Here is a 72,089-nt window from a genome sequence, read left to right on the forward strand (position 1 = left end):
TTCAAAGGCTAATTCTGGGACAGTAACTCTGGGACAGTAACTCTGGGACAGTAACTCTGGGACAGTAACCCTGGGACAATAACTCTGGGACAGTAACTCTGGGACGGAGAGTAACTCTGGGAAGGTAACTCTGGGACAGTAACTCTGGGACAATAACTCTGACTTGTTCTGAGATTTATTCTTGGTAATGCTGAGAGTAACTCTTGTTGCTCTAAGTCGGATGTTGAGAATTACTATAGAGATTCCAAGAATTACTTATGTATTGAAAGCTTTGTTCTTTGATAATTCAGTCTGAAACACAATATTAGATGTTTGTTTGATAGAGACCATGAAATGTTTATATTGATTAATTGATGAAATAACCTTGGTGTTTCTTTGATAAAATACTCTGTAATATTCAAATATTAACAAAATATGTTTCAACAATCTCACCATGTGGTATGTGAAACGACGATGTCTCATTGTGCCACCTCTCGACGAACGCGTTAATCCCACCCTAGTTGACCATGTTGTATCCATAAAGGGCCAAATATTTCAACTCTATAGGCTCTAAAATCTCATCAAACCATGGCTCTGTAGGGGGTATCAGTTTATCGATCTTTCGCCTATGGCTAATGAGCTTGAGCGTATCACGGCCTTACATAAATATTTTGACGGATTTAATGAAGAAACTAAAATTCATAAAAAATATCATAACTTAAAATGTAATAAAAATCAAAATTCAAAATGTATATTTTTCCGTCCCATATACGTCTAGTAACGTGGTCAGTATGAAGAAGAAGAAGGGATAAATCAGACGGTCCTCCTCCAAAAGCCTGACGCGCCGTAGGCTATGCAGGTGTCGCAGGTTGTGCATGTGCAGGCTGTGCAGGTGTCGCAGGTTGTGCATGTGCAGGCTGTGCACGATCCGCCTCCGGTACCTCTGGAGGCTGGGATGGAGGCTCTGACTGATGCTGAAACTGGGCCTCTGGGGTCGTATGTAACATCCCAATTTTAATAGATATTTATTTAATTAGCTTATTGGGTGTTTTTATTAATTATTTATTCTAATTAATTATTATGTGGTATAATGATTAATTGAGTATTTAATTATATGTGTATTTGTGTTATTTGGTTAATAGAGCTATTAATGAAATAATAAGTTGTTAGGCCTAATTAGTGGAATAAGGTATTGGGTAATAATTGGGTTAAGCCCAAATTAGAGAGAAAGATAGTAAGAACTAAGTTAGCTCATTTCTCATAATTTTGGGAATATAGAGAGAAGAGAAGAGTAGAAGAGAGAAGATAGAAGAGAAGAGAAGAGGATTTTGGGAGATTCTTGAAGATAGGAGGAGATTAACTTGAGGTAAGGGTTAGAATCCAAGTTCTTATAGGTTTATATGATTGGGTAATGTTATGTATGCTTTCTATTCTTCAATTTCATGAATTTAGAAAATGTTAGGGTTTATGTGAAATCAATTGGACTTTTGTGATTTGTTCATGTTCAATGTGTTGTATAGATGACCCATTGTTAGAAACATGTTTAGGAACATTATATGTGTGCTAAATTTGCTTTCAATTGATGTATAATTTTTATATGGTTTAACGGTTGTTGTATGAGGGGAATGGGAAAGAAAAATGGTGATTTTCTAAGTTTTACGCAGCGTAGGTCGACCTACACAGAAGCATGAGTCGACCTGAGCAGCCCAAAACGGCAGAAAATCCATTTTCCTTCAGCATGCGTCGACCTATGAATTATGTGCGTCGACCTGTAGCATTCCTTGCGTAGACTCATGAGTCGACCTAAGCTAACCCGAGAGGAGTGGAAAACATCCATGTGTCGAACTAGGAATCCCTTGCGTTGACCTGAAGATTTCCATTTTTGGCAGATTTTGTAAAGACCGTAACCTTTGATCCGTTTTATGCGCCGTTCGAAGCGTTAGGAAGCTAATGATATTAACTATATGATAGGATAGAGTTGGTTGATGTATAGTGGTTTAATTTTGATGATAATACATGGATAACATGTGATTACTTATGCGTGTATTATGAATTAATGACTTGTAACTCATATTCATATATGTGTTAAGTGAATGTGATATCCATTATATGTTGGGATGAATATATATATATATATACTATTTGAATGTGTCTTGTAAATAATGATCATTTAGATGTGTATGTATTGAGATGTGGATTGAATAATGATAAAGCTAGACTTGAATACATGTATATCCTTTTATGTGCGTTAAGTTTTGGTATGTGAATGAATAACAACTATTGGTACAATGTGTGGTAGTATATTCATGATGACTGTGATTGGATATATGATGGTGATAGTATTTTGTTGTAATTGTTAATTGTGTTGTGAATGTTGTGTACAATTGGTGGATAATTCATAGAGTTGGATTATTGTGGTATGAAGTAAGTTAAGATTGATGAGATAATCTTAATTGCATAAATTGTTGGTAATTGTACATACATTCATAGCACGGTCGACTTTATGGTAGAAACGGTGAAACTTGGGTTCACATGGTAAGAGACATTGATCCTTGAATGGAAACATGCATAGCAGACGTGATCCTTAATTGGAGATAGGCGTGTTGGCTTTGATCTTGTCCGAATCGGATGTGTGGCTTGGATTCTAGATATTGAATCAGAAAGCGGTTAAACGTTGTGTTCACATTGGGTACCACATGCATAGAGTCACATGTCTTGCATTGAGTCACATTGGTGTCATGTGATGTTTGAATATATGCAATTATGTGATTGTTATGTGTGTATGAGATGTGATAAGTGAATTTGGTAATTCATTTGATATGAATGATTGTTGTGTTATGATTGTGATATATGTGATTGAAACATATGTGATGTAGATGTGAAATTAAATGTACTTAGAATCTGTATATTGGTGAAATATAATTATGTACATTGTTTAGTAATCATGTTTCATTATGTGGAATTGAATGAGCTCGGTTGTATGACGTGAACATGTGAATCTTGATTAATTGCATATGATGCATGTTTATGTGAAGAATGATGAATTCTTGAAATGTATTCTTGTTGTGTTTTACATTTCCCATATTATATTTATCTATAATAACTTGAATTCTCACGCTTCTGTTTGAATGTTATATCCTTTGTTGGTAACGTGCAGGTTTTCGAGGATAGTGGTGCTTCGAAGGAGGCTTAGGTTAGAGATTTAGATCTCTTGTAGAGTGTCGTGACTAAGTAGTCATTTGTGATCTGGTCATATGTAACACATGGGATTTGGGTTTATATTTTTATGATTCGATGTTACGAAATAATTGTTTACTCATATTGTATTCCATATTTGATTATGTTATTTTGTTGATGAGAGGCCTTGAGCTGAGATGTTGAGACATGGTGGATGATGTATGGGAATCATCCGATTTTACCATTTATTTGATGAGATGATTATTCCGCTGTGGTTTTGCATGTTGTTTTAAATACCGTGTTATTTGGAAATGACCATTGCATGTTAAAGATAAAATGTTGTTTTATTTGTAAATATGTGCAGCGCCCTCGTGAGATGCATGCTTCTTTACTCTGATTTATGCAAATGTATGCCTTATTTGTTTAGCATAGAATTGGGGGTGTTACATAGTGGTATCAGAGCACGGCCGGTCAGTTGGCCATGTTATTAATGAGTTTATTCCCTTTGGTATGCGACATGTGTGTCAAACACTATCGGTACTCGGTGTGTTTATAGTTGTTACCTGCGGAGGCGAGATTGAAACAAGTGGGGGAGAAGTTGTTGCTACCTGTGATATTGTGCTGAGGTAACTTTAAGCATAAGACAAAGGATTCTATTGCAGTTGAGTAACGATGGTTTATTCTACCATTATGGTTTTCGGCTACCTATTGATAAATTGAGGAATTGATCACCCTTAATCTCTTGTGGATAGTAGAAGGAATCGTAAGAGATAAACTTGTCGTGTCAGCTTGATAGTATGTAAAGTGGATGAATTTGTGCAAGATGGTGAAGAGTTGTTTATGTTATTGGCAACCTTAGATGTGCATGAGAAGAGAACAATTGAGGAATTGCCAATAGTTTGTAATTTTGCGGAGGTATTTCCTGAGGATGTAAGTGATTTACCGCCGGAACATGAAGTTGATTTTTCGATGGATTTGGTTCCTGGAACTAGTCCTGTATCGATGGCTCCATATAGGATGTCTGCTTCTGAGTTGAAAGAGTTAAAGAGTCAACTTGAGGATTTGTTGGAGAAGAAGTTTATTCGTCCTAGTGTATCACCATGGGGTGCACCTGTTTTGTTGGTCCGGAAGAAGGAAGGTTATATGAGGCTTTGTGTTGATTATATACAATTGGACAAAGTGACGATTAAGAACAAGTATCCACTTACAAGGATTGATGATTTGACGGATCAGTTGGTTGGAGCTTGTGTGTTTAGCAAGATTGATTTGAGGTCTGGGTATCATCAGATTCGTGTGAAAGCGGAGGTTATTCAGAAAAATGCTTTTAGAACAAGGTATGGTCACTATGAGTATTCTGTTATGTCGTTTGATGTGACTAATGCACATGGTGTATTCATGGAGTATATGAATAGGATTTTTCATGATTATCTGGATAAATCCGTGGTTGTGTTCAATGATGATATTTTGATTTATTCTAAGAGTGAAGATAATCATGCTGAGAATTTGAGAATTGTGTTATCGGTGTTGAAAGAGAAGAAGTTGTTTCCTAAGCTTTCTAAGCATGAATTTTAGTTGAGTGAAGTTAGTTCCTTAGCCGTATGATTTCAAGTGGAGGTATTTCAGTTGACCCGTCGAAGATTGAGGTTGTATCTCAATGGGAAGCTCTTAAGTCTGTTTCCGAGATTAGAAGTTTTCTTGGTTTGGCTGGTTATTATAGGAAGTTCATTGAGGGATTTTCTAAGTTATCTTTGCCGTTGAAGTTGTTGACCAGGAAAGGATAAGCTTTTAATTGGACTTCACAATGTGAAGCGAATTTTCAAGAGCTTAAGAGAAGATTGACTTCTGATCCTATTTTGATTTTTCCGGATCCGTTCGAACCGTTTGTGGTGTATTGTGATGCTTCTTTGTTGGGTTTGGGAGGTGTTTTGATGCAAAAAGGACAAGTGGTAGCTTATGTTTCAAGCAACTTAAAGTTCATGAGAGGAATTATCCGACACATGATTTAGAGTTGGTCGTCGTTGTGTTTGTGTTGAACTTTGGAGGCATTATTTGTTTGGATCAAGATTTGATGTTTTTAGTGATCACAAGAGTTTGAAGTATTTGTTCGATCAGAAAGAGTTGAATATGAGGCAACGAAGATGGTTGGAATTCTTGAAAGATTATGATTTTGGTTTGAATTACCATCCTGGAAAAGAGAATGTTGTAGCCGATGCATTGAGTAGGAAATCATTGCATATGTCTATGTTGATGATTCAAGAATTGGAATTGTCGGAACAATTTCGAGATTTGAGTTTAGTTTGTGAAGCGACGAATACGTGTGTTAAGCTTGGTATGTTGAAGCTTACGAGTGGTATCCTTGATGAGATTAGAGAAGGTCAGAAATCGGATTTGAAATTGGTCGACATTATGACATTGATTAATCAAGGTAAAGGCGGTGATTTTTGGATTGACGAAAATGGTATCATGAGAAGTCCTGATCGAGTTTGTATTCTGAAGGTTGCGGATTAGAGAAAGAGAATTCTTGAGGAAGGACATAGAAGTGGTTTGAGTATTCATCCCGGTGCTACTAAAATGTATCAAGATTTGAGGAAAATGTTTTGGTGGCAAGGTATGAAGAAGGATATAGCGGAGTTTGTTTATTCGTGTTTAACTTGTCAAAAGTCAAAGATTGAACATCAAAAGCCGTCTGGTTTGATGCAACCGTTATCTATTCCCGAGTGGAAGTGGGATAGTATTTCTATGGATTTTGTTTCGAGTTTGCCGAGAACTTCGAGTAATTGTGAAGCAATTTGGGCCATTGTGGATAGATTGACGAAATATGCTCATTTTATTCCGATGACGCTGGATTATTTGATGGAAAGAATTGCTAAGTTACACATCGAGAAGATTATGTGTTTGCATGGTATTCCGTCAAGTATCGTTTCGGATAAAGATCCAAGGTTCACTTCTAGAATTTGGGAAGGTTTGCAAAGTGCTTTGGGTACGAAGTTGCGTTTGAGTTCGGCGTATCATCCGCAAACTGATGGACAATCGGAGAGGACTATTCAATCGCTTGAAGATCTTTTGAGGTCTTGTGTTTTGGAACAAGGAGGAAATTGGGATAGTTTCTTGCCTTTGATTGAGTTTACGTATAACAACAGTTTTCATTCTAGTATTAGAATGGCACCTTTTGAAGCTCTTTTTGGTAGAAGGTGTAGAACTCCTTTGTGTTGGTATGAATCGGGAGAGAGTGTTGTGGTTGGACCCGAGTTGATTCAAGAGACTACAAATAAGATTAAGATGATTCAATAGAAGATGAAGGCTTCTCAAAGTCGTCAGAAGAATTATCATGATAAGAGGATGAAGGATCTTAAGTTTGAGAAGGATGAACACGTGTTTCTTCGAGTTACGCCAATAACGGTGTTGGTAGAGCTTTGAAGTCGCGTAAGTTGACGCCACGTTTCATTGGTCCTTATCAGATTTCGGAGAGAGTAGGTGAAGTGGCATATCGGATTGCATTGTCACCGTCTCTTTCTAATCTTCGTGATATGTTCCATGTGTCTCAATTGAGGAGGTACATAGCGGATCCATCGCATGTTGTTCAATTAGATTATGTTCAAGTGAGAGATAATTTGACGGTTGATACATCACCTATGCGAATTGAAGATCAAGAGGTGAAGAGACTTCATGGTAAGGAAATTGCTTTGGTGAAAGTGATTTGGGGTGGAGTAGCTAATGGTAATATCCCTTGGGAACTCGAGGTTAAGATGAAAGAATCGTATCCGGAGTTGTTTGTTTGAGGTAATTTTCGAGGCCGAAAATCTTTTAAGTGGGGGAGAGTTGTAACATCCCAATTTTATTAGATATTTATTTAATTAGCTTATTGGGTGTTTTTATTAATTATTTATTATAATTAATTATTATGTGGTATAATGATTAATTGAGTATTTAATTGTATGTGTATTAGTGTTATTTGGTTAATAGAGTTATTAATGAAATAATAAGTTGTTGGGCCTAATTAGTGGAATAAGGTATTGGGTAATAATTGGGTTAAGCCCAAATTAGAGAGAAAGATAGTAAGAACTAAGTTAGGTCATTTCTCATAATTTTGGGAAGATATAGAGAAGAGAAGAGTAGAAGAGAGAAGAGAAGAGAAGAGAAGAGAAGAGGATTTTGGGATATTCTTGAAGATAGGAGGAGATTAACTTGAGGTAAGGGTTAGAATCCAAGTTCTTATAGGTTTATATGATTGGGTAATGTTGTGTATGCTTTTTATTCTTCAATTTCATGAATTTAGAAAATGTTAGGGTTTATGTGAAATCAATTGGATTTTTGTGATTTGTTCATGTTCAATGTGTTGTATGGATGACCCATGGTTAGAAACATGTTTAAGAACATTATATGTGTGCTAAATTTGCTTTCAATTGATGTATAATTTGTATATGGGTTCATGGTTGTTGTATGAGGGGAATGGGAAAGAAAAATGGTGATTTTCTGAGTTTTACGCAGTGTAGGTCGACTTACACAGAAGCATAAGTCAACCTGAGCAGCCCAAAACGGTAGAAAATCCATTTTCCTTCAGCATGCGTCGACCTATGAATTATGTGCGTCGACCTGTAGCATTCCTTGCGTCGACTCATGAGTTGACCTGAGCTAACCCAAGAGGGGTTGAAAACACCCATGTGTCGACCTATGAATCCCTTGCGTTGACCTGATGATTTCCATTTTTGGCAGAGTTTGTAAAGACCATAACTTTTGATCCGTAACTCCGTTTTATGCGCCGTTCAAAGCGTTAGGAAGCTAATGAGATTATCTATATGATATTATAGAGTTGGTTGATTTTTAGTGGTTTAATTTTGATGATAATACATGGATAACTTGTGATTACTTATGCGTGTATTATGAATTAATGACTTGTGACTAATATTCATATATGTGTTAAGTGAATGTGATATTCATTATATGTTAGGATGAATATATATATATATATATATATATATATATATATATATATATATATATATATATATATATATATATATATATATATATATGAGGAGGGTTATATTGACTCCAAGAGTAAGTGTTCAACACTTACTCCAAATCATAACCATTGATTATCATTAATCCAACGGTTTTAATTGATCATTTAATCTCATTATTTTTGGAAATATTTTTTTATATAAAACTTTAATTAAAACCGTTGGATTAATGATAATCAATGGTTATGATTTGGAGTAAGTGTTGAACACTTACTCTTGGAGTCAATATAACCCTCTCTCTCTCTCTCTCTCTCTCTCTCTCTCTCTCTCTCTCTCTCTCTCTCTCTCTATCTATATATATATATGAATGAATAACAACTATTGGTACGATGTGTGGTAATATATTCATGATGATTGTGATTGGATATATGATGGTGCTAGTATTTTGTTGTAATTGTTAATTGTGTTGTGAATGTTGTGTACAATTGGTGGATAATTCATAGAGTTGGATTATTATGGTATGCAGTAAGTTAAGATTGATGAGATAATCTTAATTGCATATGATGCATGTTTATGTGAAGAATGATGAATTCTTGAAATGTATTCTTGTTGTGTTTTACATTTCCCATATTATATTTATCTATAATAACTTGAATTCTCACCCTTCTGTTTGAATGTTATCCTTTGTTGGTAACGCGCATGTTTTCGAGGATAGTGGTGCTTCGAAGGAGGCTTAGGTTAGAGATTTAGATCTCTTGTAGAGTGTCGTGACTAAGTAGTCATTTGTGCTCTGGTCATATGTAACACATGGGATTTGGGTTTATATTTTTATGACTCGATGTTACGAGATAATTGTTTACTCATGTTGTATTCCATATTTGATTATGTTATTTTGTTGATGAGAGGCCTTGAGCCGAGATGTTGAGACATGGTGGATGATGTATGGGAATCATCCGATTTTACCATTTATTTGATGAGATGATTGTTCCGCTGTGGTTTTGCAAGTTGTTTTAAATACCGTGTTATTTGGAAATGACCATTGCATGTTAAAGATAAAATGTTGTTTTATTTTGAAATATGTGCAGCGCCCTCGTGAGATGCATGCTTCTTTACTCTGATTTATGCAAATGTATGCCTTATTTGTTTAGTATAGAATTGGGGGTGTTACATAGTGGTATCAGAGCACGGTCGGTCAGTTGGCTAGGTTATTAATGTGTTTATTCCCTTTGGTATGCGACATGTGTGTGAAACACTGTCAGTACTCGGTGTGTTTATAGTTGTTGCCTGCGGAGGCGAGATTGAAACAAGTGGGGGAGAAGTTGTTGCTACGTGCGATACTGTGCTGAGGTAACTTTGAGCATAAGACAAAGGATTATATTGCAGTTGAGTAACGATGGTTTATGCTACCATTATGGTTTTCGGCTACCTATTAACAAATTGAGGAATTGATCACCCTTAATCTCTTGTGGATAGTAGAAGGAATCGTGTTGGAAGAGATAAACTTGTCATGTCAGCTTGATAGTATGTAAAGTGGATGAATTTGTGCAAGATGATGAAGAGTTGTTTATGTTATTGGCAACCTTAGATGTGCATGAGAAGAGAACAATTGTGAAATTGCCAATAGTTTGTAATTTTGCGGAGGTATTTCCTGAGGATGTAAGTGATTTACCGCCGGAACGTGAAGTTGAGCTTTCGATTGATTTGGTCCCTGGAACTAGTCCTGTATCGATGGCTCCATATAGGATGTCTGCTTCTGAGTTGAAAAAGTTGAAGAGTCAACTTGAGGATCTGTTGGAGAAGAAGTTTATTCGTCCTAGTGTATCACCGTGGGGTGCACCTGTTTTGTTGGTCAGGAAGAAGGGAGGTTCTATGAGGCTTTGTGTTGATTATAGACAACTGGACAAAGTGATTAAGAACAGGTATCCACTTCCAAGGATTGATGATTTGACTGATCAGTTGGTTGGAGCTTGTGTGTTTATTATTTCTCTGTTGTAATTTTTTTTTAAATAAATTTTATTATAAAAATTAAAAAATCTGTTTTATTTTTATTATAAATCCATCTATTTCTTTATCTCTCTTTCTTTATCTCAAGGATTTTCGCTTCAGTTAGTTGTTGTGTATATTTCATTGATCATTGTGAATACCTACGAATTATAATTACATATTTAGTGTTTATCTAGCACTCTAGTTAACCGAGATCATGAGTGACACTAATAAGTTATACAAGACAGCTTTGGCAACCAATTGCTATGGAGTACATGCTATAATTTTCACTTTACAAGTTTTATTATTAGGGGAAACTCAAAATCTGAGATCCTAATGTTGGGTAAACTCGTGAGTATTGATCCTCTTGTCCTATTGCAGAGTCAATTCCCACCATAAAACCAGCACAGTTGTATTCAAATCCAACTATAGGTGATAATGATCTAATAAAGAAAGGAAATGAACATTTTAAGAACCTGTGTGGAACAACCTAAGGGCAACAGATAGAAAATCATTCTGCGAAACTCCATCTTTCCTGAACAATGAACAATTATGAATATCTCCTCAATCACCAAATCATTTAATCACATTGTGGATTTAAGGATGTACATAAGCACGTATGTACATATAGGCTAAACTAAAGAGCCCCAAGACATTATAACTCAACTAACTCATTAATTTGGATTACATTTGAACCTTGAAAGGAGTAAAATTTGCTTAAATCGGCTTCTTGCACTGTTAAAGGATATATTTAATATTAATCAGCCAGAAAAATCTGAACAATAGCTTAACAAAAATCATGTACCAAATTAATGGGTCACTAGTTAGCCCGCGCAAAACTGAAACAGTTGGTACAAAATCAACAACCAACACAACAAAGGTGAAAGCTTTATGCTTTAAATCCCAATTTCTTGCAAGCAAGTCAAACTTTACAATAAGCAATATTTCTTAGACGCCTTTAACTGTAACATGATCTCATGTTCAGACTAGGACTACAAAACTTTTCATGGTTTAGATAACAAAGAAAAAGAATGTTACAACAATTACTCTTATATCACACCCTAGACTGAAACAAAACATATATGACCCTTTCTTAAGTGCAAAAGGGAGTAGATATCAACATATTGTCCATGCAATACATTTAACCAACTATCAATCCTTTCATTAGTGCAAAAGGGAGTAGATATCCACAGAGTAATATGTATATGCTTATATCTGTTTGTAGAAAAGAACATAGGCCTGATCATGCAGCACCTTATTTGTTCCAATGGCAAAGACAGATGCGTCATCAAATCGTAGCCACCGACCATTTGGATACTGTGCATCAGCTGTGTAGTGTCCTTTTGAAGGCTCCCTTCCATGATGAGTAATTGTAGCGACAAGTTCATATTTTCGACCCTGCATAAGCATCAAAGTCAGTCAACATTTATGCCCTCTTTTAATTATGACCATTAATTAAGCCTCCCATGTCCAGCTAAAATATACTCATGCAGTTTTTTAAGATAAGATGTTGACATTTTCACACATATTAAGAAATGTAATCATTGTTGTATGGAAAAGAGAGAATAAAGAATTTTACAATATTGTTCTTCATTATTTGTATTGGATAAATAAATTTAAATATTTGAAAGAATAGAGAACAATAAATATTTAATGGTACAAAAGGAAAAAAAAATAATAATTCATAGGTATTGTAAAACAGCTTATAATTTGATATAATTTTTTTCCAAAGCAACTTATAATAAAAAACAGAGGACAACTATTCTAGAGAGCAGTCAAAGATAAATCATATTGGGTTCACAAACATTTTTTATTGCCTTCACAAAAACCAACTGACCATTATTTTTTATTGACTAACTTGAATTTTGAGCACTCACTTAAGAGGCAAAACTCTCCCGGCAGCTTTGTTTATTTTTCATTCAAGAGACTCAGATGATTGCTTAGCAAAAGCCAAGCAACTTATTTTACCAACAAGTTTAAGTTACCTAGTCAGCAGTCCCAGCATAAAAATATCACAAACAGTAAATAAATCTTCCGGAGTGATAGGGGGAGTACTTTAAAGCGGTGTACAGTTTGCAATGATAGTAAAGATAAGTCATGTTTTTTTTTAAAGTTATCATAACTGTTTTGTGAAGCACCAAAAGCAATCTCAATAGAATAAAAAAAGAATAAATCTTAAAATTGTGTAAAGGAGATTTTTAACAAAAATATTGACAACTCAATCCTTGTAAAGTTAATTCCCACAAAATTAGAAGTGCATCATTGAGAATACAGCAGGTTGTATTCTAGCAACCAGAAAAGGAAGCTTGCATTTAACATCATAATCCAGGTAAAGGTTATTTTTATTTATGTTCAAGATGTCTGTATGGACTGGAATAATAAGACATACCTCGGTAGATGGTGAAACAAGCAGGTCACGACCCAATATCAACTCAAGAGGAAAGTACACGGGCTTAAGCAACTTGGTGCTTCCCTGGCTTCCATAACCAAATCGCATCAAGTGCAAAATCATTACTTTAGGAAGTGTCTGTATCTGTATAGATTTTTTTGCAGTCCTTGCCTGAAATAAAATATCAATTTTATTAGCAGTAATACATAATATTACCCAGCACAACCATAGGACATCATTGTTCAGTACAAAGCAGTTATTCAGCAGTTATTTCATTTTGATTACCAATATTTGGACTTCCTATGCAGCAAAATTACTAATTACTAACGGGGAATATGCAGATAAGAAAACCATAAAAGGCAACACTGTAGTTGGCCTCTTCCATAAATTGCATTGTGGAGTGGATACATCATTTTGATATCAGTTGCAATTCCACTGACTGTATCACGCATATGAATGTATGAATTCAGGTACTGGGTTGATAGGATAAAGCTAATACTTTAACTGAGGTAGATGACCATGTGTACCACATAACTAACAACCCAGAGTAGGAAACGCCAACTCTTTAGTATAATCCATGCATGCATCATACTCCACTCATCAAAATTCTTATTCCTTATGAAAATTGTAAATGCTAGCTTTAATAATAATGTATGTTAAAGGGAAAATACCTTTCCAGTGACTGATGTTCGGTACCCTTCAAGAGTTTCTGGTGCAGAAAACAAGTGCAGGGCATCCTCAATGGTGTGAACAGCATCAGGGTGAATGTCAAGATGAAGCAAGCGATATGGTTGAACAGTGGCAGATCTATTTCCTAAAAAGAGGAAAAAAATAGACATATGGATATGATTGTTTTCATTTAAGCTATGTTTGATAAGAAAATATCAACTATCTAATAGAGAATGCACTAGCCAACTGATTGAATGTGTAGTGTTTGAAAATTTAGTGGTTGAACTAGCTGATGATTATGAAAAGACATAAAAAGATATTTTTAATTAAGGTATCAAAGGTAAAATTGAGAAACTAATGAGAAACTATGCTCAAACACTACTTGAAGTCAGTGTTGTCGATGGCAGATGGCGGTCCATGGCGGAGAGACAAAATCCCGCCATATCGGCCGCTTTGCAGCGCCGTTATTGCGGATTATGGCGGAAAAACCCGCAATAGCGGCCAACATTTACCATTGCGGAGAGCCCAAAAACCGCAATGTATATCCATCATAGCACCGCAATTTGACAACACTGCTTGAAGTATCTTATATAAAAATGCTACAAGCTAGTAAAAAAGCCATAAGCTCATGGGAAAAAAATTAGTAACACATAGGTCTATTTTGGTCTTATAAGCAATAAGCTATAAACCATAAGCTCAAAACATTTTTCTTTTGCATCCCGGAAGCTCTATTATGAAAATAGCAATGAAGGTGACTTGCAGCGAGGGAAAATACTGTGGAACTTCAAAATCACAAGTCACAACTACAAAACATAATGCAACTGAAGTGACAGACAGACTAGATGAAATTCCACAACACTGTGATGGTATACTATAATAAGTGAAGATAAAAAATGAACTCTATAACTAAGCACGCGATATAAAAGTTATATCTCGTACCTTTAGTTCTAACCAAACTTTGGAGTTGTCCTCCAAAAATATCATTTAATTCTGAGGGAATAAAGCTTTGAGTCCTAGTAACAGCAGATTTATTCTTTGGCCCCACTGTTTCCCATTCATCATCTTCCACAGAAGAAACTAGAAAAGATTTGCTACCATTAAGACTTGAAGATTGTCCTTCAAGCTTCAGTAATTCGTCATGCATTTGATCCATTACAAAGCTCAGAAATTCCTGAGCATCTTCTTGCCTGAAAGTGGCGCGTCATTATCACAAATATCATGAAAATTACAAGCAAATATCACAAAACCAATTACATCATACCTAAGCATTTGATTGCATGGCACACTTATAAATGACCAAATAACTTGCTGAATCGGTGTATAAATTCCAGGACAAGAAGGTTCATTAAATAATTGTATACTTGTGAAATAATAGAAATATTTAAAAAGAAGAAGAAAAGCTATTGAAGGTTGTATCTATAAATGCAAACTCCTTTAAAAAAAGGGTGCAACAATTATAAATTCTAATCCTCTGTATAGAAAACTATAATAAAGTCCCTGCATAGGTATGCTAAAGATTACAAAAATTACCATTTCTCAGTTATTTTCTTGAAGAAAAATTAAGCTTGTACTTGTATTACATGATTACAGTTTAAAATGGTCACATATATATGCCAAGGAAATTTCAAAAATTAGCATACACATAGGTTTTCATGACATGACCATAAATATCCTGATTGTAGTCAAAAAATTCAATGATTCGATGAAAAACTGGTTAGGGAATGTACATATTTGAAAGTTTTTCGATGGCAGGCAGGGAAGAGTAACTTAAAATTTCATTAAATTAAAAATTAATTTGTCACCAACCTTGGTCTTCCTGAAATGCTATTTGGCACATCCGGAGTAAAATTTTTCAGAACATCTTCAAACATAACAGGGCAAAATGCCCGTCCAAACTCAAAAGAATCTGTATCTTTCTTCTTTAATTTTATTCCGCTTGGCATGTCAAATTGAGTTACGAACTCGGCAAATGCTTTAAGCGTGGGATAGCCAACCTAAAAAGTTACACGGTAATAAGCATGCAGTATCAATTTCTGATCTTTTTTAGTTACAAGGTAAGTCAAAACACATACAACGATTCAATATCTAAGAGAAAATTTATCTGCTAAATATAACATTTTAATTCAGTTTTTATGTGCTCATTGATTGTCATGCTGCCCATGAGCTAATCTAAATTATCAAACAGCAATATTAATTGATATTTGCGGCAGAAGAAAAACTACCTTAGGAATGTTGCGAGTTCTTAACTCCTGCAAAAGCTGAACAAAAGGAGAACAAACCAAGAGAGCCTGCACGGTTGCACTAAGGAAGCATAAATTCCCAGAGTTAATAAGGCCTCGAGGCAGCAGTTCCTTAACATCCATTACAGCATGCCCATTAGGTGCCTTTTTCATGTCTTCATCAAATAACTTCGAAGTATCATCACTGCTGCCATTTTTTAAGGCACTCTTCAAACATTCAGTCCCTGAACCATCCAGGCTCAAATTTGTAAAATGGTTTGCACTCGCAGTACCATTTTCATGAAGTAGTGTAACAGAAGGCACATGATGTTCTTTAACACTGTTTGCACTAGTGATACCTGAGGGACTAGAAGAGACTTTAGTGGTACTGCCATTCTCTTTAATAGTTTCGGATACCTTAGGTATGTTAGCACTGACACCATTCACTCCATTAAGTTTCTGAGAATCAGGGAGAGGAACAAGATTTTGAGAATCAGGGAAAGGAACATTTTTTGGTGCTTTTGGTGACTTTGGCAGGTCGCTTGATTCAACAACAGAATTCAGAGAACCAAATTGCAGCTGATTCTTCTCAACAGGCTTATCATTTCTCCCCGAAGACTTCTTTACCCTCAGCAATTTGGTTTCATCTTCAGTAAATGAGCCAAATAGTAGAACCTGCTTACAAACCCATAAACAAAATTAGCATTTTCAACAATATGAAATTTAAAACATTTCAATATACATTTGGAACAAAAACAAAACAATATATAACATTACAATAAAACAATATACTAAAATTCAACAACAAAAAGATTAATAATAATAAAACCCTAATTAGGTATTAATGCATTCATCAAGCAATTCACACCACCAACAGAAACAGGAGATCTAAATGAAAAAACAAGCCCAAACCAAGATAACATTAACATTAAAAAAAACAACCTTTGACCAATTGTTTGCAAAACAATCACGTAGTTCCCAGCTTCAACAAACAACAGTCAATTTTAAAAAAAAAAAAAAAAAAACAATATCATACAAAAATATAGAATGGTTATAGCAAGAATGGAACCTTAGAATTGCTCATGTTGCTGAAGAGAAGGAAGTTGAAGAGGCAATAAGGTAAAATTGAATATGAATTGAAGAGTGTGAAAGAGAGGGGAAGGTTTGTTGTGTATAGAGAAGGGAGGGAAATCGAAATTGAAATCAAAAAGTAGGGTTTTTGGAGACCCTGGAAGAGCAGAGGCGGTAATTGAAGACATGAAAGGGGAAAAGGGTTAGAAGGGGAGAGAAAGAGAGAGCAATAAACAAAGGAACCCTCCCCGTTTGAGCTTTGGTATCAGCAAGACGGAGCATCGACAAGAAGAGGAAGATGAAGAAAAAAAGAGGCGTGTATAATGAATGAATGATAGACAGTTTTGGTTTTGGCTTGGAGTTAGGGTTACGAAAAGATGAAAGGTAGTAATGTTTTTGCTTGGGACTATTGAGGTTCTATGTATATTATTGGTCCCTTCTTGGGCCCCATTATTTTCACATTAGATCATCTCCTCTAACTCTAGTTTATTTTGTTAATTTTAATTTGTTTTCTCTCTTCTTTATCTATGATATTTTTCTAATTATTTAAGAGATTAAGCTTAAGTGATTAATTAATTTAAAGAATTTGAGTTTGAATTTTAGATGAAATAATTATGGATCAAAATTGATTTATATTTTGCTCAAAGCCTAAATTATTAGTAAGAAGAAGGTTTACACCAAAAATTCATCGACTATATTTCTCTTTCCTCTCTCATTCTTTCTCTTTTTTTCTTTTTTCTAGTTACTTTTATCATCCTATGCATCTTTCTATTTGTCCATCTATTATCTCTCGTTCTCTTCTTTTGTCTATTTTCTTTCTCTTTTCATTCTTGTTATTATTTATAAAATATCATGCAAGTTTAAAAAACGTAAATATTTATAATGTATTTTCTCTAAAATAAAGTATAAGCTTAAGAATTTGATGACTGGAACAAGACAATCCAATAGGTTCAGGTGGAAGGTCATGCAACAAGATACATTGAATCGGTCTTTTATCTTTGATCGGAGGCGCAATGACCAAATACAGAGAATGGTGGAGGTCCAGGTGGTGACATGTTCGAAGGGCCAGTCTACTTGGTGTAGAGGACAGGTCGCGGAGAGAGGAATTTGAAAATGGCTATTTGGTGTTTCTGTGAAATGCATGTTTGAATTAAAGTACAAATATATACACAATGATATTAAATATGAAGCTTTAATTACGAGGTTATAAATACTCTTTTAACATTGGAAAAAAGAATATCAAAATATTATGAGATTATGTTAAGATATGTTAGGTCATATGGAATTTATATGGTCCCTATAGATATGTTAGGTCATTGTGTTAAGATAAATATGTTTTGTACCTAATGCACAAAAAAGATGTCATGACTAATGACATGATCACAAAAGATTGGATAGTGAAAATAATTCAATATTTAAAAAACCCTAGTACTAAAATATATAAGAGTTTGAAGAGTCAAGTATCTAAAATGTGTTCTTATGAGAAAGTATATATATATAGATAATATATAAATGGTAACTTGGAAAAATGTCTAAATGTTAATGAGGCTTATTCAACTCAAGAAGAAGTACATGAAGGCATGTAAGGAGTTGATCAATCGTAAGACAAAAAGAAATGGGTATTACATTAATAAAAAAAAGTATATTAGTCAATATGATCAAGGATTGTATCACTTTTTATACGCCATGTGAACAATGTCAAAAACACAAACACGTTAAAAATCTACCAGCAATTTTAGACAATTATAAAGTCGTGGTCAATCAGAGAGTAGGCAGTTAATTTGATTTGTATAACTTTCCCATATTCTTTTAAAGGTCATAAGTATATCTTACTTACAGTTGATTATTTCACAAAATGGGTAGAAAGCATTCATTTTAATGATATTACACGAGATGGTGTGATTAATTTTATATAAATGTATTGTGTGCACAATTGGCATACGCTTAAAAATCATTATAGATGAAGAGTATGTGTTCTTTAGAAAGAATTTTATTGAATATGTTGAATCAAGAAAAATCAAAATACTAATTTTTACTCCTTATTATACCCAAGCAAATTGCCAAATCAAAATTATGAACCAAATAGTCATAAGTTTGATTAAAAAACTTACAAAAGAAAATCCAAATAATTAAATTAATAATATGGATCGAATTGTATGGGTCTACAAAATGTCTATGAGAAGAGAAACAAAATATAATTTGGTTTATGGTCATAATGTTATTTTTTTTTAAGTAAAGGATATATTATTACTCACAAAAAACAAATAATACAAAAAAGATCCAAATAGATCCCTAAGCTATCTATAACAGCAGCTGGGCTGTGTAATCCCTAAGCTTTCTATAAGACCAACTTCTGTAAACTATAGCATCTATAATAATTTGTACATAGTCTATATTATTGTTATGATGGAACACAATATCATTTCTCCTATTCCATATGCCATATAACACTTCAGTGAAAGCAATCTTCAAGATTTTTGCCTTGCTTCCCTTCTTCGAGATTTCCTTCAGAATCCACTTTAGTTCTTCATGCCAAGGTAGTGGTATGTGATCATAATTCAGCCATTTCAAGACCTTCATCCAAATATCTGCATTGGCTGAGTGTCATACCTCAATTTTTGCCCTACGCATTTCATTCATTTTGGTGTGTCGCATTTTAATTCACCATTTCATATTTCATTCAAAAAATCTAAAAAAATACATGTAATCACCATGAATTCATGTCAACTTTTAGTTTTAATTTTAATTACTTTCTTTTAATATTAATTTTGATTTGATTCTAATTTTAATTCAAATTTTAAAATTTGAACTTTTATTAAAGTTAAAATCAATTTTAATATCTCCTTTTATTCTTGTATTCTTTAATTTGGTTATTACTAACAATTGTCTATTTTTATTTTTTTATTTAATTGTTTATTTGTTACTAACCATTTTACTTCTTTTATTACTATTATTATTATTATTACTTTTATTGTATTTTTGTCTTTGTTGTATATAGTACAAGTCAAAAAAATGAAAAAAAGAGGCACATGGTTCTTGTCATTGTCTTTCACGTTTTCTGCAAGCTTGCTGGCAAAAATCTTGCTCCAAGACCAGCTTCAAAACAAGCCAAAGCTTTCACTCAAACAAGCATACATAAACCTGCATCAAAAAGCCATAGATCAGCATACCAGATTTGTTCAAAAAAACCTCTCCAATTTCCCCCCAATTTTCATCTAAAACCCTAATCTCAGCTATAAAAACAGACTCAACACAAGCAAAAGGGGGGAGGAACAAAATAAGCAACCGAACCTTCACCTGAAAACTCACCTTCACCAAAAAATCAGAACAAAAAACTCTCTGCCTACACTCTTCTCCAAATACTCTTCAACGCACAACAACCAAACCATCATTCACTACACCAAACCTTTCATCACATCCCTCACAATACACTCCCTCCGCTCACCACTTAAACCTCTGCAGAAAACCACCCTTTAACCTCTCGAAACATACCTTGTAAAACTCACATTCACATTCTCACTTTCAAAACACTCAGAGATCGACCTCACACACACACTCACCTTATTCTAACTACACCATTCTCGCAACAACCTCGCTTCAAATAGTCCAATAAACCAACCCAACCCTCACTCTGCATTGCTCAGCTCCACCAACATTCACACCTGCGAACTCACACAGCAATTCACGAGCAGAAGAAGCAGTAGAAACGAGGAGGCAGCGTACCTGAGTGGATTCGTCACCGCGATAACTTCCAGACGGTAATCGTTCTTGTCACGGTTATTATTTGCAGTTAATTGTTTCATTTCACATTCATGCTTGTACTAATTTTGTTGTTGGACTGTTGTTGATTTGCCCTTAATTTATCCTCGAAATCGTATGCCCCTTTGCTGTTGTTGTTGTTGTTTGATGTTTGAATTAAGTGTGAGAGTTTGAGGAAAGAATATGCATGTTGCTGTGTTAGAAATCGGTGAGCAGAGAGATTAGAAGGTTGAGGATAGATTTTGAGAGATGGAACTGAGAAAGATGAGGCAGAGTTATCGTGAAAATCAGAGTGTGAACATCCGATAGAGAAGATATAAGAGGCGGACCATCCATTAGATATTAGGGTTCATTTCTTTTATTTTGTTTGGGCCTGCTAGTGAGCTTTCAGCCCACCACCGAATCAGTTTCTATGTTACACCCTGCAGCGAACCTGCACCTCCTCCTGGGGTAGTTTCCTTTTATCTTGGGCCTGATTCGGGCCAGCGCCATCTCATTATTTACACCTCATTTTCCGTATTTTTAGTCTATTAATATTTTAATCTTTTATACCATGTTTTCTATTTTTTAGTTATTTTGTTTTATTGTTAATTGAAAAATACAAAAAATATATGTTACTAATTAGGGTTTTATTTCTCATATAAAAAATACCAAAAATATTTTACTATATTAGATTAATCTCAATCCAAAAATCAATAAACCTTGGTCCAACGCCAAGTCGTTTCAAATAACTTCTCGATTCAACATCGAGTCTCTTCTTTACAAAAAAAAAAATCTTTTTTAACTACACCAAAAGATTGAGTGACAATTGGTGAACACCATTTGAATACCTCGATTCTTTTGAATCAAAACACATTAACCAAAACTTTTTTAAAACCTTTCTTAATTGAATCAAGAGATCAAGTGACAAGGGGTGAACACCTCTTGAATACCTCGATTTTTTTGGATCAAAATATTAAATCAATTTGTTTCTTAAATCCTTTCTTAACAAATCAAAGAGACTAAGTGACAAGGGGTGCATACCTCTTGAATATCTTTGGTCCTTTGAATCAAAACAAGAGGTCAAGTGACAAGAGGTGAACACTTCTTGAACACCTTGATCTTTTGAATTAAAACACATTAATCAAATCAAAAGACTAAGTGACAAGAGGTGCACACCTCTTGAATACCTTGATCTTTTGAATTAAAATACATTAATTAACAAGGACAACAAGTGACAATTGGACTCGCTCCTGTTAAATACCTTGGGTAATGACGCGCTAGGTGAACACTTATGCTCAATCCTTTACTAAAAGTCCGTCCATATCCTCTTTTACCAATGTGGATAACCAGTGACAATTGGGCTCACATCCTTTTGAATATCTTGGGTGAACAACACGCTAGGTGTACACCTATGCTCAAAAGGTTCACTAAACATCCCTTTTAAAAACAACTTCAAATTCATTCAAACCTTTTTGCCTTATGGCCTTTTCATTTTAAAATCTCTTTTCATAAACGAGATATTTAGTCAATTTCAAATGCGAACGTACTTCCACATGTGAAGATCGAATATCTTCCACTTGAATGCGATGATGGCCAAAATCTCGTCTTACTCTTGATTTAGTTATCCATTCTTGTAGTGATCTCTTATCCATGTGCGCGTAGTATTGTTTCCATTTGAAAACGATCGAGTACCTCTCGCTAAAATCAACCAACAAACATTCGTGGTTCTTAGTCCGAACTACGATTGCTCTGACTTTCCCATTGCACGAGGGAATACATAGGCACAAGACACAAACGTCTTGGCGAGTTTCATACCCCAAAATTTGCCCATCATATTTATTCATATTTCAGTCCATCTGACTTTCAAATGCTCAAAGATACACAAGAAGGAAACATGCAGTCTCTCTCCTAAACAATAGCCTCTAAATTAGGGTTTTGTATTTCTCAAAGTAAAATCAAGTTTTAAGACCACAAATGGATTCCATGGCCTCTCATATGCTTCAATGGGTCCTCATGCCAAGTTTCAAGCTTTGATTCATAAGATTGCTCAGACAACAGTTCAAATGGTCAACAGTCGACTGATTTGACCTAAAAATCAAACTATGGTCAAACCACAGTCAAAACTCCTGATTTTTGGTCAACATCCTCATTTTGAAGTATCATTCATCATTTGATCAAGGATTGATCATGATTCATCAAGAAAAGCTCCAAAATCATCAAAAACCTAAGTTTCTAAATTAGGGTTTTTAAGGAGAAAGTCAACCCAACTTTGACCAGCCATAACTTTCACATGGAACATCAGAAATTTCCCATCCAAAGCTCATTTTGAAGGAAATTGAATTATATACAACTTTGTCTCTCACATGCCAAGTCTAAAAATGCTTCATTTGAGAGATATGGATCAAAAGATTATAGGTCCTTTTTGAAAGTCAACCAAAAGGAGTTTTTTGTCAAAGCCCATATCATCAGGATAAAATCCTCAAATAAAAAAAAGCTTTGAAATTGGCTTATAGAGGACATATTGAGGTTTCCAAAAAGTCCTAGAACTCCTCCATATCTTAAAAATTGAGGGAGATACGCCTTGTCAAAGTTGGACAATTTTAAAGGAAAAAATGTGAAGTAAAAGGCTCCAAAATGAATCTTTTTGCAAAGGAACCCAATCTTTCTTGGCCCAATCTCCATCTTCATGATATGTAGAGCCCAAAATCCAATTGCCACGAATTTATTTGATTTATTATGGATTTTTTATTCATTTAAAAAGTGATTAAATTCAAATAAATCAAAAGAAAAATCAAAGATTTAATTTGGCTCATGATTCTAATCAAATCCAATCAACATTAACTCCAAAAAGCTATCAAATTTCGTGCAAGATTGATTGGAAAGAGAATGGAGCAAAAATAGAAAGATTATGTGCAAGTTTTGAATCAAATATTTTTTTAATGAAAGCAAGATATTTCTCCATGCTATTATACCTAATTCCCTCCTATATATATAGCCAGCACATTCAGCCATTAGGAAAAAAAAGGAGGATAGAACAAGGGTTTCAAAGTTGTGGAAATATCAAAGAAAGTGATAATTTTCGTGTTCTTGCTCCAAGGATTTTCAATTACTTCCAGCCATTCCATTCAACCTCTAAGGTATAAAAGAGCAAGATTGGATCAATAGATAAGTGGTAAAGCTGCTAAAACACATACACCATATTCATTATCATCATATTCCACCATGGCTAGGGTTTCCAAAAGTGGAGCTTTCGTTCTCCTACCTACGAGACGTTTCTGACCAAAACGACCACACCAATGGATCCATAACACCTCAAATAGTAGGGTTGGGTCATTATGTTTCGTTGTTTGAATTGTTTCTTGCAGGATTCAAGGTTTCCAGATGTCGCAAGAAAATCCGCAGCCATTCTCGAAAGAAAATCCGCAGGTAAATTCCCCCAGTAACATGGAGAAGATAATGAATAGTAGGATTGACTCTTGGACTGTTGGCGTGGCATGATGGGGCTATCTCATTCGCTGGTCAACAACGAAAATCCCTCTTTCTTCACTTGATTTGTTAAGCATGCATCGAAGGGGCCCACGTTACCACTTGCGTTTGAATTTGAATATATGAATGTGTTTTTTTATTTGTTTATTGTTTGCGAAACCACTAACAAACAAAACGCGCAGCTTACTTGGCAATGACAGGAAGGATCTGACGCAAAGCTCCATGGTTCGATTCCTACCGGTGCTAATTTATTTTACCACTTAAATGTTGTGAGTTGTTTGCAGATCCTGTACAGCAGCCCACGCACGCGTGCAATACACCTCCAGCGATCAGAGCATTGGATCTCCTACGAATCCAGATCAGACGGACACAAAGACTGCAGCATACCATGCACCTCCAGGCCATGTCCACACAAAATCCAGAGCTAAGTCTTTTTTCAATTTTTTTTATATATTTTAAATATTTTTGTTTATCTCTTCTCCTTTTTTCTTTTATTATAATTCTTTATTTATTTATTTATTCTTAATTATTTAATAAATCAGTTTTTATAATAATTTCGTACTTACTTATTTATTTTTAATCGAAACATTTAATTTTTCTCATAAACATTAAAAATAATTGTTTTTAATAATAAAAATTATTATTTTTGTATATACTTTTAATCAATTAATCTTTAGGTTTGTTAACCTCGATTCATTTATAAACCCTAATAGCCTTAGGTTTACTGGTAGGTGTTGCCCATTAACCCTGGTTAACTTGCTCACAATTTGGGGTTTTGCCTGTTCATTTGTTTGCCTAAATTATTATTATTTTAATTTTTGATCTGTCACGTTATAATTATTGAAATCTTTAATGCACTAACATTTCTCTTCTTTGTGCCCAATTTTCAGGGTTAATCAAGATCTTTCAGCCACGCGCCCTACTAGATCAAAAAAAAAAAAAGCTAAGTTTCTAATTTCTTTTGTTTAAACATCATTTTATTTTTATTTTGCCTCTTGATTAAAATAGGGTTTACGTTAATAGTCCATGAATCACTCATACATTAACCCTTATTATTTTCCTTTTAATTTTTAGGGTTCGAGGAAGATCAAGACATTCAAGATTTTACTAATTATTGTTCCCTCTTATTTTCTGTCTTTTATTCCCCCTTCCCCGCAGGTGTTTATTGTAATAGCGTAGGACTTTTTCTGCCTTTAATTTCTACGATTTTAAACTGCGTGGTTAGTAATCTTAGGGAGTGCAAGCCTTGAACTGAATTAGATCACTAATTTACAAGATAAATATCATCGAAGTTAACCACGTGATTGTGCACCCACACACCTTTAGGGTAATCCCTCTGGTCGCCTTGTTTCCTTATTACTGTTGCCTTGTTGCCTTATTGATAATGCCTTAAAATAGTCAAGTCCCTCAATTCTGAGGATACCTAAAGCAAGGTTGCCTTTAAATATTAAAATCATCATATAATATTTTGTCCCTTGATGCTGCCTCGAAACAAAGGATGATTGTCCCTATTGCTAAGGTATCCTCGCATGATGCCTAAACAGAATGACTATTATATCCTTCCCTTAGACTACCTGCTCTCTTTATGGTAGGGACAGTCTTGTGCAAACGATTATTTTCGATGACCCTTAAACATCCAATTGAAAGACTTCTTGCCCTCTCATGGTATGGATAGACCCTTTCGCCCGAAAGACTTAGAGAACAAGAAAGACAAACTTAGGGTAGGTAGTTCTCAATTGCTTGCTCAAATTCAAATCAAACTTTCAATTTCTTTTCACACCTCCTTTTCAAAACAAATTCAAAAAGGTTACGCTTATTTACAAGCTAAAGTCCTTATTCAAATCTTTTTACTATTCACACACTACTCTTTCAAACAATTCAAACAAACAAGTGAGCTAAGCAATTAAGAGCCCATGGATAACCATGGATGCAAAGGGTGCCTTACACCTTCCCTTTGTATAACCTACCCCCCGAACTCAAAATCTTCCAAAGGTCTTTCCTGTTCTTTTTGCCTTTCCAATTGGATAAAATAAAAGTCGGTGGCGACTCTTGCTTACCGCGACATTTCTAAAAAGTCAGTTCACCGTATTACAGCGAGCATAATAATAAAAAATCTTTTCTTCTTCTTCATAATAATAAAAACCCTAAAAATCCTTTCTTTTACCTTTTCTCGATTAACAAGCAAAGGAACGCAAACATCACGCTAACACTCAAACAAGAAACTAACTAAATGGGTCCCATCGAGTACGATGGAGGTGAGGGGTGCTAATACCTTCCCCTTGCATAACCGACTCCCGAACCCTAATTTGGTTGCGAAGACCATCTTATCCTTTTCTTTTCTTTTTTGGGTTTTATCGATATTTTCCCTTTCCTTTGGGAATAAATAAAGTTCGGTGGCGACTCTGTTGTATTTCGAGTGTGGAAACACGTCGAGTATTTTTTACCGCTACAGAAAGTGGCGACTCTGTTGGGGACTATCCTAAGAGGGTCAACCCTAGTTTAGTTTGTTTTATATTTGAGTGTTTGATTTTGTTTGTTTATTCTTGTATTCTTTATATTTATTCTTGTGTTGTTTTTGTTTCTTTACTCTTGCTTTATCGCTTTTATTTTATTTCTATATATACTTAGTTGTGGGGATGGGAATGATATTTGAGTGAAGCTCTCAACCCGAGCTTTTGAAAAACAAGAGAAAAAACATAAGTTAGGAAGTGGTTGTGTAGCGATAGTCCCCAAGGTGAACACCTTGAATGGCTAATACGAAGACCCCACTTGGAGGAGACTTATTCATGAAATTTGTCATAAGATGGTTCTCCCTTCGCATGACAGAAATCTGATTTCGTCGTTAACTCCAAGGACCTTTAGAACCTGTTCCATCTATAGAAGTTATGTATCGATCCCCAAGGTGCACTCCTTGTATGATTGGTACAATAACCTCTCCTAGAGGTTGCGTATTCATGAAATTTGTCATAAGATGGTTCACCTGTCGCATGATGAAATTCTGATCATGCTCGGATGCCTCTAGGAACCGTTATATCCAAAAACTCTAGAGCTAACCTTGTGAGGGGATTCTTGGGTAAAAGAACATAGAAATGTTTTATTATAAGAAGCTTTCCTCAGTAGGTTCTGTTATCCGTTTACATTTATCATTTTAATTCAGTCTTTGTGTAGCATCATATTGCATTCCATATCATATGACATTGCATCATTCCTGCATGTAAAAAAAAATCATGCATCTGCATTCTTACATTCAAGTTGTAAACAAAAGACTCATTTCATCTTTCTTCACCCTCAAGTGGTCTGTCTACCGTCATGTTGATTCCTCAACACATTGAACTGGAGGCATGAATCTAAAGACTATGGAAGAACTTCAACGAGGCCAAGATTTTCTAAGAGTAGAAGTTATCCAATTGAAGAGCCAATATATCAGACAAGGCAGCTCATCCTCGTCACTGATTATTCACTAGGCCTTGTTTCCTTCTATTTGCAATTTCCTTATATTGTATAGTGTACTGCATTGAACTTTGTTTGTTCTTGAATGTTAATTTTAATGAAATGAGCATTGCATATTTGAATCAATCCATTTACATCCATTGTGTGCTTCTTTATGTATTATCTTTCAAAAAAACAAAAATATATCTCTTGTTCACTTTCTTTATCAAGCTTTTGTTTATGCAAAGATTGGAGGAAGGATGATGAGAATGAAATACCCGAATTGTGAATTGTATGCTTTCAAATGAAACCTTGCTAATGTTGTACAGGCATTGTTTCAATTCCCAAACACTGGAGAAATAAGGAAGTTAATCCATTGTCAACCCCTTTGAGCCTTCGAAGTTGGAGTTTCTTTTTAAACGAAAAAAACCGGCAATTTTAATTTGGGGATGGGTAGTTTTCAGTTTATTTATTTGTGCATTCAATTTCAAGAGAATCATTTATATACCTTTCAATAAGGGTTTCAGTCAAAAGTGACCAAGATGGTTATCATTGATCATTATCAAGGCAGTCACTATCTTTACAAAAATTCAAAGAAAAAGCCCGCTAAGTCAAAACCTACGAATGAGACTTAGGCAAAATTAGGGGCATCCCGCTGACTGTGATCTCAAATAAAACAGTTCAGGCAAAAGTTAGGGATATCCAAAGAAAGATAAAAAAAGTCATTAAATTCCTTGAACAACAATTAAACGTTGTGACTATCAAAAGGAAAAAGTGATTGCCATTTCAAAAATTCCCCTGACTTCCGAGTCATCATCATTATCATAGGTGCAATTCCAAAGCCTTTTGGAACCTGAATGCATAGTTTGAATTAACCGAGCGTAGGATTGGAGATCATCACGAAGAACGGGGTGGGTACAAATATACTTTGAACCTATATCCTTTGTTTTTGAAACCGTGAACCAAGCCACGTTACAACCTTCAAAAGACCTAATTGAAGCAAGGTTTAATTTGAAAGCATACTATAACAAGGTTGTGTTAACCTGACTCCTAAAGATTTTTGCAAATCATTTGTTTTGATATCATACCATTTCTTTATCCATCACTTTGAATGTCTAGACCATTGTGTTTGGACCTTTGTTTCATTTGCTATACAATAACATCTTTCCAATAAATGATTTTTGATGTCGAAATATGCCTTGAGCATTGCATTAAAATTACCATTTTTGAATGAACATTTTATTTGCAAGTAAGCACTCATCTTCAAGGAAGTTCAAACAGTAAAGAAACTTGATTAGTGATCCTATCAGGGGCACGTTACTTCAAGATCCTTTTGTTCAAGACTTATACTGGGGAACGTGTTCCCAACATTTATTTCAATAACTGAAGCGACGATCAGTTAACAACCAGCCACTTAGGGGCACTCTCCTTCAGCGATCCCCAAGCAGTTTATCAGTCCTTCCCAGGAGGATCATCAGTGTGATGAAACCATAGTTGGCAGTGTTCTTGTGTTGAGGAATTAGAGTTCCAATCTTCCCTCGCAAAAGAGTCTACCTCAGTTGTCATAACCAATTGCATCGCATTGATCATTCATCATGCATAGAAAATTCATTATCGTACATATGAAACAAAATTCATGTTCATCTACATTCTTCCGAGATCCTGTTGTTATTAACATCTTACCTTGAGATCAAAGTCCAATTCACTTGGCATTTACCAAAAGCAGTTTCGTCTTACATTCATCATTACATTAGCTGATAATGTTAACTCTTTGTTATATTCATCAATACATTAGCTGATGTCATTCACCACTTGTTGCTATCATCAGTACATTAACTGACACTACGCACTTTCGTTTCCCGTCATTAGTACATTAGCTGATGCAGGACTTTCATAAGTACATTAGCTGATATCAGTTGTCTCTTATTTTCTTTCATCAGTACATTAGCCGATGATTGATCATGGTTGTTTCTCTGTATCAGTACACTAGCTGGTATAGGACTTCTCTTCGTCAGTACATTAACTGACGTCAGCCTCTTTCTTCTTTCCTTATCAGTACATTAACTGGTATAGGATTTCCTTTCGTCAGTACATTAGCTGATGAAAATTTCCTCTTGTTTCCCTCATCAGTACGTTAACTGATGCCGGTCGATTTGTTTCACATCTTTAGTATATTAACTGATGATATCATCCCTTTTCCTTCTTTAGTACATTAACTGGAGTCGTGTATACTTTTCGTCTTTTGTTAGTACATTAACTGATAATAGATCTCATTTCCTTCAGTATATTAGCTGAAGTCGAAGTCGATATTCTCCTTTGCCTTCATCAGTACATTAGCTGATATGGGCCGTTGCTTTCATCCAAAGCCAGTGGTTGGATGTCATAATCCCCAGTATGGTGTTTTCACCTCATTCAATGTCATTCTTGAATATCTCTGATGTCTGTCACCCTTTATTCTATTGTCTCATTCATCAAGTCTTTACTCCTTCCATCATTAGTCTATCTCTCGTGGCGCCATATTCACCACAGAGATTCGAGTCTGTCTCATATCATGTTGCATTTAAAATAATAAAAAAAAGAGTCCATGCATTGCATTTCATTTGCATATGAAGGACAAAATTTGGATCATTTTGTATTTAATTACCTTCCGCTATTGATACCATGAAGATCGAAGTCTTTCATGTTATTTGGCTCAAGATAATTAAATAGGGGTATCTGTCATACCCCAATTTTCGCCTTACGCATTTCATTCATTTGGGTGTGTCGCATTTTAATTCACCATTTCATATTTCATTCAAAAAATCTAAAAAAATACATGTAATCACCATGAATTCATGTCAACTTTTAGTTTTAATTTTAATTACTTTCTTTTAATATTAATTTTGATTTGATTCTAATTTTAATTCAAATTTTAAAATTTGAACTATTATTAAATTTAAAATCAATTTTAATATCTCCTTTTATTCTTGTATTCTTTAATTTGGTTATTACTAACAATTGTCTATTTTTATTTTTTATTTAATTGTTTATTTGTTACTAACCATTTTACTTCTTTTATTATTATTATTATTATTATTATTATTATTATTATTATTATTATTATTATTATTATTATTATTATTACTTTTATTGTATTTTTGTCTTTGTTGTATATAGTACAAGTCAACAAAATGAAAAAAAGAGGCACATGGCTCTTGTCATTGTCTTTCACGTTTTCTGCAAGCTTGCTGGCAAAAATCCTGCTCCAAGACCAGCTTCAAAACAAGCCAAAGCTTTCACTCAAACAAGCATACATAAACCTGCATCAAAAAGCCATAGATCAGCATACCAGATTTGTTCAAAAAAACCTCTCCAATTTCCCCCCAATTTTCATCTAAAACTTTAATCTCAGCTATAAAAACAGACTCAACACAAGCAAAAGGGGGGAGGAACAAAATAAGCAACCGAACCTTCACCTGAAAACTCACTGTCGCACCCCAATTTTGGCCCTATGTATTTCATTCATTTGGATGTGTCGCACGCATTCATCATTCAATCATCACATCGTTGCATATCGATTAAAGTCAACAAAAAACACCTTGCATTTTGTATATTTGCATATTTTTCATTCAGGTTAAATATTTATCCGAAATTTCTTTTTTTTGACGGTAAATGTATATATGTGTTTATTACTATTATCATTTTAAAAAAAATATATCAAAAAATTGTGTTTTAATTTCTAATTTAACTGTGTTCATTTATTAGAATTAGTAGCATTTTATATTAATTTTTATTTTGATTTAAGGTTTATTATTGTTTTCAATTAGTTTTAAAATATAGAAAAAAGCATAGAAAAGGAGAGATTCTTCATTGAATTCAAAAAGTTAGTTTTTATTCTCTATTTTGTTTTAACACTTTTTGTCATCATTATTATTATTATTATTTTAGTTATTATTATTATTATTATTATTATTATTATTATTATTATTATTATTATTATTATTATTGTTTTTATAGTTATTATTGTTTTATTGTTAATATTAAGTTTTATAGTTATTATTAATATAATTTGTTGTCACTTATGTCCAAAAAAAAAAGGGCCTTTCTCACATCTCAAAATCATGTTTGCTGCATAACCTGCACTCTTCTCCACTCTCCATGCCAAACACTATTGTCAAAAATTCTACAACATTATACCTCTGCACCTTCAAAGCCAAAGACAAAACTCCAAATTTGCTGCAACAATGAGCCAAATCTTGCACTAAAATGGATATACAAAGCTGCATAACACAAAGGCATAAGATCAGTAACCACATATGTTCAAATTTCATCCATACTTTCCCCCCCAAATCCTATCATCTATCTCTATAAAAAGACCAAACAGAACCACAGCCAAGGGGGAGGAAGAAAAAAAGCACAAAAACTCTGCATCATTTGAAACTCAATTCTTCCTCCAAAGAAATATCTGTTGGAACTTTTACTTCACCGATTCACACCTTCAGATTTCATTCATAAACTTCATACACAAATATCATTCATAACTCATCACGAAATAGACCTGTCATTTCACTGTTTGCAGCATCATCGTTCAACATACGCAAATAACACAACATCAGCTTCAACGCACTATCAATCTTCTCTGTACACGAATCACCTTGGTCAATCTCGCATCACCTTCAGAAGCTTCATCATTGAGTTACAACAGATCAACAAACAACCTTCAACACAGCAGCAACACGTCAACATAATCATGCGCCTTCAGATTCCACAACACACCAACGATAATACTCAGCAACAAACACGTCAATAACAACTAACAGCAGAGCAGAGGAAGTCACGGAAAAAGAACCGAGAGCATTTAAGCAAAGTGGAGGAGAGGTTACCCCGAGGAAATCTTCACCTCCGAGAACGTTCGGAGTTGGTAATTTTTATGCTTCCTCTAAATCATCCATGTTTGGTGTACTTGTTTGTGTGATGTTCAGATTATTTGAAACAATTGTTGTCGTTTGCTATTCCTTGAATCCGTGATTGTTGTTTCGTTTGATGAGACTTCTGAAATGTTTGTTTCGGTTGAACATTGTGAAGGAGTTTTAGTTGTTGTTGTTAGCTGAGAATGGAGAGTTTAAATTTTTGTGAAAACAGTGAGATGGCAGACATGGCGAGAGAATAGAGATAATTTAGGGAGGTAACCGAGTGAGAGGAAAGAAGGTTGAAATCATGGAGATTTGAATCTGTGTTGTAGCAGAGATGGAAGGAGTTCGGTTGAGGTTAAGAAGTTGGAGAAGGAGTAAGTCGTGTTTTTGTGTGTAGGAGGCGGATTCAATTCTCATTAGCTTAGGGTTTATTCGTTTTCCTATTTGAATTTGGGCTTAAGTGTTGACTGCAACCCAATCCATTGCTTTGTTATACACAGTTAACTGAGACATACACCTCCTGGCATTTTCAAGTATACAATGGGCTTGCAACTTTGTAAAGCCCATTACGAATATCCTTTATATTACACCCCCTATTTCACTTTTTTTAGTCCATTATTTCTATTTTAATTTTTGTTTAATTAATTGTTTTTATCTTCTAATATATATTATAAAATATGTTTTTATCTTAGAATTTTAATTTCTCATGTATTATAAAAAATACCAAAAAAACATTATATTCATCACAATCCAAAAATAAATAAATCTTGGTCCAACGCCAAGTCGTTACAAATAATTCTCGATCCAACGTCGAGTTCCCTTTTCAAAAATCTTTTTAACCATACCGAAAGATCGTGTGACAAGGGGTGAACACCTCTTGAATACCTCGATTCTTTTGGATTAACACCTTTTTTAAAAACCCTTCTTAATCCAATCAAAACGATCAAGTGACAAGGGGTGAACACCTCTTGAATACCTTGATCTTTTGAATTAAAACATTAATCAAACCAAGAGATTAAGTGACAAGGGGTGAACACCTCATGAATACCTTGATCTTTTGAACTAAAACACATTAATAAAACCAAGAGGTTAAGTGACAAGGGGTGAACACCTCTTGAATACCTTGATCTTTTGAACTAAAACACATTAATCAAACCAAGAGGTTAAGTGACAAGGGGTGAACACCTCTTGAATACCTTGATCTTTTGAACTAAAACACATTAATCAAACCAAGAGGTTAAGTGACAAGGGGTGAACACCTCTTGAATACCTTGATCTTTTTAACAAAAACACATTAGTCAAACCAAGAGGTTAAGTGACAAGGGGGTGAACACCTCTTAAATTCCTTGATCTTTTGAATTAAAACACTTTAATCAAACCTAGAGGTTAAGTGACAAGGGGTGAACACCTCTTGAATACCTTGATCCTTTGAATCAAATATATTAATCAACAAGGACAACAAGTGACAATGGGGCTCGCTCCTGTTGAATACCTTGGGTAAAGACGCGCTAGGTGCACACCTACGCTCAATCCTTTACTAAACATCCGCAAATATCTCCTTACCATTTTAAAACTCTTTTCATAAACGAGACACTTTGTCAAGTTCATATGCGAACATACTTCCACATGTGAAGATCGAATATCTTGCACTCGAATGCGATGATGGCCAAAATCTTGTTTTATCCTTGATTTAGTCATCCATTCTTGTAGTGATCTCATATTCATGTGCGCGCAGTATTTCCATTTGAAAGCGATCGAGTACCTCTCGCTAAAATCAACCAACAAACTTTTCGTGGTTCTTAGCCCGAACTACGATTGCTCTGACTTTCCCATTGTACTAGGGAATACGTAGGCACAAGATACAAACATCTTGGCGAGCATAATAATAAAAAAAAATCATTTCTTTTTCTTCATAATAATAAAAACCCTAAAAATCCTTTCTTTTATCTTTCTTCGATTAATAAGCTCAAGAACGCAAACATTATGCTAACACTCAAACACGAAACTAACTAAATGGGTCCCATCGAGTACGATGGAGGTGAGGGGTTCTAATACCTTCCCCTTGCTTAACCGACTCCCGAACCCTAATTTGGTTGCGATGACCATCTTATCCATTTCCTTTCCTTTGTGGGTTTTATCGATATTTTCCCTTTCCTTCTTGGAATAAATAAAGTTCGGCGGCGACTCTGTTGTACTTCGAGCGTGCGATTACGCTCGAGTATTTTTTTTACCGCTACAGAAAGTGGCGACTCTGCTGGGGATTATCCTAAGAGAGTCAACCCTAGTTTAGTTTGTTTTGTATTTGAGTGTTTGAATTTGTTTGTTTGTTCTTATGTTCTTTATATTTACTCTTGTGTTATTTATGTTCTTTTACTCTTGCTTTATCGCTTTTATTTTATTTCTGTATATACTCAATTGTGGATATGGGTATGATATTTGAGTGAAGTTCTCAACCCGAGCTTTGAAAAACAAGAGAAAAACATAAGTTAGGAAGTGGTTGTGTAGTGTTACTCCCCAAGGTGAACACCTTGAATGGCTAATACGAAGACCCCACTTGGAGGAGACTTATTCATGAAATTTGTCATAAGATGGTTCTCCCTTCGCATGACAGAAATCTGATTTCGTCGTTAACTCCAAGGACCTTTAGAACCTGTTCCATCTATAGAAGTTATGTATCGATCCCCAAGGTGCACTCCTTGTATGATTGGTACAATAACCTCTCCTAGAGGTTGCGTATTCATGAAATTTGTCATAAGATGGTTCACCTGTCGCATGATGAAATTCTGATCATGCTCGATTGCCTCTAGGAACCGTTATATCCAAAAACTCTAGAGCTAACCTTGTGAGGGGATTCTTGGGTAAAAGAACATAGAAATGTTTTATTATAAGAAGCTTTCCTCAGTAGGTTCTGTTATCCGTTTACATTTATCATTTTAATTCAGTCTTTGTGTAGCATCATATTGCATTCCATATCATATGACATTGCATCATTCCTACATGTAAAAAAAAATCATGCATCTGCATTCATACATTCAAGTTGTAAACAAAAGACTCATTTCATATTTCTTCACCCTCAAGTGGTCTGCCTACCGTCATGTTGATTCCTCAACACATTGAACTGGAGGCATGAATCTAAAGACTATGGAAGAACTTCAACTAGGCCAAGATTTTCTAAGAGTAGAAGTTATCCAATTGAAGAGCCAATATATCAGACAAGGCAGCTCATCCTCGTCACTGATTATTCACTAGGCCTTGTTTCCTTCTATTTGCAATTTCCTTATATTGTATAGTGTACTGCGTTGAACTTTGTTTGTTCTTGAATGTTAATTTTAATGAAATGAGCATTGCATATTTGAATCAATCCATTTACATCCATTGTGTGCTTCTTTATGTGTTATCTTTCGAAAAAACAAAAATATATCTCTTGTTCACTTTCTTTATCAAGCTTTTGTTTATGCAAAGATTGGAGGAAGGATGATGAGAATGAAATACCCGAATTGTGAATTGTATGCTTTCAAATGAAACCTTGCTAATGATGTACAGGCATTGTTTCAATTCCCAAACACTGGAGAAATAAGGAAGTTAATCCATTGTCAACCCCTTTGAGCCTTCGAAGTTGGAGTTTCTTTTTAAACGAAAAAAAACCGCAATTTTAACCTGGGGATGGGTAGTTTTCAGTTTATTTATTTGTGCATTCAATTTCAAGAGAATCATTTATATACCTTTCAATAAGGGTTTCAGTCAAAAGTGACCAAGATGGTTATCATTGATCATTATCAAGGCAGTCACTATCTTTACAAAAATTCAAAGAAAAAGCCCGCTAAGTCAAAACCTACGAAGGAGACTTAGGCAAAATTAGGGGCATCCCGCTGACTATGATCTCAAATAAAACAGTTCAGGCAAAAGTTAGGGATATCCAAAGAAAGATAAAAAAAGTCATTAAATTCCTTGAACAACAATTAAACGTTGTGACTATCAAAAGGAAAAAGTGATTGCCATTTCAAAAATTCTCGTGACTTCCGAGTCATCATCATTATCATAGGTGCAATTCCAAAGCCTTTTGGAACCTGAATGCATAGTTTGAATTAACCGAGCGTAGGATTGGAGATCATCACGAAGAACGGGGTGGGTACAAATATACTTTGAGCCTATATCCTTTGTTTTTGAAACCGTGAACCAAGCCACGTTACAACCTTCAAAAGACCTAATTGAAGCAAGGTTTAATTTGAAAGCATACTATAACAAGGTTGTGTTAACCTGACTCCTAAAGATTTTTGCAAATCATTTGTTTTGATATCATACCATTTCTTTATCCATCACTTTGAATGTCTAGACCATTGTGTTTGGACCTTTGTTTCATTTGCTATACAATAGCATCTTTCCAATAAATGATTTTTGATGTCGAAATATGCCTTGAGCATTGCATTAAAATTACCATTTTTGAATGAACATTTTATTTGCAAGTAAGCACTCATCTTCAAGGAAGTTCAAACAGTAAAGAAACTTGATTAGTGATCCTATCAGGGGCACGTTACTTCAAGATCCTTTTGTTCAAGACTTATACTGGGGAACGTGTTCCCAACATTTATTTCAAGAACTGAAGCGACGATCAGTTAACAACCAGCCACTTAGGGGCACTCTCCTTCAGAGATCCCCAAGCAGTTTATCAGTCCTTCCCAGGAGGATCATCAGTGTGACGAAACCATAGTTGGCAGTGTTCTTGTGTTGAGGAATTAGAGTTCCAATCTTCCCTCACAAAAGAGTCTACCTCAGTTGTCATAACCAATTGCATCGCATTGATCATTCATCATGCATAGAAAATTCATTATCGTACATATGAAACAAAATTCATGTTCATCTACATTCTTCCGAGATCCTGTTGTTATTAACATCTTACCTTGAGATCAAAGTCCAATTCACTTGGCATTTACCAAAAGCAGTTTTGTCTTACATTCATCATTACATTAGCTGATAATGTTAACTCTTTGTTATATTCATCAGTACATTAGCTGATGTCATTCACCATTTGTTGCTATCATCAGTACATTAACTGACACTACGCACTTTCGTTTCCCGTCATTAGTACATTAGCTGATGCAGGACTTTCATAAGTACATTAGCTGATATCAGTTGTCTCTTATTTTCTTTCATCAGTACATTAGCCGATGATTGATCATGGTTGTTTTCTCTGTATCAGTACACTAGCTGGTATAGGACTTCTCTTCGTCAGTACATTAACTGACGTCAGCCTCTTTCTTCTTTCCTTATCAGTACATTAACTGGTATAGGATTTCCTTTCGTCAGTACATTAGCTGATGAAAATTTCCTCTTGTTTCCCTCATCAGTATGTTAACTGATGCCGGTCGATTTGTTTCGCATCTTTAGTATATTAACTGACGATATCATCCCTTTTCCTTCTTTAGTACATTAACTGGAGTCGTGTATATTTTTCGTCTTTTGTTAGTACATTAACTGATAATAGATCTCATTTCCTTCAGTATATTAGCTGAAGTCGAAGTCGATATTCTCCTTTGCCTTCATCAGTACATTAGCTGATATGGGTCGTTGCTTTCATCCAAAGCCAGTGGTTGGATGTCATAATCCCCAGTATAGTGTTTTCACCTCATTCAATGTCATTCTTGAATATCTCTGATGTCTGTCACCCTTTATTCTATTGTCTCATTCATCAAGTCTTTACTCCTTCCATCATTAGTCTATCTCTCGTGGCGCCATATTCACCACAGAGATTCGAGTCTGTCTCATATCATGTTGCATTTAAAATAATAAAAAAAAGAGTCCATGCATTGCATTTCATTTGCATATGAAGGACAAAATTTGGATCATTTTGTATTTAATTACCTTCCGCTATTGATACCATGAAGATCGAAGTCTTTCATGTTATTTGGCTCAAGATAATTAAATAGGGGTATCTGTCATACCCTAATTTTCGCCTTACGCATTTCATTCATTTGGGTGTGTCGCATTTTAATTCACCATTTCATATTTCATTCAAAAAATCTAAAAAAATACATGTAATCACCATGAATTCATGTCAACTTTTAGTTTTAATTTTAATTACTTTCTTTTAATATTAATTTTGATTTGATTCTAATTTTAATTCAAATTTTAAAATTTGAACTATTATTAAATTTAAAATCAATTTTAATATCTCCTTTTATTCTTGTATTCTTTAATTTGGTTATTACTAACAATTGTCTATTTTTATTTTTTTATTTAATTGTTTATTTGTTACTAACCATTTTACTTCTTTTATTACTATTATTATTATTATTATTATTATTATTATTACTTTCATTGTATTTTTGTCTTTGTTGTATATAGTACAAGTCAGCAAAATGAAAAAAAGAGGCACATGGCTCTTGTCATTGTCTTTCACGTTTTCTGCAAGCTTGCTGGCAAAAATTGCTCCAAGACCAGCTTCAAAACAAGCCAAAGCTTTCACTCAAACAAGCATACATAAACCTGCATCAAAAAGCCATAGATCAGCATACCAGATTTGTTCAAAAAAATCTCTCCAATTTCCCCCAATTTTCATCTAAAACTCTAATCTCAGCTATAAAAACAGACTCAACACAAGCAAAAGGGGGGAGGAACAAAATAAGCAACCGAACCTTCACCTGAAAACTCACTGTCGCACCCCAATTTTGGCCCTATGTATTTCATTCATTTGGATGTGTCGCACGCATTCATCATTCAATCATCACATCGTTTCATACCGATTAAAGTCAACAAAAAACACCTTGCATTTTGTATATTTCCATATTTTTCATTCAGGTTAAATATTTATCCGAAATTTCTCTTTTTAGACGGTAAATGTATATATGTGTTTATTACTATTATCATTTTAAAAAAAATATATCAAAAAATTGTGTTTTAATTTCTAATTTAACTGTGTTCATTTATTAGAATTAGTAGCATTTTATATTAATTTTTATTTTGATTTAAGGTTTATTATTGTTTTCAATTAGTTTTAAAATATAGAAAAAAGCATAGAAAAGGAGAGATTCTTCATTGAATTCAAAAAGTTAGTTTTTATTCTCTATTTTGTTTTAACACTTTTTGTCATCATTATTATTATTATTATTTTAGTTATTATTATTATTATTATTATTATTATTATTGTTTTTATAGTTATTATTGTTTTATTGTTAATGTTAAGTTTTATAGTTATTATTATTATAATTTGTTGTCACTTATGTCAAAAAAAAAAAGGGCCTTTCTCACATCTCAAAATCATGTTTGCTGCATAACCTGCACTCTGCTCCACTCTCCATGCCAAACACTATTGTCAAAAATTTTGCAACATGATACCTCTGCACCTTCAAAGCCAAAGACAAAACTCCAAATTTGCTGCAACAATGAGCCAAATCTTGCACTAAAATGGATATACAAAGCTGCATAACACAAAGGCATAAGATCAGTAACCACATATGTTCAAATTTCATCCATACTTTCCCCCCCAAATCCTATCATCTATCTCTATAAAAAGACCAAACAGAACCACAGCCAAGGGGGAGGAAGAAAAAAAGCACAAAAACTCTGCATCATTTGAAACTCAATTCTTCCTCCAAAGAAATATCTGTTGGAACTTTTACTTCACCGATTCACACCTTCAGATTTCATTCATAAACTTCATACACAAATATCATTCATAACTCATCACGAAATAGACCTGTCATTTCACTGTTTGCAGCATCATCGTTCAACATACGCAAATAACACAACATCAGCTTCAACGCACTATCAATCTTCTCTGTACACGAATCACCTTGGTCAATCTCGCATCACCTTCAGAAGCTTCATCGTTGAGTTACAACAGATCAACAAACAACCTTCAACACAGCAGCAACACGTACGTAACAACTAACAGCAGAGCAGAGGAAGTCACGGAAAAAGAACCGAGAGCATTTAAGCAAAGTGGAGGAGAGGTTACCCCGAGGAAATCTTCACCTCCGAGAACGTTCGGAGTTGGTAATTTTTATGCTTCCTCTAAATCATCCATGTTTGGTGTACTTGTTTGTGTGATGTTCAGATTATTTGAAACAATTGTTGTCGTTTGCTATTCCTTGAATCCGTGATTGTTGTTTCGTTTGATGAGACTTCTGAAATGTTTGTTTCGGTTGAACATTGTGAAGGAGTTTTAGTTGTTGTTGTTAGCTGAGAATGGAGAGTTTAAATTTTTGTGAAAACAGTGAGATGGCAGACATGGCGAGAGAATAGAGATAATTTAGGGAGGTAACCGAGTGAGAGGAAAGAAGGTTGAAATCATGGAGATTTGAATCTGTGTTGTAGCAGAGATGGAAGGAGTTCGGTTGAGGTTAAGAAGTTGGAGAAGGAGTAAGTCGTGTTTTTGTGTGTAGGAGGCGGATTCAATTCTCATTAGCTTAGGGTTTATTCGTTTTCCTATTTGAATTTGGGCTTAAGTGTTGACTGCAACCCAATCCATTGCTTTGTTATACACAGTTAACTGAGACATACACCTCCTGGCATTTTCAAGTATACAATGGGCTTGCAACTTTGTAAAGCCCATTACGAATATCCTTTATATTACACCCCCTATTTCACTTTTTTTAGTCCATTATTTCTATTTTAATTTTTGTTTAATTAATTGTTTTTATCTTCTAATATATATTATAAAATATGTTTTTATCTTAGAATTTTAATTTCTCATTTATTATAAAAAATACCAAAAAAACATTATATTCATCACAATCCAAAAATAAATAAATTTTGGTCCAACGCCAAGTCGTTACAAATAATTCTCGATCCAACGTCGAGTTCCCTTTTCAAAAATCTTTTTAACCATACCGAAAGATCGTGTGACAAGGGGTGAACACCTCTTGAATACCTCGATTCTTTTGGATTAACATCTTTTTTAAAAACCCTTCTTAATCAAATCAAAACGATCAAGTGACAAGGGGTGAACACCTCTTGAATACCTTGATCTTTTGAATTAAAACATTAATCAAACCAAGAGATTAAGTGACAAGGGGTGAACACCTCTTGAATACCTTGATCTTTTGAACTAAAACACATTAATAAAACCAAGAGGTTAAGTGACAAGGGGTGAACACCTCTTGAATACCTTGATCTTTTGAACTAAAACACATTAATCAAACCAAGAGGTTAAGTGACAAGGGCTGAACACCTCTTGAATACCTTGATCTTTTGAACTAAAACACATTAATCAAACCAAGAGGTTAAGTGACAAGGGGTGAACACCTCTTGAATACCTTGATCTTTTTAACAAAAACACATTAGTCAAACCAAGAGGTTAAGTGACAAGGGGGTGAACACCTCTTGAATTCCTTGATCTTTTGAATTAAAACACTTTAATCAAACCTAGAGGTTAAGTGACAAGGGGTGAACACCTCTTGAATACCTTGATCCTTTGAATCAAATATATTAATCAACAAGGACAACAAGTTACAATGGGGCTCGCTCCTGTTGAATACCTTGGGTAAATACGCGCTAGGTGCACACCTAAGCTCAATCCTTTACTAAACGTCCGCAAATATCTCCTTACCATTTTAAAACTCTTTTCATAAATGAGACACTTTGTCAAGTTCATATGCGAACATACTTCCACATGTGAAGATCGAATATCTTGCACTCGAATGCGATGATGGCCAAAATCTTGTTTTATCCTTGATTTAGTCATCCATTCTTGTAGTGATATCATATTCATGTGCGTGCAGTATTTCCATTTGAAAGCGATCGAGTACCTCTCGCTAAAATCAACCAACAAACTTTTCGTGGTTCTTAGCCCGAACTACGATTGCTCTGACTTTCCCATTGCACTCGGGAATACGTAGGCACAAGATACAAACATCTTGGCGAGCATAATAATAAAAAAAAATCATTTCTTTTTCTTCATAATAATAAAAACCCTAAAAATCCTTTCTTTTATCTTTCTTCGATTAATAAGCTCAAGAACGCAAACATTATGCTAACACTCAAACACGAAACTAACTAAATGGGTCCCATCGAGTACGATGGAGGTGAGGGGTTCTAATACCTTCCCCTTGCTTAACCGACTCCCGAACCCTAATTTGGTTGCGATGACCATCTTATCCATTTCCTTTCCTTTGTGGGTTTTATCGATATTTTCCCTTTCCTTCTTGGAATAAATAAAGTTCGGTGGCGACTCTGTTTTACTTCGAGCGCGCGATTACGCTCGAGTATTTTTTTTACCGCTACAGAAAGTGGCGACTCTGCTGGGGATTATCCTAAGAGAGTCAACCCTAGTTTAGTTTGTTTTGTATTTGAGTGTTTGAATTTGTTTGTTTGTTCTTATGTTCTTTATATTTACTCTTGTGTTATTTATGTTCTTTTACTCTTGCGTTATCGCTTTTATTTTATTTCTGTATATACTCAATTGTGGATATGGGTATGATATTTGAGTGAAGTTCTCAACACGAGCTTTGAAAAACAAGAGAAAAACATAAGTTAGGAAGTGGTTGTGTAGTGTTAGTCCCCAAGGTGAACACCTTGAATGGCTAATACGAAAACCCCACCTGGAGGAGACTTATTCATGAAATTTGTCATAAGATGGTTCGCCCGTCGCATGATGGAAATCTGATTTCGTCGTTAACTCCAAGGACCTTTAGAACCTATTCCATCTATAGAAGTTATGTATCGATCCCCAAGGTGCACTCCTTGTATGATTGGTACAATAACCTCTCCTAGAGGTTGCGTATTCATGAAATTTGTCATAAGATGGTTCACCTGTCGCATGATGAAATTCTGATCATGCTCGGATGCCTCTAGGAACCGTTATATCCAAAAACTCTAGAGCTAACCTTGTGAGGGGAATCTTGGGTAAAAGAACATAGAACTGTCCTATTATAAGAAGCTTTCCTCAGTAGGTTCTTTTATTCATTTAAAATTATCATTTTAATTCAGTCTTTGTATAGCATCGTGTTGCATTCCATATCATATTGCATCATTACTGCATGTAAAAAAAATGCATATGCATTCATACATTTAAGTTGTCAACAAAAGACTCATTTCATCTGTCTTCACCCTCAAGTGGTCTGTCTATCGTCATGTTGATTCCTCAACATATTGAACTGGAGGCATGAATCTGAAGACTATGGAAGAACTTCAACGAGGCCAAGATTGGCTAATAGTAGAAGTTATCCAATTGAAGAGCCAATATATCAGACAAGGCAGCTCATCCTCGTCACTGATTAGTCACTAGGCCTTGATTCTTTCTGTTTGCAATTTCCTTATATTATATTGTGTGCTGCATTGAACTTTGTTTGTTCCTGAATGTTAATTTTAATGAAATGATCATTGCATATTTGAATCAATCCACTTACATCCACTGTGTGCATCTTTGTGCTTTATCTTTCAAAAAAACAAAAATATATCTCTTGTTCACTTTCTTTATCAAGCTTCTGTTTATGCAAAGATTGGAGGGAGGATAATGACAACGAAATACCAAAGTCGTTGAATTGTATGCTTTCAAATAAAACTTTGCTGATGATGTACATGCATTGTTTCAATCCCCAAACACTAGAGAAATAAGGAAGTTAATCCCTAGTCAACCCCCTTTGAGCCTAGAAGTTGGTGTTTCTTTCTGTATGAAAACCCGCAATTTTAACATGGGGCAGGGTAGTTCTCAGTTAATTTGGTTGTGCATTCAATTTTAAGAGAATCATTAAGTACACCTTTCAATAAGGGTTTCAATCAAAAGTGACCAAGATGGGTATCATCAATCATTATGGAGGCAGTCACTCTTTTTCCAATATAAAGAAAATTAAAAAAAAAGCCCGCTAAGTCAAAACCTACGGAGGAGACTTAGGCAAAATTGGGGCATCCCGCTGGCTGTAATCTCAAATGAACAGTTCAGGCAAAAGTTAGGGATAATAGAAACAAAAAAAGAGAAGTCAATAAACTCCTTGAACAACAATAAAATGTTGTGACTATCAAAAACAAGAAGTGACTGCCATCTCGAAAAATTCCCTTGGTTTAAACCATCATCATTATCATAGGTGCAATTCCAAAAGCCTTTTGGAACCTGAATGCATAGTTTGATTTAACTGAATGTAGGATTGGAGATCATTACGAAGAATGGGGTGGGTACAAATATACTTTGAGCCTATATCCTTTGTTTCATAAACCGTGAACCAAGCCACGTTACAACCTTCAAAAGACCTAATTGAAGCAAGGTTTATTTTGAAAATCATACTACAACAAGGTTGCGTTAACCTGACTCCTAAATATTTTTGCAAATCATTTGTTTTTTCCATACCTTTTTCTTTATCCCTCACTTTGAATGTCTAGACCATTGTGTTTGGACCTTTGATTCATTTGCTTTACATCAATAATATCTTTCCAATAAATAACTTTGATTTCAAAATATGCTTTGAGCGTTGCATTAAAATTACCATTTTTGAATGAACATTTTATTTGCAAGTACTCATCTTTCAAGGAAGTTCAAACAGTCAAGAGACTAGATCAGTGATCCTATCAGGGGCAAGTTACTTCAAGATCATGTTGTTTAAAACTTATACTGGGGAATGTGTTCCCGACATTCGTCTCAAAGAACTGAAGCCGCAATCAGTTAACAATCAGCCAGTCAGGGTCAGTCTTCTTCAGCGATCCCCAAGCAGTTTATCAGTCCTTCTAAAGAGGATCATCAGTGTGACATAATAGATTTGGCAATGTTCTTGTGTTGAGGAATCAGAGTTCCAATCTACCCTCACAAAAGAGTCTACCTCAGGTGTCATAACCAATTGCATTACATTGATCATTCACATATCATGCATAGAAAATTCAATATCATGCATCGAAACAAAATTCATACTCATTTGCATTCTATCAAGGCTCTGTTGTTATTAATCCTACCTTGTTATCAAAGCCCAACTTACTTGGCATCTACCAAAACGATGTTTGTCTCTTCATCCAAAGCTACTCTTGGATTTGTATTTGTCTCTCTTCGTTCAATGCTACTATTGAATGTCTTTTTGCTTGTCTCTTCATCCAAAGCTACTGTTGGACATGTTGTTTCTCACCTTTTATCCAAAGCTACTGTTGGATATCACAATCCTTAGTAAAGTGTTATTCAAAGCTACTGTTTAATGATCTTTATATCTTTGAGCGGGAATACCATTCTTTTCTCATCCAAAGCTACTCTTGGATGTTCTTGAGTTTTTTTCCTCCCCATCCAATGCTACTATTAGGTGGTCGCTCATGTTTTCCAAAATTGGTATCCATTTCATCTATTGCTCCTCAGGATGACTCTGATATATTTTCTGGTTCTGGTTTCCTTTTTACATTCAAAGCTACTGTTGAATCTCTTTGGTTTCCGTATTATCCAAAGCTACTGTTGGATTATCCCCGATGTTTTTAGAGTTTGGATTCCATTCGTTCAAAGCTACTCTTGGACGTCTCTGCCATATCTCCGAGTTCGTAGGTCTCCTCTTGCATTCAAAGCCACTCTTGTGTCTTGTTGGTTTCCTTCCATCCGAAGCTACTATTGGATGTCTCCGATGTTTCCCCAGAGTTTGGATTATTTTCAGATTCATTCAAAGCCACTCTTGAATGTCTTTGATGTTTGGTGTCGTCTAAAGCCACTCTTAGACGTTTCCTTCCCAAGTTTTATTTCAGATTCACTCAAAGCCACTCTTGAATGACTTTGATGGTTTCCATCATCTAAAGCTACTCTTAGACATTCCCAGTATCTTTTTACCCAGAGTTTTTATCTCTCATTTCCAAGTTTCTCCATCAACAGTTTGTCATATGTGACACTATATTCCCCACAGAATCCAGAGTGTCTCATACCGTATTGCATTAAAAAAATTGTCCATTGCATTCATGTCATAAGCATTGTTGCGGCGATCTTAGGACAAAAATTGTGTACTTTGTATTTAAGTCTCTTCACATCTTCGATAGAAGAAACTTAAATAAGGGCATCTGTCGCACCCCAATTTTTGCCCTATGTATTTCATTCATTTGGATGTGTCGCACGCATTCATCATTCAATCATCACATCGTTGCATATCGATTAAAGTCAACAAAAAACACCTTGCATTTTGTATATTTGCATATTTTTCATTCGGGTTAAATATTTATCCGAAATTTCTTTTTTTAGACGGTAAATGTATATATGTGTTTATTACTATTATCATTTTAAAAAAAATATATCAAAAAATTGTGTTTTAATTTTTAATTTAACTGTGTTCATTTATTAGAATTAGTAGCATTTCATATTAATTTTTATTTTGATTTAAGGTTTATTATTGTTTTCAATTAGTTTTAAAATATAGAAAAAAGCATAGAAAAGGAGAGATTCTTCATTGAATTCAAAAAGTTAGTTTTTATTCTCTATTTTGTTTTAACACTTTTTGTCATCATTATTATTATAATTTTAGTTATTATTATTATTATTATTATTATTATTATTATTATTATTATTATTATTATTATTATTATTATTATTGTTTTTATAGTTATTATTGTTTTATTGTTAATATTAAGTTTTATAGTTATTATTATTATAATTTGTTGTCACTTATGTCCAAAAAAAATGGCCTTTCTCACATCTCAAAATCATGTTTGCTGCATAACCTGCACTCTGCTCCACTCTCCATGCCAAACACTATTGTCAAAAATTCTGCAACATTATACCTCTGCACCTTCAAAGCCAAAGACAAAACTCCAAATATGTTGCAACAATGAGCCAAATCTTGCACTAAAATGGATATACAAAGCTGCATAACACAAAGGCATAAGATCAGTAACCACATATGTTCAAATTTCATCCATACTTTCCCCCCCAAATCCTATCATCTATCTCTATAAAAAGACCAAACAGAACCACAGCCAAGGGGGAGGAAGAAAAAAAGCACAAAAACTCTGCATCATTTGAAACACAATTCTTCCTCCAAAGATATATCTGTTGGAACTTTTACTTCACCGATTCACACCTTCAGATTTCATTCATAAACTTCATACACAAATATCATTCATAACACATCACGAAGTAGACTTGTCATTTCACTGTTTGCAGCATCATCGTTCAACATACGCAAATAACACAACATCAGCTTCAACGCACTATCAATCTTCTCTGTACACGAATCACCTTGGTCAATCTCGCATCACCTTCAGAAGCTTCATCGCTGAGTTACAACAGATCAACGAACAACCTTCAACACAGCAGCAACACGTCAACATAACCACGCGCCTTCAGATTCCACAACACACCAACATCAATACTCAGCAACAAACACGTCAACAACAACTAACATCAGAGCAGAGGAAGTCACGGAAAAAGAACCGAGAGCATTTAAGCAAAGTGGAGGAGAGGTTACCCCGAGGAAATCTTCACCTCCGAGAACGTTCGGAGTCGGTAATTTCTACGCTTCCTCTAAATCATCCATGTTTGGTGTACTTGTTTGTGTGATGTTCAGATTATTTGAAACAATTGTTGTCGTTTGCTATTCCTTGAATCCGTGATTGTTGTTTCGTTTGATGAGACTTCTGAAATGTTTGTTTCGGTTGAACATTGTGAAGGAGTTTTAGTTGTTGTTGTTAGCTGAGAATGGAGAGTTTAAATTTTTGTGAAAACAGTGAGATGGCAGACATGGCGAGAGAATAGAGATAATTTAGGGAGGTAACCGAGTGAGAGGAAAGAAGGTTGAAATCACGGAGAGTTGAATCTGTGTTGTAGCAGAGATGGAAGGAGTTCGGTTGAGGTTAAGAAGTTGGAGAAGGAGTAAGTCGTGTTTTTGTGTGTAGGAGGCGGATTCAATTCTCATTAGCTTAGGGTTTATTCATTTTCCTATTTGAATTTGGGCATAAGTGTTGACTGCAACCCAATCCATTGCTTTGTTATACACAGTTAACTGAGACATACACCTAGCATTTTCAAGTAAACAATGGGCTTGCAACTTTGTAAAGCCCATTACGAATTTCCTTTATATTACACCCCCCATTTCACTTTTTTTTAGTCCATTATTTCTATTTTAATTTTTGTTTAATTAATTGTTTTTATCTTCTAATATATATATTATAAAATATGTTTTTATCTTAGAATTTTAATTTCTCATGTATTATAAAAAATACCAAAAAACATTATATTCATCACAATCCAAAAATAAATAAATCTTGGTCCAACGCCAAGTCGTTACAAATAATTCTCGATCCAACGTCGAGTTCCCTTTTCAAAAATCTTTTTAACCATACCGAAAGATCGTGTGACAAGGGGTGAACACCTCTTGAATACCTCAATTCTTTTGGATTAACACCTTTTTTTAAAAACCCTTCTTAATCAAATCAAAACGATCAAGTGACAAGGGGTGAACACCTCTTGAATACCTTGATCTTTTGAATTAAAACATTAATCAAACCAAGAGATTAAGTGACAAGGGGCGAACACCTCTTGAATACCTTGATCTTTTGAACTAAAACACATTAATCAAACCAAGAGGTTAAGTGACAAGGGGTGAACACCTCTTGAATACCTTGATCTTTTGAACTAAAACACATTAATCAAACCAAGAGGTTAAGTGACAAGGGGTGAACACCTCTTGAATACCTTGATCTTTTGAACTAAAACACATTAATCAAACCAAGAGGTTAAGTGACAAGGGGTGAACACCTCTTGAATACCTTGATCTTTTTAACTAAAACACATTAGTCAAACCTAGAGATTATGTGACAAGGGGGTGAACACCTCTTGAATTCCTTGATCTTTTGAATTAAAACACTTTAATCAAACCTAGAGGTTAAGTGATAAGGGGTGAACACCTCTTGAATACCTTGATCCTTTGAATCAAATATATTAATCAACAAGGACAACAAGTGACAATGGGGTACGCTCCTGTTGAATACCTTGGGTAAAGACGCGCTAGGTGCACACCTACGATCAATCCTTTACTAAACGTCCACAAATATCTCCTTACCATTTTAAAACTCTTTTCATAAACGAGACACTTTGTCAAGTTCATATGCGAACATACTTCCACATGTGAAGATCGAATATCTTGCACTCGAATGAGATGATGGCGAAAATCTTGTTTTATCCTTGATTTAGTCATCCATTCTTGTAGTGATCTCATATTCATGTGCGCGCAGTATTTCCATTTGAAAGCGATCGAGTAACTCTCGCTAAAATCAACCAACAAACTTTTCGTGGTTCTTAGCCCGAACTACGATTTCTCTGACTTTCCCATTGCACTAGGGAATACGTAGGCACAAGATACAAACGTCTTGGCGAGCATGATAATAAAAAAATCATTTCTTTTTCTTCATAATAATAAAAACCCTAAAAATCCTTTCTTTTATCTTTCTTCGATTAATAAGCTCAAGAACGCAAACATTATGCTAACACTCAAACACGAAACTAACTAAATAGGTCCCATCGAGTACGATGGAGGTGAGGGGTGCTAATACCTTCCCCTTGCTTAACCGACTCCCGAACCCTAATTTGGTTGCGATGACCATCTTATCCATTTCCTTTCCTTTGTGGGTTTTATCGATATTTTTCCTTTCCTTCTTGGAATAAATAAAGTTCGGTGGCGACTCTGTTGTACTTCGAGCGCGCGATTACGCTCGAGTATTTTTTTCCCGCTACACTCACCTTCACCAAAAAATCAGAACAAAAAACCCTCTGCATACATTCTTCTCCATATACTCTTCAACGCACAACAACCAAACCATCATTCACTACACCAAATCTTTCATCACATCCCTCACAATACACTCCCTCCGCTCACCACTTAAACCTCTGCAGAAAACCACCCTTTAACCTCTCGAAACATACCCTGTAAAACTAACATTCACATACGTCACTTTCAAAACACTCACGTATCAACCTCACTCACACACTCACCTTATTCTAACTACACCATTCTCGCAACAACCTCACTTCAAATAGTCCAATAGACCAACCCAGCCCTCACTCTGCATTGCTCAGCTCCACCAACATTCACACCTGCGAACTCACACAGCAATTCACGAGCAGAAGAAGTAGAAACGAGGAGGCAGCGTACCTGAGTGGATTCGTCACCGTGATAACTTCCAGACGGTAATTGTTCTCGTCACGGTTATTATTTGCAGTTAATTGTTGTATTTCACATTCATGCTTGGACTGATTTTGTTGTTGGACTGTTGCTGATTTGCCCTTAATTTATCCTCGAAATCGTATGCCCCTTTGCTGTTGTTGTTGTTGTTGTTTGATGTTTGAATTAAGTGTGAGAGTTTGAGGAGAGAATATGCATGTTGCTGTGTTAGAAATCGTTGAGCAGAGAGATTAGAAGGTTGAGGATAGATTTTGAGAGATAGAACTGAGAAAGATGAGGCAGAGTTATCGTGAAAATCAGAGTGTGAACATCCGATAGAGAAGATATAAGAGGCGGACCATCCATTAGATATTAGGGTTCATTTCTTTTATTTTGTTTGGGCCTGCTAGTGAGCTTTAGCCCACCACCGAATCAGTTTCTCTGTTACACCCTGCAGCGAACCTGCACCTCCTCCTGGGGTAGTTTCCTTTTATCTTGGGCCTGATTCGGGCCAGCGCCATCTATTTATTTACACCTCATTTTCCTTATTTTTAGTCTATTAATATTTTAATCTTTTATACCATGTTTTCTATTTTTTAGTTATTTTGTTTTATTGTTAATTGAAAAATACAAAAAATATATGTTACTGATTAGGGTTTTATTTCTCATATAAAAAATACCAAAAATATTTTACTATATTAGATTAATCTCAATCCAAAAATCAATAAACCTTGGTTCAACGCCAAGTCGTTTCAAATAACTTCTCGATTCAACATCGAGTCTCTTCTTTACAAAAAAAATCTTTTTTAACTACACCAAAAGATTGAGTGACAATTGGTGAACACCTCTTGAACACCTCGATTCTTTTGAATCAAAACACATTAACCAAAACTTTTTTAAAACCTTTCTTAATCGAATCAAGGGATCAAGTGACAAGGGGTGAACACCTCTTGAATACCTCGATTCTTTTGGATCAAAACATTAAATCAATTTGTTTCTTAAATCCTTTCTTAACAAATCAAAGAGACTAAGTGACAAGGGGTGCACACCTCTTGAATATCTTTGGTCCTTTGAATCAAAACAAGAGGTCAAGTGACAAGAGGTGAACACTTCTTGAACACCTTGATCTTTTGAATTAAAACACATTAATCGAATCAAAAGACTAAGTGACAAGAGGTGCACACCTCTTGAATACCTTGATCTTTTGAATTAAAATACATTAATTAACAAGGACAACAAGTGACAATTGGACTCGCTCCTGTTGAATACCTTGGGTAATGACGCGCTAGGTGAACACCTATGCTCAATCCTTTACTAAAAGTCCGTCCATATCCTCTTTTACCAATGTGGATAACCAGTGACAATTGGGCTCACATCCTTTTGAATATCTTGGGTGAACAACGCGCTAGGTGTACACCTATGCTCAAAAGGTTCACTAAACATCCCTTTTAAAAACAACTTCAAATTCATTCAAACCTTTTTGCCTTATGGCCTTTTCATTTTAAAATCTCTTTTCATAAACGAGATATTTAGTCAATTTCAAATGCGAACGTACTTCCACATGTGAAGATCGAATATCTTCCACTTGAATGCGATGATGGCCAAAATCTCGTCTTACTCTTGATTTAGTTATCCATTCTTGTAGTGATCTCTTATCCATGTGCGCATACTATTGTTTCCATTTGAAAGTGATCGAGTACCTCTCGCTAAAATCAACCAACAAACATTCGTGGTTCTTAGTTCGAACTACGATTGCTCTGACTTTCCCATTGCATGAGGGAACACGTAGGCACAAGACACAAACGTCATGGCGAGCATAATAATAAAAAATCTTTTCTTTTTCTTTATAATAATAAATACCCTAAAAATCCTTTCTTTTACCTTTTCTCGATTAATAAGCAAAGGATCGCAAACATCACGCTAACACTCAAACACGAAACTAACTAAATGGGTCCCATCGAGTACGATGGAGGTAAGGGGTGCTAATAACTTCCCCTTGCTTAACCGACTCCCGGACCCTAATTTGGTTGAGATGACCATCTTATCCTTTTCTTTTCTTTTTTGGGTTTTATCGATATTTTCCCTTTCCTTTTGGAATAAATAAAGTTCGGTGGCGACTCTGTTGTATTTCGAGTGTGGAAACACGTCGAGTATTTTTTACCGCTACACTGAGCAATCAAAAAACAAATGAGATCTACTCTCTTCTACATTCCTACACAGACAGCAAGTACTATCAGTCACCATATTGAATCTAGCCAGCCTATCTTTGGTGGCCTGTTTGCCATGACATATCAACCACGATATGAATTGGGCACGTGGCTTAGCAGCATTATGATAGAATAAAAATCTTCATTCCACTGTGTCAGAGCTATCACACATCATAGTATAAAGCCTATGCATTTGAAACTTTCTGAGTGCTAGCATCCTAGTCCACTCCACCTGAAAATGTTGCACAATATCTCTCATCTCCAAATTCTTCTGATCACCCAAGAGCTGCTAGTAGGTATCCTAGCTTCCTTAATGTTTATCCCTTTGAGATAGTAAATATGAACCCACTTTACCCACATATTATCTGTTTTCCTACATAAATTCCACAAGCATTTGATCATTGTGATCATATTCCACCTAGCCGAGTCAATGATCCCCTGCCCTCCTTGACTCTTTGGCCTACAAATAGTACTCTAGACCACTAGGCTTTTCCTGCTCACTTTAGTCTTTCCTGTCCAAACAAGAGTTCTACATAAACTATCAATTTTTGCAATAACAGACTTGGGGAGGGGAAGACACTGCATCCAATACTGAGTGATAGCAAGAATCACACTTTTAACAAGCATTATTCTTCCAGAGTAGCTCAGCAATTTGACTGTCCAATGTTTCAATCTTTGCAGGATTTTATCAATTAGGGTCATGTAATGGTTAACAGTCAGTCTTCTACTTACTATAGGCACACCCAAGTATTTCATGGGCAACTGTCCTTCATCAAAGCCTGAATTTTGACTCATAAGCTCCTTTAACTCTCTATCCATCCCACCACAATACACCTTACATTTGCGAGGATTGATCACTAACCCAGTTGAGGCTGAAAATGTTTTCACAGTATTCATCATCATCTGGACAGAATAAGTATCTTCCCTGCAAAACAGCAAAATATCATCTGCAAAAGTTAGATTAGTAATACTAGCTTTCTCACACTTTGAGTGATATTTGAAACCAGAGTTAGCTAGCATTTTCCTCAGCAGCTTGTTAAAGTATTCCATCATGAGGACAAACAGCAAGGGTGATATTGGATCACCATGCCTCAAGCCTCTATTTGCCATCATTTTCTCAGAGTTCTGCCCATTGATATTAAACTCATAGGAAACATTTGTCACTGCATTCATGATCCAATTACAAAATTCCTTGGGCATACCTATTTCCTGTAGAACCTGTTCCAATGCATGCCAGTCAACCATATCGTATGCCTTATGGAGGTCCAATTGGAGCATACATCTAGGTGTCCCACCTTTTCTTGTATAGCCCCTCATCAATTCAAAAGCTAAGAGGATGTGACTGTGGATTACTTGCCCATGAATGAAAGCAGTTTGATTGACACTCACAATGCTAGGTAAATTCTTCCCCAATCTATGTGTCATGATTTTGGAAATGATTTTATAAAATGTAGAACATCCAGCAATTGGTCTATAATCTCTAGCTGACTTGGCCTCATTAGTCTTTGGAATAAGAGTTACTCCTGTTCTAGTGAACTCCCTAAGTATCCTCCCATGGTTGAAAAACTCATGAACAGCTGCCACAACATCTTCTTGAATAATACTCCAGCATGCCTTGAAATTTTTTGATCCATATCCATCCATACCAGGTGAATTTTGATCACCAATGCCATTAAGGGCAAGCTCAATCTCTGCCTTAGTCACTTGGCTGATCAACAGATTGCTTTGGTTCCTATCAATTTGCTTACCTCTCCTCATGGCCTCTATATCTATATGATTATTACTGCTACTAGCCTGTCCCATAAGATTCTTGTAAATCATAAGGAATTCCTCCTCTATATCTTTCTGAGTTGTCAATAGAGTCCCATCCTCTTTCTGCTAGAATTGAATACTCTTGGTATTGTTTCTGGCTTTAAAATAGGCATGAAAAAAAGCATTATTACCATCTCCCATCCTGAGCCAATTGATTTTTGTCCTCTGCAACATACTCTGCTCTTCCATACCATTCCATTTCACTAATTCCTTAGTATATATTCTAACCCTTTGAATATTACTCTTGTCCATAGGCTGAGACTTAAGAGCATCATAAGCCAGATCCAGGTTCTTTCTAGTATCGATAATCCTCTGTTGTAGATCAGTAACCTGTTTGTTTAGTTTTTTGAGTTCAGGCTGAAGTCTCATAAGCTTTCTCCATAAAATCTCCATGGGCCTTCCATATGTAGTCTTGGTACAACTTTGCCTTACACATTCTTGAAAGCCCTCAATATCAGTCCAATTGTTGTTAAATCTAAACCTTATCTTTTTCCTGGCCACAGTAGGTTTACTCAAGTAGAGCAAAGCATGACCAGAGATATGAGGGGATAGCACATTCAATACAAGGTCATTATTACCCTGGAACCAGTCAGTGTTGGCAATAAGCCTATCAATCCTTGAATAGATAGGATTCTCACTCTGTTTATTAGACCAAGTAAAGTAATCCCCTTTGTTATCCATCTCACAAAGCCCTGCATCATTCAACAAGTTATTGAAATCCACATATTCTGATTCCACAATAAGTTTCCCACATATTCTTTCATTAGCTGTGGCTACATTATTGTAATGACCAATGGCACACCAAGGCCCAACATATCGACTATGCAACTCCTTCATATCCTTCCAAAGCCTCTTCCTATTTTCCAACTAGTTTAAAGCATATATAGCAGTCAGCCAGAATTTAAAGCTTCCCTTAAGGTCATAGACTCCATAGTGAATATATTGACTAGAACTACTCACATACCTAAGATCCACTTTAGTATTATCCCATTGAATCCAAATTCTACCATTGGCATGATGATTGTAATTATCCATGTAGATACCCTTCAGCTGAAGTTTATCCCTAATGGCATTAGCCTTATCTTTTTTAACCCTAGTTTCAATAAGAATGACAATATCAGTATGGAAATTCAGGCGATGGGAGCTAATCTCCCTAATTTTTCCAGCTTTATTCAGCCCCCGTATATTCCAAGACACTAACATGGCCCCCTGTCCACAGTCACTAGGTGGTCATTCCAAGCCCATAGTGCCTCAAAACCATTCAAACAATCCACCATGGGAGGAGTTTTAGGGAATAATTGATTCTTACCTCTATCCCTTCCTGACTTGTGCACTGTTGTCCAGTTTTTCTCTGTGTCGGCCACATTGCTCTCAGCTTGGTTCACCTTAGGAGTTGGAGCTTCCACCTAATCCATGACCTCTTCAGTCCTCTTGGTCTCATCAACTTAGAATCTCTATTCCTAGACTTCTCGAGTCTATTGACCTTCACTCGGTCTCTTAAGGAACAATAAAAAACCTTTGATTAGGGTTTCTTTACAATATAATGCTTCTACACAAGCTGGATGTAAACTTTGCTTTTTCAAATCTAAGACTAAAAGAAATATGAAGCTATTAACAATTTATACAGAGTGAATATGATCGTGAGCGTTCTTGCTTCTTCTTTGAGTCTTCAAACCCTTATATAGCCAATATAATAATATATCCGTTGGAGGGTAGTTGTGGAACTTCCAAAAGTTTGGCGGCTTGAACGTAGTGGGAGACAAGATAGTACGCAACGTCCATCCTTTATTGGTAGTGTAACAAAACATTCGTCTGTACCTTGTACCTCGTACTACATAGTAATGCTAACTTCTTTCCTTCTTGAACTTCAGAGGCTCACAACATGAGTTGGAAGAAAATAGAATAAGCTTTGAATTCTTCAGAACTTCAAGTCTTCAGAGTCTTCAACACTTGGTCTTCAGAGTCCTTTGTCTTCAGAAACTTGAGTCTTTAGAGCTTCAAATCTTCAGAGTCTTCCGAACCACGTCTTCAGAGTCTTTCAACACTTGGTCTTCAGAACTGGTTGCTTCAGACTTTGTTAAAAAGTGATAACTTTAAATGCTTCTGCTTCTGAAGTGGTTGCTACTGTTCATCAGAACGTGTGTAGCGCAGAAACATAAGCCAGTGGCTTCTAATGTTTTGGATACGCCTTTTCATCAGAATCATAACCTGCTTATTAAGTACTCAACAAAATAAACGTTAGTATAAAAAATTTGTTCATACCCACATACACATTGTTAACATCAAAACTCAGAGACGTATTGCAGAACCAATCTTGTTCTAACAATCTCCCCCTTTTTGATGATGACAAAACTATGTATTTTGATGACACAATTTTGTACAGAATCATAAAAATTTTAGAGTAGAAAAAGGTAAGGAATACTTATCCTTTATGAGAAACTCCCCTTGAGTCAAATACTTGGTAAAGATCAGATATCATGATTATGAACCATCCTTGGTAACTCCCCCTGGTTCCAATAGATCAGATACTATCTTTAGAGTCTTGATACTAGAGATCTTCCATTTTCAGAACCTGATTGATAAATTCATTTCAGAGCCTGATTTCCATATTGAAAAATGCAGTTCCTAAATGAAATTTTTCAGAGCTTGATATGGTTAGATATGAGTGAGGTCTTTCAGAGCATCATTGTCAACTTTAAAGTCTGGTTGCTTAAAATGAGATCTTTGTAAAAACTCACAGCCTAATTATGTATGACATCTTCTTAGAGTCTAATTCCTGAATCACATTCTCCGAGTCAGATTGCCAATGTACTCTCAGAGTCTGATTGCTAATATCTTATTTTAAATTGATATTCATAGCTTTCAGAGTCTGACATCAATCAGAGTTTTATGATATCATCCTGAAAAACAAAAAAATTTCTAACACAAACAAAAGTTTATATGAGGTTAGTAAATGTAAGTAGTTTTATCTGAGGAATTGATTATTAATCATCAAAATTAACTCCAGACTTTCTCCCCTTTTTTGTCATAGTAAAAAAGATATAATGTGTGAAAAACATAAGACACAAGATATAATAAGTAAGAGAATATCAAAAGCAAAACATTTAATTGATAATAAGGCAATTTTTGAATATCTAAAAGACAAACATGGCATATAAAGCAAAACACAATAGATTCCTAGGGTTCTGATAACAAAAGGGAAAATAACAATCCTAGAATCTAAGGTTTGGAGGCTCTAGATGAAGAAAATGTGTTTAGAGAGGTCAGAATCTTTTGCAGCATGTTTTGAACATTTGCATTTACTTCCTTCTGTTCCCTGAAGTTTTCCTTGAAAACTTATTATTCTCTCTTGTATCCAACTTGCTCTTCTCTGATTTCATTAATAGCTTGCTCCAAGCGAATAATGACAGGAATAAAACAAGACTTGTTAATCAATAAATCACTAAATTTAGAGGTGAGAAAGTTATGATAATTATTAGGAGTTATGAACTTGAAGGCCAACAGTTCACCTAACCATTTATCAAGCCAGAAATTGACTCGTGAGCCAATACAAATTAACCATTGACAATTATCCAAGACTGTGCTATAACACTCTTTAATACTATTCCAAATGGAAGATTTGATGGAGTACTTAATAACTCTACTATTTCTTTTAACCCTAGCAACAAGAAGGGAGGACCAACTCTGATGATTATTCTGAAACTTCCAACAAAGATGAAGGTTTGTAGCAGCATTGAAGGATTTGAGAGATTTCAAACCAAGGCCACCCTCATTGAAACTTTTGCAACAAGTCTTCTAAGCCACCATAACCAGTTTCTTTTTATCAATGCTACCACTCCAGATAAAGTTCCTCATCCAAAATTCAATCCTTTTTATGATGTTGGCATGCCATTTGTAAATGGAGATACAATGAACCATCATACTTTGGATAGCAACTTTAACCAATTTAACTCTTCCTCCCACCTATAGAAGATTGGATTTCCAAAAAACAAGCCTAATCCTAATTTTATCTGCAATAAAAAGGAAATGACAAGCTTTAGGTTTTTCAATAAAAATAGGAGTCCTAAGATAAAGGAAGGGAGTGGTAGCCATGGTGAAACCAATTAAATTAGCAAGATTTTTATGTTTTCTAGTAGACATACCCGAACATATATAAGAGATTTAGAATTGTTACAAAATTGATCAGAACAAATAACATATTCATTAAGCAAATTAGAAATAGCTTTTAAAGATTTTTGATCCCCTCTATAAAATTCATGATATCATCAACATAGAGGGTATGAGAAGGAACAAAACAATTTTTAGAGGACTTAATAAGATTACATTTGTTAGAGTCCACAAGCTTAAAGATCCATATACTTCAAACCTCTTCAGCCAGACAAAACAGAAGGGGTGAGAGAGGATTCCCTCGTCCCACTCCATTGGAACAAATAAAGTAACCAATTTGATTTCCATTGAAGCCAATGGAAAGAGTAGAAAAATGAAGAATAGTGGGAATCCAATTACAAAAATTCTCACTAAAACCAAATCAAGACAAGGCTTTAATTATGAAATCCCAACTAAGAGTCTCAAAGGCCTTGAAAATATCAATTTTCAGGGCCACATTACCACTGAAGCTCTTATTATTAAGAATATTAATAGCTTCAGAGGTAAGACATATGCTATCCTTAATGTTCCCACCATTAACAAAACCTTTTTGTTCAAAATAAATCAAGGAAGGTAAGATAGTAAACATCTTCTCAGCTAAAATTCTAGTGATGATCTTATGCTTAAAATTGGCCAAGGAAGTAGGCCTATAATGACTCAAATTGTTAGCCTCCTTAATATTAGGGATAAGAATAATGGTGTTGGCATTGTAATTAGGAAGGATCCAACCCTATAAAAACAATTGAGACACAACACTAATCACATAAAGTTTAATTATGTCCCAATATTTTTGGAAAAAAATAGCACCAAACCAATCAGGTCCAAGGGCTAAATAAACATTGAGGTTCAAAATAGCCCTATGAGTTTCCTCAGGACTAGGAATCATCAAGAGCATAACATTAGTTTGGTCATTCACAAGCCTAGGAATGACTGTCATACCCTAAAATTTGCTCACACTTTTTAGTGACAAAAATTTTCGAAATTATTTTTAACATTGGATTTTTATAAAATCTTGGATTCATTTACATTGACATCCTGAATTTTAAAAATATTCAATTTAAAGGTCACATTTACTAGGACGCACCTGGACACAAGCACATCCAAGTTCTTAATATTGGTCATCAAGGAAGGTCCATGGGCCTCTGGGTCGGATCTTTTCCTTTTTAGGATTGTTTTGACCTTAATTTCAGTCTATATAAAGGGCACTTCTCACCCTCTTCTTCATCAACAATTAACCAACAATCTTCTGAACTTCCTCAACCATCAACAATTTCTCCCCTCAATTTATTTTCAATTTTCATCTTTATCAACAATTTCTCCCCTCAAATTATTTTCAATTTTTATCTTCTTTTGTTTGAGGCTTAAACCATATAATAACTATCTGATTGTATTTTTTTATCCAACAATATACACTATTATCGTTACTAATTTTTTTCATCTAATAACTTATGTTGTTATTATATCTAACAATTTCTATTGTTATTGCTATCTTATATCGTTATTGTCACTACTTTTTTTTTTAAGCTAACAACTTTCTAACTTTTTTTTAACACATAGTTTCAACACTGTATTTCCAGGTTTCTCAAAGAATTTATTTATACTAACATATTCTAAGCACCAACAATGGCCTGATTTACATTTAGTGGCATTTCATAAATCCACCTTTATTGTATAGAAACTACATATAGTACATAAATCCACCTTCATACTACTTATATATTTCTCATTTGCATATATTTTTTGATCTCTTTTTGTGGTTGTTTTTGTTACAGTAATGGTGAAGTAGTAAAGCCAGAACAACTGTGGTTAAAGATTTCAATTCCATAATTAAAGTTCAAAGAAAACAGAGACATTTTTCCATACAAACTATCTCACACTCAAAGGATGGATGCAGAGATAATAGAAGGCACCACTGTAACAAACTTCGTAGCCGACAACGAGCGTTTCACAAATAATGTCAACGAACATTTTTTCTCTCGATCTGAACAACAAAGGCGTTCTATCACACGCAGAGCTTCACACAGCCTTCGAATCGTTGAGACTGATTGAGGCATACTTCGGCGTCGACGTATCCTCTCCACACAACAACACCAATAAGCAGACTGAGACACGACAACAACCCCTTCATCATCGAATCACTCCGTCGCCATCGTTTCACCAACGGAGCTCCATCACAACTCGAGCTTCACATCTGCGCAACATTCATCAGCATCACAGTTTGATTTATCACCTCAAAATCAGTCCAAAACTTATCCGCCTCCTCTCTTCGTTTAATCCACTCAGTCCCTTGTTCTTCGGACGCAGATTGTCTAACGCGGGAAAGGTAGTCTAACGTTCAGTTATTGTTGTCCGTTGGATAAATTGAGAGACCGAGATGATGACAGGTGGAAATCTTGTGAATTAAAAAAGAAAAATTTAACTTGAAAAAATGGTTGAATTAATAACCTGTGTCATGACTCTGTTGTTTTGCCTCCACCCACCGCCTGAGGACTTATGTTGCCAAACCCTTTCATCACTTATCGTCAAAGTCACCACACCTCCTCCATCACCTGTAAATGATTCTTCGTTCTGCAGCAATTTATCTTAGTGAGATTTAATTGTGGACGACGACGTGAATGGTCGTGGCGATGACGACGATATAGATTGGCGGTGATCGGATTCAAGGTGGTTTCTGGTGTTATTTTGTTTTAGTTCTGGTTCAAAACGACAAAAATTGCCACTAGCCATTATCTTAGCATCTTGATGCATCTGACGGCTGATAGTGGGAATGGTCTCTGGTTGATGATTGTTGTTATGGGTGTCACGGCGACGAGGACGGAGGTTGAAGAACCAATATTCTGCTTTTTTTTTTAAATCAACAAAGTTACTACGTGGCATCATGTCACCCATTGAATTTATCCAACGAACCAAAACATATAAACGGCAGAGTGCAGTTCGCGGAAAAAAGTTAGAGAATCCGTTTCCATAAATTTTGGCTTCCTTAGGTCTTATTTTTGTTGTTGACATAAGTTGGGCTTAAATGACTATTAAAAGCCCAGTCCGATTTCTATTATACACCCTCCTTGGGCCGCACTGCCTCTCTTTGCTATTTATAATGGATCTAGGACCTGCTGTTTGGAGCCCAACTGAATTTGCTCCTGTCACACACTCTCCAGCGATCCACACCTCCTCCTGGTTGGATATCTCATATAGTGGGCCTGCACCTTATGAGGTCCGACATTTTATTTTTATTTTTATATTTTAATCAATTAACCATAGTGATCCCAATATAGTTTTTAATCATTAATTAACCATTAGTAAATTAAGATTAGGTTTTAACTAATAAACTTTTTTTCCTTTTAATTTAGGGTAGTTAGGATTTAATTTAACTAGATTGTTGGCCCGTGCAATGCACGGGTACCTTAGAATTGAAAATTATAATATTTGACTATTATTATTATTATTATTATTATTATTATTATTATTATTATTATTATTATTTTAATATTAATGTTAATTTAAAATAATTATATAAATATATTATTATGTTATTCTTTAAATCAAATTTAGTGTTTTTTTATTTTAATAGTTTTTTTAATGACATATTATTTTCACTAAAATATTTATTATCTAATTAAAATTGTCACTTAAATATTAATATATTCTCATATATTTTTAGTATTTCTTAAAATGATGTGGTCATCATTTAAATAAATAAATAATCTACATAAAAGAAAATATATTATTAATGGTATGTATACATAATTATGCAAATTTTAAACTATTGAGATATTATTGTCATTGAAAATTTAGTATTAGATGACAAATATGAGAAATTCAATAAAAATAATTAATTTATATATTTATATATATATGAAAATACATGGAAAAATGGGATAGACACAAATTTTTAAACAATTTTTTTATAAGTTGACCTATAAATATAAAATATGTATATTTTGTTCTCCTACACAAAAAGAAAGAAAAAAAAATGATTAGCCACATATTTTTTAGACAAACCTTCTATAAGTTTAACTATAACTCTAAAACATGTATATTTCATTCTCATGCACAAAAAATAAAAATAAAAATCAACAATTATGAAGACACATGTCAATTAAAAATATAAAATATAAAAATAATAAAGATTTATATTTTGGGTGTGGATAATGATATACATCTATTAGAGAAAATGAATTTAAAAAAAGATGGTATGAATATATGTGAATTAAGAGGAAAAAAAACATCATATCACAAAAATAACAATACATCATGTAATAGAAATAGAAAGATAAGTAATACAAATGTTAAACTATTTAAAGTAAGAAATAGTTTTAAGAAAAACTTAAATTATAATGTAAATAAATTTCTTTCGCTTAGTTATGTTCTCAATGATTTGTGAGATCATTATATTTTTATGATTTGCTAATTTAATCTCAATCATTTGTGATATCATTGAGAAAAGATAGGACTCTAATCATTTGAGTTATTTTGGTGTTAAAAATGAAAGAATATAAATTAATTTGATCGATTAAGAAGAGATAAGGGGAAAAAATCTTACTCGTATGATATTGTGCCAATTTTTAAAAAATGAATTTGTGAAATAGACGACCAAAGTATAAAAGTGGTGAGCAAATAATATATTTAGGATTAGTCGTAGTTATAATAATTAATAATTATTATTAGGTATTAATATCGATTTAATTTAATAATAATGGAATAAAAATTGCAGAAATATATATATAAATTACTTGTGTTGATTTGTAATTACACGACAATTTACAAACAAATTTTTCCAAGCTCATATCCATTTTCAAGCTAACCACCACCATATATCCCATAGTCTCTAAATTTCTTAGAACTGTGAAATTGTTTTAGCCTACAGATGTTTGGACATTCAACTGCCTATAAAATCCTAATTTAAAGCCAACTTCTTAAAATTAGAAGATCTAATAGTTAGATTAAAACATAGAAAGAAATCATTTAGAAGCTGAAAGGTTGACAACAATATCATTAGATGACATATTTTAAGGAGCGGAGAAAAGATTATAGAACCTAGACTATTAAATTATCAAAACAAAATTATTCATGCATAAATGATGACTTTTTTCTTGATGTAGCTCTCACTTTTAGTGGAAAGTATTAAACATATCAGTGACCTTATTTGTCTTGCGATTACATTGTTTTCGTTTTTTATATACCAGTACTACACTTCCACATTGAATAATGAAATAATGACAACATTATTGTGGTAGCTCCAAAAATCAATTAAACTTATCTTTGATTATTAAAAGATAATTTGTAGTTATAAAAGTATGAATAACGATGAGTTAAAGAAGAGTCTCATAGTAATTATAAATTAAAGAAATTAGAGGTTAGAGATTTCTAATAGCAGAGATTAAAATATGAATTGGTTATTAAAATTTCATATTAATAAAGCTATTAGGTGAGTTGTTGAAAGATTGGTAAAGTTGTTTGTATAAATATAAAACGAAAATTATAATAATAATAATAATTATTATTATTATTATTATTATTTGTAAATTAAATATTTTTTATAAAAAGAATTAGAATTAGGATAATAAGATATAATAGTGTTAATTGTATATATTATTATTTATAATTGTGGTAGTTCGTTAGTTATTATTATTATTATTATTAGGTAGATATTATATTATTATTATTATGAATAGTGAATGTTTAATATTATATTATTATTATTATTATTATTATTATTTATAAATTAAAAATTTGTTGTCATAAAAAAATGAGAATTAGGATATTAAGATATAATAGTATTAATTGAATATATTATGATTATTAATATTATTTATAATTGTGATAGTTAATTATATTATTATTATTATTATTATTATTATTATTATTGTTTATTAGTTAGATCTTACATTATTATTAATAATAATGATTTATTATTGTTATTATTATTTTTATTTATTATTGTTAGTTACATATTATATTATTATTAATAATGACTTATTATTATTATTAATTATTATTATTATTATTTAAATGTTATTATTAATTGCAGTATTAAATTGGAGTTGGTGTGAATAATTAAAAAAATAATAAAATTAAGAATAACGTATAAAACAATGACAGTAGAATAATAATATAACTGATATGAAATTTAGTCTAATTTTTTATGGACTCTTTATGATATAATAACTACATTGAAAAATTATTAATTAAGTGTAACATATATATGAAGTAATTGCAATAGAATAGCAAGAAAAGACCAAATAAATTAAGAAGTTGAATAAATAACAGTAGATGTTTTTGACACTTAAAAGATTTTTTCCATATAAGAATCTTAGAATTAAATCGCACATAAAGTGATGATGTAATATTACATTATTAAGTCATAATGTTTTAAAATTAAAAATTATGATAACTATTTATATATAAATATTATATACAATAGAATAAGAAATATTGTAATTTATTCTTATTAAAAAATATTAATATTATTATTTATTCTCTAATATAAAATATTTATATAAATGACTAACGAAATATTGTTAGTGATAAAAAAAATTGGTATGTCAAAATATTTTTAATATTATTTTTTATTCGACAAAATTAGTTATATATTTTCAATTTATTTAATATTTATATTTAAAATAAATATTTATAATTTTTATTATTATTATTATTAAGAGTATTATTATTATTATTATTATTAAAATTTTGAGAATTTTTTTTAGATTAACGAAATATTGTTAGTGATAAAAAAAATTGGTATGTCAAAATATTTTTAATATTATTTTTTATTCGACAAAATTAGTTATATATTTTCAATTTATTTAATATTTATATTTAAAATAAATATTTATAATTTTTATTATTATTATTAAGAGTATTATTATTATTATTATTATTATTATTAAAATTTTGAGAATTTTTTTTAGATTAAGTAGATTTTTTATTTAAGTATGAAGCATTTTATGAGTTTTATTTTTTGATTTATAATTGTAATTGGAATATGAATATAAATATGAAGAGTATTATATTATAACTCATAAATTATATCAACTTTAATATATTATATAATAATTATATCAATTTTATTATTTTTTTAAAATTTGAAATAAGATTGGATTTTTGTGAGATTGACACATAAGTTTAGATTGTTGTGAGATTGACACATAAGCTAGAGTTTGCTAGGGTTATCATCATTACTTCTTTACATTTATATTAAGTAGATTAGGCTAATTTAATTAAAAAAAACAATTAGTTTTTAGATTTAATTAGACATAGTTTTTAATCAGGATTTAATTAATGACGTTTAGGGTTAGACATTAGGTTAAGCTTTGTACATAATAATTAGCTTATTCATTTAATTAATTTAATTAGGTTCACTTAGAATTAGTTTAATAATTAATTTAAATTAGGCTTTCACTTAAAAAATCCAAAAAACTTAATTTCTTGTTTACTCTCGATTCTCTTCTCATCTCTAAATCCTATGAATGTCACGTGCTTGTGTTCTTCATAATTATTTAATTATTCATTTAGATTTTAGAAATCGGTGTATAGGTTGCAAGGACGTTTTTGTAATAGCGTAGGTTTACGTTTCCGCATTTACTTTCCGCACATTATAACTGCTATTATTATCTGTTTAGATGTATGGCTTAGGATTGTATGGTAAGATAAAAGTAACCGTTAGATCACTAACTCAAGATAATTAAATATCTGAATCTAACACACCCATTTTACTGTTCACACACTCACATTTAGGGTAATCCCCTCTTCAGTTGCCTTTCGATCAAAATGGTCAAGTCCCTCGAACGTAGGGATGTCATAGCAAGGTTGCCTCCGATTAATGTCATCATAGTCCCGTCGAGTTGCCTACGATAAAATACCGTCCCTTCGAACGCTAAGACATCCTTACATGTTGCCTTCTATGACCATCCGATGACCCTTCGATTGTCCCGAACACGTCCAATAGATAGGACTACCTACCCACAAATGGTATGGTTAGTCTTATCCCTTAAATGAAAGTCGAAAGTATAGGAAAGACCAAACATAGGGCAAGTAGCCTTCAGTTTGCATGCTCAACATAAAATGCTTTTCACACCCTGTTTTTCAACATTGTCTTTTCACACATCTTCAAATCAAAATGTTTCTCAAAACACACACACACACGTTTTTTCAAGCTTTTCAAACAAAACAAAACGAGCTAAGCAAACTAAGAGCCCGCAGATAACTACGGATGAAAAGGGTGCTAACACCTTCCCTTTTCATAAGTTACCCCACGAACTCTTTTTCTCAAAAGGTCTTTCCTGTACTTTTATGCCTTTCCTAATTGGACAAAATAAAAGTCGGTGGCCACTCTTTCACACCGCGACATTTGTTTGCGAAAAATAATAAAGTCAGTTCTCCCACCGTGTTACAATGACATTTTGAACCAAACATTTATCCTGCAAAACAACTTTGCTATTAAACAAGTTATGAAAATGATTTTCCATGTGATTTTCCATAGTAAAAGGCCAGTAACAATAAAGCCATCAATGTTCAAAGAGGATATTAGATTTGTCTTCCTCCTAATCCTAGCATAAGTGTGGAAAAATTTAGTATTCCTATCGCCAGCCAAATGCCACTTTAATCATGCCTTTTCTTTCCAATATTCCTCTTCCATGTTTAAGGAAACATCCAAATCATCTTAAGCTTTCAATCTCTATCTTGCAAGTGGTCGTTATAATCCAAGGAATCAGTCTCATTTTTAAAATCTTTAAAAAAAAATCAGCAGTTATAACTTTGATTTTAACATCTCCAAGAATATTGTTGTTCCAATCTTTATGCCTAACTTTCAAAATACAAAGCTTTTTGCCCAAAATGTACATATGAAAACCATAAATCTTAACATTCTAAGCCTCTTTGATAACTCTGGTGCAATCCTCACTAAGGGTCCACATTTTAAGGAATTTAAATTGATAATTGATGAAGACCTTATCAAAGTTACAAGAGAACAACCTAGGGTAGTGGCCATATTTAAGCTTGGTCAGGGGATTGCAAGCAACAGTATTACAAGCATCCAACAAATCCAAATTACCAATCACTCTATCAAGCCTTTTCTCAGTCAAATGCTTACCTCTCCTACCATTGCACCAAGTGAAATTGTTATCCATAAGATACAAGTGGAAGAAATGGTTTGAATCCTACCAATTGAAAAAAATGTCACAGGGGTCTTTCTCGGGATGTTATGTTAGAACAAGAATTGTTCTAATCAATATTCTTAGTTTTGATGATAACAATGTATATGAATTTTGCTTAAGACAATGTGGTACTCTAGTCCTATGCAATTTCCATTTCAGGAAATATATAAAGAGTATGCACAAAATCAGCGCAAGAAGCACTGACTCAGAAGGTTCAGCATGCAACATCAGAACATGCTCTCGCAAGACATCATAAGATGGTCAAGCAGAATCAGAACATGGTCTATTGAAGCATTAGAAGAACTTGAGTTCAGAAGCAGAAGTACTGAAGTTCTTATGGTATCACGCTAAGAAGCACTTCAAGGTCAGAAGACAAGAAGATGCTCTACATCAAGCTGTTTGACTCTGATATATTCAAACGTTGTATCTACAAAGATCAGATCAGAAGCAAGTACAAGATGGCAGGCTACGCTGATTGACAAAAGGAATGTTAAAAGCTATTAAAGGCAAAGTCATTTAAAGCAGGAAAAGTAAGGCTCGAGGTAGTTGACAAAAGAGTGAAACATTAAATGCAATGCTGTACGGATCACGCAACACATTAAATGCTCCCAACGATCATCTTCTAAAAACGCCTATCAATAGAAGTTTTGATGAGAAGCTAAAGACAACACTCTACCCAAAAATACAGAAACGCTGTCAAAGTGAAAAGCTCTCAAAACTTCATCTTCAACCTCACTTCATTACTGTTGTAATATCTTAGTGAGATTAAGCTTAACTTAAGAGAAATATCACAGTTGTGATTATAGCTTATTACGAAGCATTGTATAACTCTTATAAGAATTTGTTTACATTCATTTGTAAAGAACTAGAGGAGATCAAGTTGTGATCGGATTCTCTAGAAGTCTTAGAGGGTATCTAAGCATTGTGTTCCTAGAGTGATCAAGTTGTGATCAGAATACTCTAGAAGACTTAGAAGGTATCTAAGTGGAAAACCATTGTAATCAAGGTTGATTAGTGGATTAAATCCTCAGGTGAGGTAAATCACTCTAAGGGGGTGGACTGGAGTAGTTTCGTTAACAACGAACCAGGATAAAAATCATTGTGCAATTGTTGTTATCCTAAGAGTTTTAAAGTCACACTTATTCAAACCCCCCCTTTCTAAGTGTTTTTCTATCCTTCAATTGGCATCAGAGCACCGGTTCTAAGTTGCATGCACTTAATCGTGTTTAGAAAAGATTCAGGAAGAGAAAAACACTAAGTCAAGATGGTTGAAACTCCACCACCTACATCTACATCTGGCTCTGTTGAGCAACACAATGCAAATGGTAACAATGGTTACACTAGACCACCAGTATTCGATGGTGAAAACTTTGAATATTGGAAAGATTAACTTGAAAGTTACTTTCTTGGTTTAGATGGTGACTTATGGGATCTTCTGGTGGATGGTTACAAACATCCAATGAAAGCTAGAGGAGTAAAGCTGACAAGACAAGAAATGAGTGATGATCAAAAGAAAGAATTCAAAAATCATCACAAGTGTAGGACCGTTTTGCTGAATGCCATCTCTCATGCTGAATATGAGAAGATATTTAATAGGGAAACTGCCTATGACATATATGAATCATTGAAAATGACTCATGAAGGAAATGCCCAAGTCAAGGAGACCAAAGCTCTTTCCTTGATCCAGAAATATGAAGCCTTCAAGATGGAGGATGATGAAAACATTGAGAAAATGTTCTTAAGATTTCAAACGCTAACTGCTGGATTAAGAGTTCTTGACAAGGGATATACTAAAGCTGGTCATGTCAAGAAGATCATCAGAAGCTTGCCCAGAAGATGGGGCCCAATGGTGACTGCATTCAAGATAGCAAAGGATCTGAATGAAGTCTCTTTGGAAGAGCTGATCAGCGCTTTAAGAAGCCATGAAATAGAGCTGGATGTAAATGAACCTCAGAAGAAAGGTAAGTCTATTGCATTAAAATCTAATTATAAAAAATGCACTAACTCTTTTCAGGCTGAAGAAGAAGATTCTGAAGAATCAGAATCAGAAGAAGAAGATGAACTGTCCATGATCTCTAGAAGGGTAAACCAACTCTGGAAGAGCAAGCATAGGGAGTTCAAGAACTTCAAAAGTTCTAAGAAGCTTGAAAAAGGAGAATCTTCTGGAAGCAGAAGATATGACAAGAAGAAGGTCACTTGCTTTGAGTGCAATGAGCCAGGTCACTACAAGAATGAGTGTCCAAAACTTCAGAAGGAGAAGCCCAAGAAGAAGTTTCATAAGAAGAAAGGTCTTATGGCAACATGGGATGATTCAGATTCATCAGAATCAGAATCAGACTCTGAAGGCGAGCAGGCAAACATTGCACTGATGGCCACAGTTGATGATGGATCAGAATCTACATCAGAATCAGATTTTGAAGAGGTATTTTCTGAACTATCTAGAGAATAGTTAGTTTCCAGTTTAATAGAACTTCTGGAACTCAAGGCTCATCTTAGTATCAAATACAAAAAGCTGAAAAAGCTATTTGATTTTGAAACTAAGAAGCTGGAAGTGGAAAATTCTGAACTGAAGGAAAAAGTTTTGAAGATATTGGATCTCCTTCTGACTCAGAAAAGTCCATTCCTAGTCTGAACCATATTCTGAAAGAATGTGACTTGAGCTTTAGAAAGCTCTTATCTAGAAGTATTGGCAGAAGTCATCTTGCTTCTATGATATATGCTGTTTTTGGAAACAAGAGAGTTGGCATTGGCTATGAGGGTGATACCCCACACAAACTTGAACCTGTAGATGATATAAAAATCACATACAAGTCATTGTATGATCAGTTTAATTATGGCCACTCACATGATATTAGGCTCACATCACATGCCAAAAGCTTTCATGTTACACACACTAAGAAGCATGTGACACAACCTAGAAAATATCATGCTGCTAAACCTAAGGAATATCATGTTGTACCTCCTGTTGTTTATCATGCCAAACCCAAGTTCAATAAGAACTTGAGGAAAACTAACAAGAAAGGACCCAAGAAGTTGTGGGTACCTAAGGAGAAGATAATTTCTGTTGCAGATATCCTTGGCAGCAAAGAAGACAAAGCAAAGCATGTCATGGTACCTGGACTCTGGGTGCTCGCGGCTGTAGCGGGGAAAATCTGAGATCGAAGCCATAGGATTGACTCGACTCAATATTTCAGTGAAAGTCGCCACCCACGCTTTATTGTTTCCAAAGGAAAAGGGAAAAGAACGAGTAAAACCCAAAGTTTGTTTTTTAAACAAAAAGAAGAGATCTTAGGTACGGGTGTTGTTTATACAAGGGGAAGGTTTTAAGCACCCCTCATATCTGTGGTACTCCACAGGAACCTTTTTGAAAATCTGTGTCGTATGTGCTAAAAACGAGTTTGTTTTATTTTTAAAATAAGCTCGGCAAAGCGTTAAGCTTTGTGCCTACATACCTCCTCGATGCAATGGAGAAGTCAGAGCTAATGTAGTTCCGCTTAAAAGGGAAAACATTTTAAAAAAAACGAATAAACACTTTATCGTCGTCGGAGAGAAATACTCAGCCATTGATCTTGAGCATGAGAACAAACGAGTTCTTTGCTTCGCAAATGAAAGAAGGGCTCCAACTCGGATAAAATCAACGAGTATGCCACTAAATCTCTCACGCGGAAAAGATCTCATTATATCAATCAATTTCAAAATCGTGGGGTATAACCACTCGTTTCGACAATTAACAGTGTCTAAACTTTTTGAAGAAAAAGGCCACTAATGGGCAAAAGATATTTTTAAAGAAAAGGTTTTAAAAGAGGTTTTACAGACATAAGAAGGTTTTTGAAAAAGGGAGAAGATTTTGAAAATTTAAGAATGGGAGGAGATGAAGAGGCTATCCTAATGCGTAAAATAAAAGCTAAGGAAAAGAACGGTCTAACCGAAATAAGAAGCCAACACTTGACATTGTGAGTCAAGGTAGATTTCCCATCCTTTGGAATATCGAACACTAAACCAACACATTACTTGGGGATCCAAATGAACTTATTATCTTAGCACCACTTTGCATTAAGCACATTAAAATTCTGACGAAAATCGGGCAGAGTAACGACTGTTTTCGGGTAAAATCCTTATATCAATGCCTTGGAATTAACCATCAAGGGCTTTCAAGGAAATACCTACACACATAAACAGACAACAATCCAATGCCAGACAGACAGAATAACAATAGAGTAACAATATCGTAAGGGTCCAGAGGTACTAAGTCCATAAGTCCGAATCTCCAAAATGCTCAGGATAGTAACCAATAGTCCAAAAGAGAGCCTTAAGTGTTTTTTAGATTTTCGTTATTTATTAGTGTTTTAGCATAAAAATAAAGTATGGTCCAAGTGGACAAAGAGAAAATAGTGGAAACATAAACATAGTGTCCAAATGGACAAAGAGAAAACAGCGGAATGTAAATATGATGAAATGATAAAGCATAAAGCGAGAAATATAAGAGCGATATAATAAATTGCGGAAATTAAAGTTAGTTGTTAGATGTTAAAGATACCCATCTTGAAACTTGTCAAGTATGTTATCAAAGTTAGTAATAAAGATCGATGGTGAGTGAAGGATGTTCTGGGATTTAAATTCAATGGACATTTATCAGAAGCTTGATAAAATCATAGCGACTACACGATAAACCTCCATAAGTCTTAAATCAACCGCATACAATTCTCTTCCATATTTGATCTTTTTTTGATTCGGGACACGA

At 34.3% G+C, this 72,089-nt stretch overlaps 2 protein-coding genes across 2 annotated transcripts; both read right to left on the minus strand.

Moving 5' to 3' along the window:
* Positions 1-10,977: 10,977 nt before the first annotated feature.
* Positions 10,978-16,850, minus strand: LOC131641748 (ubiquitin carboxyl-terminal hydrolase 24-like). The gene is made up of 7 exons (XM_058912054.1): positions 16,447-16,850; positions 15,381-16,052; positions 14,965-15,152; positions 14,098-14,345; positions 13,161-13,303; positions 12,490-12,660; positions 10,978-11,498 (listed from the first exon to the last, which is right to left on the minus strand). The coding sequence occupies exons 1-7, from the start codon at positions 16,459-16,461 to the stop codon at positions 11,310-11,312; spliced, it is 1,626 nt and encodes a 541-aa protein (XP_058768037.1). The 5' UTR covers positions 16,462-16,850; the 3' UTR covers positions 10,978-11,309.
* Positions 16,851-54,116: 37,266 nt separating this feature from the next.
* On the minus strand, positions 54,117-55,416 carry LOC131641747 (uncharacterized). The gene is made up of 3 exons (XM_058912053.1): positions 55,360-55,416; positions 55,011-55,259; positions 54,117-54,917 (listed from the first exon to the last, which is right to left on the minus strand). The coding sequence occupies exons 1-3, from the start codon at positions 55,414-55,416 to the stop codon at positions 54,117-54,119; spliced, it is 1,107 nt and encodes a 368-aa protein (XP_058768036.1).
* Between the last annotated feature and the right edge of the window lie 16,673 nt (positions 55,417-72,089).

This window comes from Vicia villosa, unplaced genomic scaffold, assembly GCF_029867415.1.
Source record: "Vicia villosa cultivar HV-30 ecotype Madison, WI unplaced genomic scaffold, Vvil1.0 ctg.004005F_1_1, whole genome shotgun sequence".
In the NCBI taxonomy this organism is placed as follows: domain Eukaryota; kingdom Viridiplantae; phylum Streptophyta; class Magnoliopsida; order Fabales; family Fabaceae; genus Vicia; species Vicia villosa.

Coding starts and splice junctions, on each gene's coding strand:
- LOC131641748 (XM_058912054.1), bottom strand. Junction 14,346..14,964: donor AGCATTTCAGGAAGACCAAG/GTTGGTGACAAA, acceptor CGCCACTTTCAG/GCAAGAAGATGCTCAGGAAT. Junction 12,661..13,160: donor GAACATCAGTCACTGGAAAG/GTATTTTCCCTT, acceptor ATTTTATTTCAG/GCAAGGACTGCAAAAAAATC.
- LOC131641747 (XM_058912053.1), bottom strand. CDS start 55,416: ATGTGGCCGACACAGAGAAAAACTGGACAACAGTGCACAAGTCAGGAA. Junction 55,260..55,359: donor CAAGTCAGGAAGGGATAGAG/GTAAGAATCAAT, acceptor GACTGTGGACAG/GGGGCCATGTTAGTGTCTTG. Junction 54,918..55,010: donor CTAAAGTGGATCTTAGGTAT/GTGAGTAGTTCT, acceptor GCTTTAAACTAG/TTGGAAAATAGGAAGAGGCT.